At 41.0% G+C, this 72089-nt stretch overlaps 1 protein-coding gene across 1 annotated transcript; it reads right to left on the bottom strand.

Moving 5' to 3' along the window:
* Positions 1–38921: 38921 nt before the first annotated feature.
* On the bottom strand, positions 38922–45900 carry LOC125376960. Its single transcript, XM_048389635.1, has 3 exons — positions 45522–45900; positions 42541–42666; positions 38922–39288 (listed from the first exon to the last, which is right to left on the bottom strand). Exons 1-3 carry the CDS (start codon positions 45844–45846, stop codon positions 39026–39028), a joined length of 714 nt encoding a protein of 237 aa, XP_048245592.1. The 5' UTR covers positions 45847–45900; the 3' UTR covers positions 38922–39025.
* Positions 45901–72089: the final 26189 nt, after the last annotated feature.

Genomic DNA, 72089 nt, shown 5'->3' with positions numbered 1-72089 from the left:
GAGAAGACATTTCGAAGCATTGATTGCTAAGAAGATATTCAGTGATACTTCACTATTACAAAGACATGCTGTAGGCAGAAGATTTCTGAGTTGACATTTCAAAGCATTGATTGCTAAGAAGATATACAGTGACACTTCACTGTCACGAAGACCTCCTGGAGGCAGAAGATTTCTGAGATGTCAATTCGAAGCATTGATTGCTAGAAGATATTCAGTGACACTTCACTGTCACGAAGACATTTTGGAGGCAGAAGATTGCTGAGATGTCAATTCGAAGCATTGATTGTTAAGAAGATATTCAGTGACACTTCACTGTCACGAAGACATGCTGTAGGCAGAAGATTTCTGAGTTGAAATTTCGAAGCATTGATTGCTAAGAAGATATTCAGTGACATTTCACTGTCACGAAGACATCCTGGAGGCAGAAGAGTTCTGAGATGTCAATTCGAAGCATTGATTGCTAAGAAGATATTCAGTGACACTTCACCGTCACAAAGACATCCTGGAAGCAGAAGATTTCTGAGAAGACATTTCGTGGAATTGATTGCGAAGAAGATATTCAGTGACACTTAACTGTCATGAAGACATCCTGGAGGCAGAAGATTTCTGAGATGACACTTCGAAGCATTGATTGCTAAGAAGATATTCAGTGACACTTCACTGTCACGAAGACATCTTGGAGGCAGGAGATTTCTGAGATGACACTTCGAAGCATTGATTGTTAAGAAGATATTCAGTGACACTTCACCGTCACGAAGACATCCTGGAGGCAGAAGATTTCTGTGAAGACATTTCGAAGCATTGATTGCTAAGAAGATATTCAGTGACATTTCACTGTCACGAAGATATTCTGGAGGCAGAAGATTTCTTAGTTGACATTTCGAAACATTGATTGCTAAGAAGATATTCAGTGACATTTCACTGTCACGAAGACATCCTAGAGACAGAAGATTTCTGAAATGACATTTCGAGGCATTGATTGCTGAGAAGATATTCAGTGACACTTCACTGTCACGAAGACATCCTGGAGGCAGAAGATTTCTTAGATGTCAATTCGAAGCATTGATTGCTAAGAAGATATTTAGTGACACTTCACCATCAGGAAGACATGCTGTAGGGAGAAGATTTCTGAGTTGAGATTTCAAAGCATTGATTGCTAAGAAGATATTCAGTGACACTTCACTGTCACGAAGACATCCTGGATGCAGAAGATTTCTGAAATGTCAATTCGAAGCATTGATTGCTAAGAAGATATTCAGTGACACTTCACTGTCACGAAGACATCCTGGAGGCAGAAGATTTCTGAGAAGACATTTCGAAGCATTGATTGTTAAGAAGATATTTAGCGACACTTCACCGTCACGAAGACACTCCGGAGACACCAGATTTCTGAGAGGACATTCCAGCTATTGATTGCTAAGAAGATATTCGGTGACACTTCACCATCACGAAGACATCCTGGAGTCAGAAGATTCCTGAAATGACATTTCGAAGCCTTGATTGCTAAGAAGATATTCAGTGACACTTCACTTTCACAAAGACATCCTGGAGGCAGAAGATTTCTGAGATGACACTTCGAAGCATTGATTGCTAAGAAGATATTCAGTGACACTTCACTGTCACGAAGACATCCTGGAGGCAGAAGATTTCTGAGAGGACACTTCGAAGCATTGATTGCTAAGAAGATATTCAGTGACACTTCACTGTCACGAAGACATCCTAGAGGCAGAAGATTTCTGAGATGACACTTCGAAGCATTGATTGTTAAGATGATATTCAGTGACACTTCACTGTCACGAAGACTTCCTGGAGGCAGAAGATTTCTGAGAAGACATTTCGAAGCATTGATTGCTAAGAAGATATTCAGTGACACTTCACTGTCACGAAGACACTCCGGAGACACCAGATTTCTGAGAGGACATTCCAGCTATTGATTGCTAAGAAGATATTCAGTGACATTTCACCGTCACGAAGACATCCTAGAGTCAGAAGATTCCTGAAATGACATTTCGAAGCCTTGATTGCTAAGAAGATATTCAGTGACACTTCACTTTCACAAAGACATCCTGGAGGCAGAAGATTTCTGAGATGACACTTCGAAGCATTGATTGCTAAGAAGATATTCAGTGACACTTCACTGTCACGAAGACATCCTGGAGGCAGAAGATTTCTGAGAGGACACTTCGAAGCATTGATTGCTAAGAAGATATTCAGTGACACTTCACTGTCACGAAGACATGATGGAGGCAGAAGATTTCTGAGAAGACATTTCGAAGCATTGATTGCTAAGAAGATATTCAGTGACACTTCACTGTCACGAAGACATCCTGGAGGCAGAAGATTTCTGAGATGACATTTCGTGGAATTGATTGCTAAGAAGATATTCAGTGACATTTCACTGTCACGAAGACATCCTAGAGACAGAAGATTTCTGAAATGACATTTCGTGGCATTGATTGCGAAGAAGATATTCAGTGACACTTCACTGTCACGAAGACATCTTGGAGGCAGGAGATTTCTGAGATGACACTTCGAAGCATTGATTGCTAAGAAGATATTCAGTAACACTTCACTGTCACGAAGACATCCTGGAGGCAGAAGATTTCTGAGATGACATTTCGTGGAATTGATTGCTAAGAAGATATTCAGTGACACTTCACTGTCACGAAGACATCCTGGAGGCATGAGATTTCTGTGAAGATATTTCGAAGCTTTGATTGCTAAGAAGATATTCAGTGACATTTCACCGTCACGAAGACATCCTGGAGGCAGAAGATTTCTGAGTTGACATTTCGAAGCATTGATTGCTAAGAAGATATTCAGTGACACTTCACTGTCACGAAGACATCCTGGAGGCAGGAGATTTCTTAGATGTCAATTCGAAGCATTGATTGCTAAGAAGATATTCAGTAACACTTCACTGTCACGAAGACATCCTGGAGGCAGAAGATTTCTGAGATGACATTTCGTGGAATTGATTGCTAAGAAGATATTCAGTGACACTTCACTGTCACGAAGACATCCTGGAGGCAGAAGATTTCTGAGATGACATTTCGTGGAATTGATTGCTAAGAAGATATTCAGTGACACTTCACCGTCACGAAGACATCCTGGAGGCAGAAGATTTCTGAGTTGACATTTCGAAGCATTGATTGCTAAGAAGATATTCAGTGACATTTCACTGTCACGAAGACATCCTAGAGACAGAAGATTTCTGAAATGACATTTCGTGGCATTGATTGTTAAGAAGATATTCAGTGACACTTACCTGTCATGAAGACATGCTGTAGGCAGAAGATTTCTGAGTTGACATTGCAAAGCATTGATTGCTAAGAAGATATTCAGTGACACTTCACTGTCACGAAGACATCCTGGAGGCAGGAGATTTCTGAGATGACACTTCGAAGCATTGATTGTTAAGAAGATATTCAGTGACACTTCACCGTCACGAAGACATCCTGGAGGCAGAAGATTTCTGAGTTGACATTTCCAAGCATTGATTGCTAAGAAGATATTCAGTGACACTTCACTGTCACGAAGACATCCTGGAGGCAGAAGATTTCTGAGATGTCAATTCGAAGCATTGATTGCTAAGAAGATATTCAGTGACACTTCACTGTCACGAAGACATCCTGGAGGCAGAAGATTTCTGAGATGTCAATTCGAAGCATTGATTGCTAAGAAGATATTCAGTGACACTTCACTGTCACGAAGACATCCTGGAGGCAGAAGATTTCTGAGAAGACATTTCGAAGCATTGATTGCTAAGAAGATATTTAGTGATACTTCACTATTACGAAGACATGCTGTAGGTAGAAGATTTCTGAGTTGACATTTCAAAGTATTGATTGCTAAGAAGATATACAGTGACACTTCACTGTCACGAAGACATCCTGGATGCAGAAGATTTCTGAGATGTCAATTCGAAGCATTGATTGCTAGAAGATATTCAGTGACACTTCAATTTGTCACGAAGACATTCTGGAGGCAGAAGATTGCTGAGATGTCAATTCGAAGCATTGATTGTTAAGAAGATATTCAGTGACACTTCACTGTCACGAAGACATGCTGTAGGCAGAAGATTTCTGAGTTGACATTTCGTGGAATTGATTGCGAAGAAGATATTCAGTGACACTTAACTGTCATGAAGACATCCTGGAGGCAGAAGATTTCTGAGATGACACTTCGAAGCATTGATTGCTAAGAAGATATTCAGTGACACTTCACTGTCACGAAGACATCATGGAGGCAGGAGATTTCTGAGATGACACTTCGAAGCATTGATTGTTAAGAAGATATTCAGTGAGACTTCACCGTCACGAAGACATCCTGGAGGCAGAAGATTTCTGTGAAGACATTTCGAAGCATTGATTGCTAAGAAGATATTCAGTGACATTTCACTGTCACGAAGACATTCTGGAGGCAGAAGATTTCTTAGTTGACATTTCGAAGCATTGATTGCTAAGAAGATATTAAGTGACATTTCACCGTCACGAAGACATCCTAGAGACAGAAGATTTCTGAAATGACATTTCGAGGCATTGATTGCTGAGAAGATATTCAGTGACACTTCACTGTCACGAAGACATCCTGGAGGCAGAAGATTTCTTAGATGTCAATTCGAAGCATTGATTGCTAAGAAGATATTTAGTGACACTTCACCATCAGGAAGACATGCTGTAGGGAGAAGATTTCTGAGTTGAGATTTCAAAGCATTGATTGCTAAGAAGATATTCAGTGACACTTCACTGTCACGAAGACATCCTGGATGCAGAAGATTTCTGAAATGTCAATTCGAAGCATTGATTGCTAAGAAGATATTCAGTGACACTTCACTGTGACGAAGACATCCTGGAGGCAGAAGATTTCTGAGAAGACATTTCGAAGCATTGATTGTTAAGAAGATATTTAGCGACACTTCACCGTCACGAAGACACTCCGGAGACACCAGATTTCTGAGAGGACATTCCAGCTATTGATTGCTAAGAAGATATTCGGTGACACTTCACCATCACGAAGACATCCTGGAGTCAGAAGATTCCTGAAATGACATTTCGAAGCCTTGATTGCTAAGAAGATATTCAGTGACACTTCACTTTCACAAAGACATCCTGGAGGCAGAAGATTTCTGAGAGGACACTTCGAAGCATTGATTGCTAAGAAGATATTCAGTGACACTTCACTGTCACGAAGACATCCTGGAGGCAGAAGATTTCTGAGAGGACACTTCGAAAGCATTGATTGCGAAGAAGATATTCAGTGACACTTCACTGTCACGAAGACATGATGGAGGCAGAAGATTTCTGAGATGACACTTCGAAGCATTGATTGCTAAGAAGATATTCAGTGACACTTCACTGTCACGAACACTTCCTGGAGGCAGAAGATTTCTGAGATGACATTTCCAAGCATTGATTGCTAAGAAGATATTCAGTGAGACTTCACCGTCACGAAGACATCCTGGAGGCAGAAGATTTCTGTGAAGACATTTCGAAGCATTGATTGCTAAGAAGATATTTAGTGACATTTCACTGTCACGAAGACATTCTGGAGGCAGAAGATTTCTTAGTTGACATTTCGAAGCATTGATTGCTAAGAAGATATTCAGTGACATTTCACCGTCACGAAGACATCCTAGAGACAGAAGATTTCTGAAATGACATTTCGAGGCATTGATTGCTGAGAAGATATTCAGTGACACTTCACTGTCACGAAGACATCCTGGAGGCAGAAGATTTCTTAGATGTCAATTCGAAGCATTGATTGCTAAGAAGATATTTAGTGACACTTCACCATCAGGAAGACATGCTGTAGGGAGAAGATTTCTGAGTTGAGATTTCAAAGCATTGATTGCTAAGAAGATATTCAGTGACACTTCACTGTCACGAAGACATCCTGGATGCAGAAGATTTCTGAAATGTCAATTCGAAGCATTGATTGCTAAGAAGATATTCAGTGACACTTCACTGTCACAAAGACATCCTGGAGGCAGAAGATTTCTGTGAAGACATTTCGAAGCATTGATTGTTAAGAAGATATTTAGCGACACTTCACTGTCACGAAGACACTCCGGAGACACCAGATTTCTGAGAGGACATTCCAGCTATTGATTGCTAAGAAGATATTCGGTGACACTTCACCATCACGAAGACATCCTGGAGTCAGAAGATTCCTGAAATGACATTTCGAAGCCTTGATTGCTAAGAAGATATTCAGTGACACTTCACTTTCACAAAGACATCCTGGAGGCAGAAGATTTCTGAGAGGACACTTCGAAGCATTGATTGCTAAGAAGATATTCAGTGACACTTCACTGTCACGAAGACATCCTGGAGGCAGAAGATTTCTGAGAGGACACTTCGAAGCATTGATTGCTAAGAAGATATTCAGTGACACTTCACTGTCACGAAGACATGATGGAGGCAGAAGATTTCTGAGATGACACTTCGAAGCATTGATTGCTAAGAAGATATTCAGTGACACTTCACTGTCACGAACACTTCCTGGAGGCAGAAGATTTCTGAGATGACATTTCGAAGCATTGATTGCTAAGAAGATATTCAGTGCGCTTCACCGTCATGAAGACGCTCTGGAGACATTTTCTTTCTGAGAAGACATTTCGAAGCATTGATTGCTAAGAAGATATTCAGTGACACTTCACTGTCACGAAGACACTCCGGAGACACCAGATTTCTGAGAGGACATTCCAGCTATTGATTGCTAAGAAGATATTCAGTGACATTTCACCGTCACGAAGACATCCTAGAGTCAGAAGATTCCTGAAATGACATTTCGAAGCCTTGATTGCTAAGAAGATATTCAGTGACACTTCACTTTCACAAAGACATCCTGGAGGCAGAAGATTTCTGAGAGGACACTTCGAAGCATTGATTGCTAAGAAGATATTCAGTGACACTTCACTGTCACGAAGACATCCTGGAGGCAGAAGATTTCTGAGAGGACACTTCGAAGCATTGATTGCTAAGAAGATATTTAGTGACACTTCACTGTCACGAAGACATGATGGAGGCAGAAGATTTCTGAGAAGACATTTCGAAGCATTGATTGCTAAGAAGATATTCAGTGACACTTCACTGTCACGAAGACATCCTGAAGGCAGAAGATTTCTGAGAGGACATTTCGTGGAATTGATTGCTAAGAAGATATTCAGTGACATTTCACTGTCACGAAGACATCCTAGAGACAGAAGATTTCTGAGAAGACATTTCGTGGCATTGATTGCAAAGAAGATATTCAGTGACAATTTACTGTCACGAAGACATTTTGGAGGCAGAAGATTTCTTAGATGTCAATTCGAAGCATTGATTGCTAAGAAGATATTCAGTGACACTTCACTGTCACGAAGACATCCTGGAGGCCGAAGATTTCTGAGTTGACATTTCGTGGAATTGATTGCTAAGAAGATATTCAGTGACACTTCACTGTCACGAAGACATCTTGGAGGCAGGAGATTTCTGAGTTGACATTTGGAAGCATTGATTGCTAAGAAGATATTCAGTGAGACTTCACCGTCACGAAGACATCCTGGAGGCAGAAGATTTCTGATATGACATTTCGTGGCATTGATTGTTAAGAAGATATTCAGTGACACTTCACCGTCATGAAGACTTGCTGTAGGTAGAAGATTTCTGAGTTGACATTTCAAAGCATTGATTGCTAAGAAGATATTCAGTGACATTTCACTGTCACGAAGACATCCTGGAGGCATGAGATTTCTGTGAAGACATTTCAAAGCTTTGATTGCTAAGAAGATATTCAGTGACATTTCACTGTCACGAAGACATCCTGGAGGCAGAAGATTTCTGAGTTGACATTTCGAAGCATTGATTGCTAAGAAGATATTCAGTGACACTTCACTGTCACGAAGACATCCTGGAGGCAGGAGATTCCTTAGATGTCAATTCGAAGCATTGGTTGCTAAGAAGATATTCAGTAACACTTCACTGTCACGAAGACATCCTGGAGGCAGAAGATTTCTGAGATGACATTTCGTGGAATTGATTGCTAAGAAGATATTCAGTGACACTTCACTGTCACGAAGACATCCTGGAGGCAGAAGATTTCTGAGATGACATTTCGTGGAATTGATTGCTAAGAAGATATTCAGTGACACTTCACTGTCATGAAGACAGGCTGTAGGCAGAAGATTTCTGAGTTCACATTTCAAAGCATTGATTGCTAAGAAGATATTCAGTGACATTTCCCTGTCACGAAGACATCCTAGAGGGAGAAGATTTCTGAAATGACATTTCGTGAAATTGATTGCTAAGAACATATTCATTGACACTTCACTGTCATGAAGACATCCTGGGGGCAGAATATTTCTTAGATGTCAATTCGAAGCATTGATTGCTAAGAAGATATTCATTGACACTTCACTGTCACGAAGACATGATGGAGGCAGAAGATTTCTGAGATGACGTTTCTTGGAATTGATTGCTAAGAAGATATTCAGTGACACTTCACTGTCACGAAGACATCCTGGAGACAGAAGATTTTTGAGATGTCAATTCGAAGCATTGATTGCTAAGAAGATATTCAGTGACACTTCACTGTCACGAAGACATCCTGGAGGCAGAAGATTTCTGAGGTGTCAATTCGAAGCGTTGATTGTTAAGACGATATTCAGTGACACTTCACTGTCATGAAGACATCCATAAGGCAGAAGATTTCTGAGAAGACATTTCGAAGAATTGATTGCTAAGAAGATATTCAGTGACACTTCACTGTCACGAAGACATCCTGGAGGCAGAAGATTTCTGAGAAGACATTTCGAAGCATTGATTGCTAAGAAGATATTCAGTGACACTTCACTGTCATGAAGACATCCTGGAGGCGGAAGATTTCTGAGATGACACTTCGAAGCATTGATTGCTAAGAAGATATTCAGTGACACTTCGCCGTCAGGAAGACACTCTGCAGAAGGTATGTTTCTGAGAAGACATTTCGTGGCATTGATTGCTAAGAAGATATTCAGTGACACTTCACTGTCATGAAGACATCCTGGAGGCAGAAGACTTCTGAAATGACGTTTCGTGGCATTGATTGCTAAGAAGATATTCAGTGACACTTCACCATCACGAAGACATCCTGGAGGCAGAAGATTTCTTAGATGTCAATTCGAAGCATTGATTGCTAAGAAGATATTCAGTGACACTTCACCATCACGAACACATCCTGGAGGCAGAAGATTTCTGAGATGACATTTCGTGGAATTGATTGCTAAGAAGATATTCAGTGACACTTCACCGTCACGAAGACATCCTGGAGTCAGACGATTTCTGAAATAACATTTAGTGCAAATGATTGCTAAGAAGATATTCAGTGACACTTCAATGTCATGAAGATATCCTGGAGGCAGAATATTTCTTAGATGTCAATTCGAAGCATTGATTGCTAAGAAGATATTGAGTGACACTTCACTGTCATGAAGACATCTTGGAGGGAGAAGATTTCTTAGATGTCAATTCGAAGTATTGATTGCTAAGAAGATATTCATTGAAACTTCTCCGTCACGAAGACATGATGGAGGCAGAAGATTTCTGAGTTGACATTTCGTGGAATTGATTGCTAAGAAGATATTCAGTGACACTTCACTGTCATGAAGACATCCTGGAGGCAGAAGATTTCTGAGATGGCAATTCGACGCATTGATTGCTAAGAAGATATTCAGTGACACTTCACTGTCACGAAGACATCTTGGAGACAGAAGATTTCTTAGATGTCAATTCGAAGCATTGATTGTTAAGAAGATATTCAGTGACACTTCACTGTCATGAAGACATCCTGGAGACAGAAGATTTCTGAGATGTCAATTCGAAGCATTGATTGCTAAGAAGATATTCAGTGACACTTCACTGTCACGAAGACATCCTGGAGGCAGAAGATTTCTGAGAAGACATTTCGAAGAATTGATTGCTAAGAAGATATTCAGTGACACTTCACCGTCATGAAGACATCCTGTAGACAGAACATTTCTGAGAAGACATTTCGAAGAATTGATTGCTAAGAAGATATTCAGTGACACTTCACCGTCACGAAGATACTCCGGAGACAGAAGATTTCTGAGAGGACATTACAGCTATTGATTGCTAAGAAGATATTCAGTGACACTTCACTGTCACGAAGACATCCTGGAGGCAGAATATTCAAGAAATGACATTTCGAAGAATTGATTGCTAAGAAGATATTAAGTGACACTTCACTGTCATGAAGACATCCATAAGGTAGAAGATTTCTGAGACGACACTTCGAAGCATTGATTGCTAAGAAGATATTCAGTGACACTTCACTGTCATGAAGACATCCTGGAGGCAGAAGATTTCTGAGATGTCAATTCGAAGCATTGATTGCTAAGAAGATATTCAGTGACACTTCAATGTCATGAAGATATCCTGGAAGCAGAAGATTTCTGAGATGTCAATTCGAAGCATTGATTGGTAAGAAGATATTCATTGACACTTCACTGTCACGAAGACATCCTGGAGGCAGAAGATTTCTGAGGTGTCAATTCGAAGCGTTGATTGTTAGGACGATATTCAGTGACACTTCACTGTCACGAAGACATTCTGAAGGCAGAAGATTGCTGAGATGTCAATTCGAAGCATTGATTGTTAAGAAGATATTCAGTGACACTTCACTGTCACGAAGACATGCTTTAGGTAGAACATTTCTGAGTTGACATTTCAAAGCATTGATTGTTAAGAAGATATTCAGTGACACTTCACTGTCATGAAGACATCCTGGAGACAGAAGATTTCTGAGATGACACTTCGAAGCATTGATTGCTAAGAAGATATTCAGTGACACTTCGCCGTCAGGAAGACACTCTGGAGGAGGTATGTTTCGAGTTGACATTTCAAAGCATTGATTGTTAAGAAGATATTCAGTGACATTTCACCGTCACGAAGACATCCTGGAGGCAGAAGATTTCTGTGATGTCAGTTCGAAGCATTGATTGCTAAGAAGATATTCAGTGACACTTCACCATCACGAAGACATCCTGGAGGCAGAAGATTCCTGGAATGACATTGCAGCTATTGATTGCTAAGAAGATATTCAGTGACACTTCACTGTCACGAAGACATCCTGGAGGTAGAAGATTCCTGAAATGACATTTCGAAGCATTGATTGCTAAGAAGATATTCAGTGACATTTCACTGTCACGAAGACATCCTGGAGGCAGAAGATTTCTTAGATGTCAATTCGAAGCATTGATTGCTAAGAAGATATTCAGTGACACTTCACCTTCACGAAGACCCTCTGGATACACCAGATTTCTGAGAGGAGATTCCAGCTATTGATTGCTAAGAAGATATTCAGTGACACTTCACTGTCACGAAGACATCCTGGAGGCAGAATATTGAAGAAATGACATTTCGAAGAATTGATTGCTAAGAAGATATTCAGTGACACTTCACTGTCACGAAGACATCCTGGAGGCAGAAGATTTCTGAGACGACACTTCGAAGCATTGATTGCTAAGAAGATATTCAGTGACACTTCACTGTCATGAAGACATCCTGGAGGCAGAAGATTTCTGAGATGTCAATTCGAAGCATTGATTGCTAAGAAGAAATTCAGTGACACTTCAATGTCATGAAGATATCCTGGAGGCAGAAGATTTCTTAGATGTCAATTCGAAGCATTGATTGCTAAGAAGATATTCAGTGACACTTCAATGTCATGAAGATATCCTGGAGGCAGAAGATTTCTGAGATGTCAATTCGAAGCATTGATTGGTAAGAAGATATTCAGTGACACTTCACTGTCACGAAGACATCCTGGAGGCAGAACATTTCTGAGATGACACTTCGAAGCATTGGTTGCTAAGAAGATATCCAGTGACATTTCACTGTCACGAAGACATCCTAGAGGGAGAAGATTTCTGAAATGACATTTCGTGCAATTGATTGCTAAGAAAATATTCATTTACACTTCAATGTTATGAAGATATCCTGGAGGCAGACGATTTCTTAGATGTCAATTCGAAGAATTGATTGCTAAAAAGATATTCAGTGACACTTCACTGTCACGAAGACATCCTGGACGCAGAAAATTTCTGAGGTGACACTTCGAAGCATTGATTGCTAAGAAGATATTCAGTGACACTTCACTGTCACGAAGACATCCTGGAGGCAGAAGATTTCTGAGAAGACCATCGAGCTATTGATTGCTAAGGAGATGTTCAATGACACTTCACTGTCACGAAGACATCCTGGAGGCAGAATATTTCTGAGATGACATTCCGAAGCATTGATTGCTAAGAAGATATTCATTGCGCTTCACTGTCATGAAGACACCCTGGAGACAGTTTCTTTCTGAGAAGACATTTCGAAGCATTGATTGCTAAGAAGATATTCAGTGACACTTCATTATCACGAAGAGATCCTTGTGGCAGAAGATTTCTGAGATGACATTTCGAAGCATTGATTACTAAGAAGATATTAAGTGACACTTCACTGTCACGAAGACACTCCGGAGACAGCATATTTCTGAGAGGATATTCTAGCTATTGATTGCTAAGAAGATATTCAGTGACACTTCACCGTCACGAAGACATCCTGGACGCAGAAGATTTCTGAGAAGATATTTCGAAGCATTGATTACTAAGAAGATATTAAGTGACACTTCACCGTCACGAAGACACTCCGGAGACACCATATTTCTGAGAGGATATTCTAGCTATTGATTGCTAAGAAGATATTCAGTGACACTTCACCGTCACGAAGACATCCTGGAGGCAGAAGATTTCTGAAATGACATTTCGTGGAATTGATTGCTAAGAAGATATTCAGTGACACTTCACTGTCACGAAGACATCCTGGAGGCAGAAGATTTCTTAGATGTCAATTCGAAGCATTGATTGCTAAGAAGATATTCAGTGACACTTCACTGTCACGAAGACATCCTGGAAGCAGAAGATTTCTGAGATGACACTTCGAAGCACTGATTGCTAAGAAGATATTCAGTGACACTTCACCGTCACGAAGACACTCCGGAGACACCAGATTTCTGAGAGGAAATTCCCGCTATTGATTGCTAAGAAGATATTCAGTGACACTTCACCGTCACGAAGACACTCCGGAGACAGCATATTTCTGAGAGGATATTCTAGCTATTGATTGCTAAGAAGATATTCAGTGACACTTCACTGTCACGAAGACATCCTGGAGGCAGAAGATTTCTGAGAAGATATTTCGAAGCATTGATTGCTAAGAAGATATTCAGTGACACTTCACCATCACGAAGACACTCTGGAGGCAGAAGATTTCGGAGAGGATATTCCAGCTATTGATTGCTAAGAAGATATTCAGTGACACTTCACTGTCACGAAGACATCCTGGAGGCAGAAGATTTCTGAGATGTCAATTCGAAGCATTGATTGCTAAGAAGATATTCAGTGACATTTCACTGTCACGAAGACATCCTGGAGGCAGAAGATTTCTGAGTTTCAGTTCGAAGCATTGATTGCTAAGAAGATATTCAGTGACACTTCACCATCACGAAGACATCCTGCAGGCAGAAGATTCCTGAAATGACATTGCAGCTATTGATTGCTAAGAAGATATTCAGTGACACTTCACCGTCACGAAGACATCCTGGAGGCAGAAGATTCCTGAAATGACATTTCGAAGCATTGATTGCTAAGAAGATATTCAGTGACATTTCACTGTCACGAAGACATCCTGGAGGCAGAAGATTTCTGAGATGTCAATTCGAAGCATTGATTGCTAAGAAGATATTCAGTGAGACTTCACCTTCACGAAGACCCTCTGGATACACCAGATTTCTAAAAGGAGATTCCAGCTATTGATTGCTAAGAAGATATTCAGTGACACTTCACTGTCACGAAGACATCCTGGAGGCAGAAGATTCCTGAAATGACATTTCGAAGCATTGATTGCTAAGAAGATATTCAGTGACACTTCACTGTCACGAAGACATCCTGGAGGCAGAAGATTTCTTAGATGTCAATTCGAAGCATTGATTGCTAAGAAGATATTCAGTGACACTTCACTGTCACGAAGACATCCTGGAGGCAGAAGATTTCTGAGATGACACTTCGAAGCACTGATTGCTAAGAAGATATTCAGTGACACTTCACCGTCACGAAGACACTCCGGAGACACCAGTTTTCTGAGAGGAAATTCCCGCTATTGATTGCTAAGAAGATATTCAGTGACACTTCACCGTCACGAAGACATTCTGGAGGCAGAAGATTCCTGAAATGACACTTCGAAGCATTGATTGCTACGAAGATATTCAGTGACATTTCACTGTCACGAAGACATCCTGGAGGCAGAAGATTTCTGAGATGTCAATAGAAAGCATTGATTGCTAAGAAGATATTCAGTGACACTTCAATGTCACGAAGACATCCTGGAGGCAGAAGATTTCTGAGAAGACATTTCGAAGCATTGATTGCTAAGAAGATATTCAGTGACACTTCACCGTCATGAAGACATGCTGTAGGCAGAAGATTTCTCTGTTGAAATTTCGAAGCATTGAATGCTAAGCAGATATTCAAAGACATTTCGATGTCACGAAGACATCCTGGAGGCAGAAGATTTCTGAGATGTCAAATGGAAGCATTGATCGCTAAGAAGATATTCAGTGACACTTCACTGTCACGAAGACATCCCGGAGACACCAGATTTCTGAGAGGACATTCCAGCTATTGATTGCTAAGAAGATATTCAGTGACACTTCACCGTCACGAAGACATTCTGGAGGCAGAAGATTCCTGAGATGACACTTCGAAGCATTGATTGCTAAGAAGATATTCAGTGACATTTCACTGTCACGAAGACATCCTGGAGGCAGAAGATTTCTGTGATGTCAATAGAAAGCATTGATTGTTAAGAAGATATTCAGTGACACTTCACTGTCACGAAGACATCCTGGAGGCAGAAGATTTCTGAGAAGACTTTTCGAAGAATTGATTTCTAAGAAGATATTCAGTGACACTTCACCGTCATGAAGACATGATGTAGGCAGAAGATTTCTTAGTTGACATTTCGAAGCATTGATTGCTAAGAAGATATTCAGTGACATTTCACTGTCACGAAGACATCCTACAGGCAGAAGATTTCTGAGATGTCAATTCGAAGCATTGATTGCTAAGAAGATATTCAGTGACATTTCACTGTCACGAAGACATCCTGGAGTCAGAAGATTTCTGAGAAGACATTTCGAAGCATTGATTGTTAAGAAGATATTCAGCGACACTTCACCGTTATGAAGACATGCTGTAGGCAGAAGATTTCTCTGTTGACATTTCGAAGCATTGAATGCTAAGAAGATATTCAGTGACATTTCACTGTCACGAAGACATCCTGGAGGCAGAAGATTTCTGAGATGTCAAATGGAAGCATTGATTGCTAAGAAGATATTCAGTGACACTTCACTGTCACGAAGACACTCCGAAGACATCAGATTTCTGAGAGGACATTCCAGCTATTGATTGCTAAGAAGATATTCAGTGACACTTCACCGTCACGAAGACATTCTGGAGGTAGAAAATTCCTGAAATGACACTTCGAAGCATTGATTGCTAAGAAGATATTCAGTGACATTTCACTGTCACGAAGACATCCTGGAGGCAGAAGATTTCTGAGATGTGAATAGAAAGCATTGATTGCTAAGAAGATATTCACTGACACTTCACTGTCACGAAGACATCCTGTAGGCAGAAGATTTCTGAGAAGACATTTCGAAGCATTGATTGCTAAGAAGATATTCAGTGACACTTCACCGTCATGAAGACATGCTGTAGGCAGAAGATTTCTATGTTGACATTTCGAAGCATTGAATGCTAAGAAGATATTCAATGACATTTCACCGTCACGAAGACATCCTGGAGGCAGAAGATTTCTGAGATGTCAAATGGAAGCATTGATTGCTAAGAAGATATTCAGTGACACTTCACCGTCACGAAGACACTCCGGAGACACGTGAATTCTGAGAGGACATTCCAGCTATTGATTGCTTAGAAGATATTCAGTGACACTTCACCGTCACGAAGACATTCTGGAGGCAGAAGATTCCTTAAATGACATTTCGAATCATTGATTGCTAAGAAGATATTCAGTGACATTTCACTGTCACGAAGAGATCCTGGAGGCAGAAGATTTCTGAGATGTCAATAGAAAGCATTGATTGTTCAGAAGATATTCAGTGACACTTCACTGTCACGAAGACATCCTAGAGGCAGAAGATGTCTGAAATGACATTTCGTGGAATTGATTGCTAAGAAGATATTCAGTGACACTTCACTGTCACGAAGACATCCTATAGGCAGAAGATTTCTTAAATGTCAATTCGAAGCATTGATTGCTAAGAAGATATTCATTGACACTTCACTATCACGAAGACATCCTGGAGGCAGAAGATGCCTGAAATGACATTACAGCTATTGATTGCTAAGAAGATATTCAGTGACACTTCACCGTCACGAAGACATTCTGGAGGCAGAAGATTCCTGAAATGACACTTCGAAGCATTGATTGCTAAGAAGATATTCAGTGACATTTCACTGTCACGAAGACATCCTGGAGGCAGAAGATTTCTGAGAAGACATTTCGAAGCATTGATTGTTAAGAAGATATTCAGTGACATTTCACTGTCACGAAGACATCCTAGAGGCAGAAGGTTTCTGAGATGTCAATTCGAAGCATTGATTGCTAAGAAGATATTCAGTGACACTTCAGTGTCACGAAGACATCCTGGAGGCAGAAGATTTCTGAGATGTCAAATCGAAGCATTGATTGCTAAGAAGATATTCAGTGACACTTCACTGTCACGAAGACACTCCGGAGACACCAGATTTCTGAGAGGACATTTCGAAGCATTGATTGCTAAGAAGATATTCAGTGACACTTCACCATCACGAAGACATCCTGCAGGCAGAAGATTTCTGAGATGTCAAATCGAAGCATTGATTGCTAAGAAGATATTCAGTGACACTTCACTGTCACGAAGACACTCCGGAGACACCAGATTTCTGAGAGGACATTCCAGCTATTTATTGCCAAGAAGATATTCAGTGACATTTCACTGTCACGAAGACATCCTGGAGGGAGAAGATTCCTGAAATGACATTTCGAAGCATTGATTGCTAAGAAGATATTCAGTGACACTTCACTGTCACGAAGACATCATGGAGGCAGAAGATTTCTGTGATGACACTTCGAAGCATTGATTGCTAAGAAGATATTCAGTGACATTTCACTGTCACGAGGACATCCTGGAGGCAGACTATTTCTGAGATGACATTTCGAAGCATTGATTGCTAAGAAGATATTCAGTGACACTTCACTGTCACGAAGATATCCTGGAGGCAGAAGATTTCTGAGTTGACATTTCGGAGCATTGATTGCTAAGAAGATATTCAGTGACATTTCACTGTCACGAAGACATCCTGGAAGCAGGAGATTTCAGAGATGTCAATTCGAAGCATTGATTGCTAAGAAGATATTCAGTGACATTTCACTGTCACGAAGATATCCTCGAGGCAGAAGATTTCTGAGATGTCAATTCGAAGCATTGATTGCTAAGAAGATATTCAGTGAGACTTCACTGTCACGAAGACAGTCCGGAGACACCAGATTTACGAGAGGACATTCCAGCTATTGATTGCTAAGAAGATATTCAGTGACACTTCACTGTCACGAAGACATCATGGAGTCAGAAGATTCCTGAAATGACGTTTCGAAGCATTGATTGCTAAGAAGATATTCAGTGACACTTCACTGTCACGAAGACATCCTGGAGGCAGAAGATTTCTGAGATGTCATTTCGAAGCATTGATAGAGGGAGAAGAGTTCTAAGAACACGCTTCCCGCCATTGATTGCCAACAATATATTCAGTGGCACTGCTCTGTTTCATGGTGATATTTCGAGGCATTAATTGCTAAGAAGATATTCTGTGGCACTTTAATGTCACGAAGACAAACTGGGAGCAGAAGATTTCAAAGAACACATCACGAGGCATGGGTTGCGAAAAGTATATTCAGAGACACTTCACTTTCACGAAGACACCCTGGAGGCAATATAATGTCAAAAAGACTTTTGGGGGGAGAAAATGACAAAGAAGATCACAAAATGAATATACATCCCCCAACAAGACACCCTTGAGGCAAAATGCATAACCAGGAGACTCCCGGGACCAGGTATCCCAACTCCCATGGCCACTGATACCCAAATAAGACCTCTGGAGACCTCGATCCATGGGCCGGGTATGCTTCTAAGGCACGTTAGGTTCAGAGACTTAACACTGCACTAACCTGCACTAACCCGCACTAACAACTTGCACGTAGGCGCAATACTTTAGGTAAAGACACTTCCAAATTCTTTAGATTTAGGTTCGAAATTTGGGATGGTTTGGTTTTCAGAGGCAGTGTCAGCCTCTTTTTATCCGCCTAAAGTATGCCCGACCAATGGATAACAACGGTCACACACTGGAGGCAAGAGAGGGCCAAGAAGACTTATGAATGCAATGCTGCTGCTAATAAGCTATTCAGTGGCAATAGATTGTCACGAAGACACCCTGGAGGCAGAACAGTGCAAAGAAGACATCTGGAGGCTATGGTTGCCAAGCAGATATTCAGCGGCAGTTCACGATCATGTATCGATTCTACTGATAAGATATTCAGTTTATGCTAATACTATATAAAGTGACACTTCACTGTCACGAAGACACCCTTGAAGCAGAAGAGTTCCAAGATGATGTTTCAAGGCATTGATTGCCAAGAACATATCCAGTGGCACTTCTCTGTCATGAGACACCCTGGAGGCAGAAGATTTCTAAGAGGATATTTCGATTCATTAAGTGCTAAGAAGATATTCAGTGACAATTCATTGTCACGAAGACAATTAGGATGAAGAAGAGTAGCAATCATCATCTGGAGGCAACGACTGACATGAATATATTAAGTGACAATTCACTGTCAGGAAAACAAGCTGGAGGCAGACCCCTGCCAATAAGTCCTCTATATGTAATGATTTCCAAGAAGATATCCACTGTCATGAAAATATTATAGAACTCTTGAGGCAATGATTGCCATAAGACATTCGTTGACAATTCACTGTCACCCGGGATCCAGAAGAGCGGCACAAAGCACCTGGAGCAAATGAATGCCAACAATATATTCAGTGGCAATTCACTGTCACGAAGACACCCCGGAAGCAGAAAAGTGCAAAGAAGACATCTAAAGGCTATGACAGAAAGCAGATGTTCAGTGACAATTCACTGTCATGAAGGCACCCTGGAGTCATAAGAGTTCCATGAAGCTTTCTCGAAAAATTGATTGCCAAGAATATATTCAGTGACAATTCACTTTCACAAAAATATTATAAAACTCTTGAGGCAATGATTGCCAGAAGATATTATGTGACAATTCACTGCCTCGAAGACACCCTAGTGGCAGAAGAGTGCAAAGAAGACACCGTGATTCTATGACTACCAAGCAGATAATCAGTGACAATTCACTGTCACAAACACGACCTGAAGAACCGTGCTAATAAGAGTTAGAACTCTTAAAGCAATGAATGCCAAGAATATATGCAGTGACTCTTCGCTGTCACGAAGTCACCCTGGAGGTATGAGAGTTCTAAGAGTACATCTCGAAGCATTGATTGCTAAGAAGATATTCAGTGATAATTCACTGTCACGAAATTATTTGAAAACTCTTGAGGAAATGATTGCCAGAAGATATTCAGTGTCACTGTCACGAAGAAACCCTGGAGGCAGAACAGTGACAATAAGTCCTCGAGTGGCAATGATTTCCAAGAAGTTCAAGGAAGTTCAGTGAAGATGATTCATGAAGTATGTTTGCCGCTTCCACTACAATGTCTATTTCTGCAGATATTTGTCAGGTCACCGTGACCTTTTTTCAATGAAAAGCATGTACCATATTTTTGTTGTGACATTGGATTCCACTATGAGACTTCATATTTGGTTTTATATACTGGTTAGCCCTTGAAAATAGTGCAGTCGATATTGATAATGTCAAGGTCACGTGTTCTCAATAATAAAATGCGTTCGATGTAGTTACAATTAATTGAAATGACGAAGATCAACTGGAAGGTCCAAATGACCAGGCAATCAAATACAATTTTCCATAATAATTCCTCAAATGTTTTCACGTCGAAAGTAAGTATTTATGTTTGTTTGTTGTTGTGTTCTAGATTTGAAAAACATTAAAATGACACAAACCAATTAATTCCCAAGATCGATTGGTTGGCATGTGTCACTCATTCAGCAATTATGATTTTACTACCAGTTCTCATCACCAATTGTAGAAGGACGACATCCTCAGGGCGGCGCTTTTAAGGGGTGAGGTTTTGAGTGACCTTCTATGAAGATCAAGGTCACTGGATTGGTCTGTCTTCAGGTAGTTCTGCTTCTTTCTGTACTGAAGAAATACTGTGTGTGTATAACATGTTTGTAAAAGCTTACACCTATGTTTTCAACCAAACATAATCACACATGTGATTCTCTTAAATTGAGGTCAAGGTCATTACACCAAAACGTGCTTATAACTTTCTGTTTATGGTAGCTAGTGGAATGGGACTTTCTGTTTTGAAGTATTCAAGAATAGTTATAATGGGATTAGTTCTGTATTGCATGTAATTTATTGTATTTATTCATATATATATGTTTTACATGTTTATCCTTGAATCTGTAGGTAGTTGGAGAATATTATTACTTTTGTAAATATGTGAGCTTAGTGCCATAAAGTAGGAATGGATCCCATACCTAGGAATATTGTAACAAATTTAACCTTTAAAATGATGGTCACCGTCGTGATAGCTTTAATGTCGCGGTTGTTTGATCAACGGCCATGGCGATATGAAGTCTGAAATACATTGCTTTGATGCTGTCGGTGCCATTCAAATTGATTAGCAGAGACAGAAAGCATTAGTTATGAGAAACAAAACACGCTGATGGCAGAAAATCAATGTTACGACAATACTAATTCTACATGTCACCAATTTGTAAGTGCTTTCTTGTAACGTTGTCTTTCTTTTTCATTCAGTATGAATCATTTGATCCACCAAGACTTGAAGGACAAGCTGTAGCTGTGGAGGACAAGTAGCTGGTACCTGACAAAGGCCACTGAGATGAACAAAACTTGGATCGGGCATCACCTGGAAAACTCGCAGTTGTGCCCTGAATGAGTGTGCACCATCCTCTAATGCACTCGAACGTGATGCCACACTTACAACTACTGTGAATACTACCACTAGTATTTCGCTGTAGACTTTGTGGTTTCAATATCATACTTGTGAGGCTGCTTTTCATGAACTTTAGTGTCACGCCATTTTTCTGTATCAAACCATGTATAATAAAAGTATGAAAAATCCACTTATTGGTTTTCATTGTAGCTAATCGGGCATTTGAAGCCATGTGAGAGTATGATCTTGATATGATTCTCGAGTCCATCAGGCCAAATGATTTTCTCTCACTGCAATATATATTGATTGACCACATAGCCTAATGTTTCAACACAAACGCGTTGTTTACTACAAAAGTGGCTGCTGAGCGATATTTTTGAAGCACATAATACAAAGAAGTGGTAAATAATAAATGTCTAGCAGACATTTCTGGAGGTATAAAAAAGATTCTTCAAGAACTTTCTGCAGTACAAAACAAATCAGTGAGAATTTTCTCCAGAAATGCATTTGAGCTCATTTGAGGAACAAACTTTCCAATGTTATCAAGTGTGTTCCTGTGACTCGATCCCTTTATGGTCATGTTCGGACTGCTGACCATTCCAAAGTTGTATCCCAGCGTGTCACATGTAGATTGATGCGGAGGAAACGTTTGAAGCGGTACAGAACGTAGGATAACCCAAATGTCAGTATAATGATAAAATATAAAACCTAGCAAATTCGAAAATTAGGCTACAAAAATACAGTGCTCTCGCTATTAGTTGACAGTGCATTTGTTTAAAAACTAAAGTCCATTTGTTTGCAAACAACTCTCGCAATGATTTTCTAGCACAAATTATCACACATATCTTCACACTACCATTAACTGGTATTCATGTGAAACGTGTGACGCACCACCTGAGAAGGGATTATCAGGGCGTTTCTGTTCAAATAATATGTTTTCTCATCAACTGACCTGACATAAATGATCAAACGTGCTCCATTCATTCAATATTTGGCAAGAAATGGCATATGTTCTCTTCTACGGAAACTCATTGAAATACAAAGAAAGTAGTTCCTGCAGCATCGTTTTGTTGAAAAAAATTCCACCGACGCGTACAGCAAAACTCATGGACAGATCAGAATATTTTAGCGAAGTGACTTTGAGGACAAAAGACGCATCGGAAGCCATTGTTTTATTCGACTATTTAACATTGCAAAAACATCAGTTGAAAAAAGAGGAAGTAAGAAATATAAGGAAACAAAAAGTGAAACATAAAAAGAAGCCAGTTCCTGGGACTACATATCACCAATTCTGAGTCACTCCGGAGAATGAGAGAGCTCAGCATTATTCCGGACATTAAATGTTGAAATTGCAGAATAATCAATCAATGTAGTTTAATTTGTGTTGCTTGTTGATCAGTTCGGGAAACATGCGTGTTACGACGTAAATTGTAATAAAAAGGTAAATTGTAATACTTGCAGCAAATTTACGTCGTAACAATGCGCCTACAGGTTATTGATAGGTGATGACACCAGAAACCCTGGATCTGCCTATGCCTCTGCCTGCCACATAATAATTATAAAATATAATTTCCGTCGCTAGCTTGTCAGTTTTTGCTGACTGTGTCGTTAAACAAAATTCAACATAATATACCACACGTCACTTCACGTACAAAAGAATCATTGTGGATATCCTATTTTGTGTAAACGGGAACATTTAATAGCTATTCGTCACAGGGATCAAGTTTTACACATCGTTCTTATTATTGACCATAAGAAAGAAATGTTCAGAGGAGATAATGCCAGACTGCACGTTCCACTTTTGCCTGTGAATACATTACATTACCACTTTCACATGGCTGTCCAAATTGCCAGACATTAACTCCACAGAACATTTGGGCTAGCTAGGACCCAAAGCCTTCTTTAATCAATGCTGGGAAGATGCGGAACAGTTTTAGAGTCACGTAGTGGTCTCAAAGCTACCGAGAACAAGGCCCATTTGTGAACTGACATCATCACTGCTTGAACTTTTATTGACTTATTTACAATTACTAACATTCTCACATTCAGGGGGGCGGTCGGGTAGCCTAGTGGTTAAAGCGTTCGCTCGTCACGCCGAAGACCCGGGTTCGATTCCCGACATGGGTACAATGTGTGAAGCCAATTTCTGTGGTCCCCCGCCGTGATATTGCTGGAATATTGCTAAAAGCGGCGTAAAACCCTATTCACTCACTCACTCACATTCAGGCCATTTTTTATGTGAGACGTTGACTTGCCTTTACATGTTTTCGCAATGGATGGGGCAGAAAAATCGCACCTTTTCGGAAACATCTGATGTCATCACTACTTTTCACAGTTATTCATGAACACTTGATACATTCGCACTCGTAGAATGGACACGGATGTCACTTTTATTTCCAAGTTCTAATTTTAGCAGTTACACATGAATTTGATTTATAAGGGAATGGTGTTGGCGTTTGATGTATATTACAAGATACATGTGGAGTTGAGCAATGCCTTTGATCCCGTTTGTGACATGTTTAACACGTTCATCAAATATCCAGTGGTATTTTAACAGTGATTGATGATTAATGAACTGTTATAAAAATATCGAGCAATTAAATTTGGAGAATCGACATCTGATGTGGACATGGCAAACGTTGAATTACGAATTGTTGTATACGAGCACCAATCACACAATCCACCAAGCATTAATGATGCATCCCAAAAGGGGTATATATCCAACCAAAAACATTAGTAATCAATGTTAAAATAGAAAACATGCAAATCACCTAAATACAGAGCTTGACCAACTTACTGGTACATTAGCATCAAAAAGGATATCAATATGGCCTAATCAATCTATTGATGTACGTGGGGAGACCCGGCTAACATACATGTGGAATAATATACAAAGCAAGGTGTCATCAGGTCGGTTAGTGTGTGTAAATGCGGGGACGCAAAGCCTCGTTGCAGATGGAAAATTACCCGTCCTAACATACTGAACGTGTTGTAACATCTTGTGGAAAAATAACATTGCTGTGTTCCTATGGCTAGTTCTTTCTCCAGACCCCTCTGTTAAGGGAAAGAGATGGAACGATGCCTACGAGGACTCCAGACCCCTCTGTTAAGGGAAAGAGATGGAAAGACGCCTACGAGGACTCCAGCCCTCTCTGTTAAGGGGAAGAGATGGAACGACGCCTTCGTGGACTCCAGCCCTCTCTGTTAACGGGAAGAGATACAACGACGCCTACGAGGACTCCAGTCCTCTCTTAAGGGGAAGAGATGGAACGACGCCTACGAGGACTCCAGCCCTCTCTTAAGGGGAAGAGATGGAACGACGCCTGCGAAGACTCCAGACCTCTCTGACGCATATCAATACTCACTCACTCACTCACTCACTCACTCACTCACTCACTCACTCACTCACTCACTCACTCACTCACTCACTCACTCACTCAATGCGCTACCGCTGCCTGCCTGTATCAATGGTGGTCACACCCGATAATGACGTCGTTCATTGAGTTGTTACACCACCTTTCTTTTAGGGCGTGTTTCTCTGTCTCGTGTAACCAGGTATGGGTTTTGTCAATGAATTTGTTGATCAGACGAAAGATCAAGTATTGGGTTTTGTATTAAAATAAAGAAAATGATATTTACACCACTTAATATGAAGCACAGTTACCTTTTGTCGTTATTATATATTGATGATTCGGTTTCTTTCTGGTTTCGTGAATTTAAATCTCGTTCAGGAATTGGCCTGGGTCTTATGCTCCTACCGCCCAAGGTGATAGTAAACCAGTACACGAAGAAGCGTAGAGCTCTGCCTAATGGAACACGTACCTACGGAGGTGGCGTTGGAACGAAGGCCTTCGCCGTAATGTTCCAAACACTCAACACAGCCTACGGTTTAATGGGCATGTTTCTGATATCTGGAGCGGTTTTGTTGAATGCAGCGGTTTGTGGAGCTTTGCATCGTCCAAAACAAAATGAACACGGACATAGGAAAACATCCCCTCTATCCTGACACACCAGTTAAGGAGCTTGAAGTGATCTCTGAACTGATGTGTTACACATCAGATGGAAGAAGCTTGGAGTGATCTCTGAACTGATGTGTTACACACCAGATGGAAGAAGCTTGGTGTGAGCTCTGAACTGATGTGATACACACCAGATGGAAGAAGCTTGGAGTGATCTCTGAACTGATGTGTTACACACCAGATGGAAGAAGCTTGGCGTGAGCTCTGAACTGATGTGTTACACATCAGATGGAAGAAGCTTGGAGTGATCTCTGAACTGATGTGTTACACACCAGATGGAAGAAGCTTGGTGTGAGCTCTGAACTGATGTGTTACACATCAGATGGAAGAAGCTTGGAGTGATCTCTGAACTGATGTGTTACACACCAGATGGAAGAAGCTTGGTGTGAGCTCTGACCTGATGTGTTACACACAAGATGGAAGAAGCTTGGAGTGATCTCTGAACTGATGTGTTACACACCAGATGGTAGAAGCTTAGAGTGATCTCTGAACTGATGTGTTACGCACCAGATGGAAAAAGCTGGGGGTGATCCCTGAAATGATGTGTCACACACCAGATGGAAGAAGCTTGAAGTGATCTCTGAACAGATGTGTTACACACCAGATGGAAGAATCTTGGCGTGAACTCTGAACTGATGTGTTATACACCAGATGGAAGAAGCTTGGAGTGAACTCTGAACTGATGTGTTACACACCAGATGGAAGAAGCTTGGAGTGAACTCTGAACTGATGTGTTACACACCAGATGGAAGAAGCTTGGAGTAATCTCTGAACAGATGTGTTGCACACCAGATGGAAGAAGCTTGGAGTGAACTCTGAACTGATGTGTTACACACCAGATGGAAGAAGCTTGGAGTGAACTCTGAACTGATGTGTTACACACCAGATGGAAGAAGCTTGGAGTGAACTCTGAACTGATGTGTTACACACAAGATGGAAGAAGCTTGGAGTAATCTCTGAACAGATGTGTTGCACACCAGATGGAAGAAGCTTGGAGTGAACTCTGAACTGATGTGTTACACACCAGATGGAAGAAGCTTGGAGTGAACTCTGAACTGATGTGTTACACACCAGATGGAAGAAGCTTGGAGTGAACTCTGAACTGATGTGTTATACACCGGATGGAAGAAGCTTGGGGTGATCCCTGAACTGATGTGTTACACACCAAATGGAAGAAGCTAGGAGTGATCCCTGAACTGATGTGTTACACACAAGATGGAAGAAGCTTGGAGTGATATCTGAACAGATGTGTTACACACCAGATGGAAGAAGCTTGGCGTGATCTCTGAAATGATGTGTTACACACCAGATGGAAGAAGCTTGAAGTGATCCCTGGACAGATGTGTTACACACCAGATTGAAGAATCTTTGAGGGATCTCTGAACTGATGTGTTACACACCAGATGGAAGAAGCTAGGAGTGATCCCTGAACTGATGTGTTACACACAAGATGGAAGAAGCTTGGAGTGATATCTGAACAGATGTGTTACACAGCAGATGGAAGAAGCTTGGAGTGATCTCTGAACTGATGTGTTGCACACCAGATGGAAGAAGCTTGGAGTGATCCCTGAACTGATGTGTTACACACCAAATGGAAGAAGCTTTGAGTGATCCCTGAACTGATGTGTTGCACACCAGATGGAAGAAGCTTTGAGTGATCCCTGAACTGATGTGTTACACACAAGTTGGAAGAAGCTTGGAGTGATCTCTGAATTGATGTGTTACGCACCAGATGGAAGAAGCTTGGAGTGATCCCTGAACTGATGTGTTACACACCAGATGGAAGAAGCTTTGAGTGATCCCTGAACTGATGTGTTACACACCAGATGGAAGAAGCTTGGAGTGATCTCTGAACAGATGTGTCACACACCAGATGGAAGAAGCTTTGCGTGATCTCTGAAATGATGTGTTACACACCAGATGGAAGAAGCTTGAAGTGATCCCTGGACAGATGTGTTACACACCAGATTGAAGAAGCTTTGAGGGATCTCTGAACTGATGTGTTACACACCAGATGGAAGAAGCTTGGAGTGATCTCTGAACTGATGTGTTGCACACCAGATGGAAGAAGCTTGGAGTGATCCCTGAACAGATGTGTCACACACCAGATGGAAGCAGCTTGAAGTGATCCCTGAACAGATGTGTTACACACCAAATGGAAGAAGCTTGGCGTGATCTCTGAAATGATGTGTTACACACCAGATGGAAGAAGCTTGAAGTGATCCCTGGACAGATGTGTTACACACCAGATTGAAGAATCTTTGAGGGATCTCTGAACTGATGTGTTACACACCAGATGGAACAAGCTTGGCGTGATCTCTGAACTGATGTGTTGCACACCAGATGGAAGAAGCTTGGAGTGATCTCTGAACAGATGTGTCACACACCAGATGGAAGCAGCTTGAAGTGATCCCTGAACAGATGTGTCACACACCAGATGGAAGAAGCTTGAAGTGATCCCTGGACAGATGTGTTACACACCAGATCGAAGCAGCTTGAAGTGATCCCTGGACAGATGTGTTACACACAAGATGGAAGAAGCTAGGAGTGATCTCTGATCAGATGTGTTACACACCAGATGGAAGAAGCTTGAAGTGATCCCTGGACAGATGTGTTACACACAAGATGGTAGTAGCTTGGAGTGATCCCTGAACAGATGTGTTACACACCAGATGGAAGCAGCTTGAAGTGATCTCTGAACTGATGTGTTTCACATCAGATGGAAGAAGCTTGGATTGATCTCTGATCAGATGTGTTACACACAAGATGGAAGAAGCTTGGAGTGATCTCTGATCAGATGTGTCACACACCAGAAGGAAGAAGCTTGAAGTGATCCCTGGACAGATGTGTTGCACACCAGATGGAAGCAGCTTGGAGTGATACCTAAACTGATGTGTTACACACCAGATGGAAGAAGCTTGGAAGGACCCACCTAACCCTAACCATAAATGGAACAACTTATGAATGTTAATGACCCCACGACTTAGCCTCAATACTCATTTTAAATAGACAAAATAGTAGTTCTTAATACGGGTTTATTCACGAAGTACATATTCTCTGCAACAAGTGCGTTTAGTTTTCGAATGTGGGCCCACCTCGATTAGGTTAACATGGAACATGACATATCACACATAGACATGTAAAGGTTGCCGTAGTCGCCGAATGGAGACACGGCGATCGCCCCAGTCATCGTTCAATGCACGCCCATAGGAGGCACAAGGGAGGCAGAAGCATTGCCATTATAGACGGGAAAATATTTCGACCATTGGGCGAACACTGTGCCTTAATTCTGCAACAACGGCAATGTGTGTGCCTCCCTTCTGCCTCCTTTGAGCAACCAACCTCCTCGGCGACCTTTGTGCGACTGTTTTGAACATGTTCAACACTTCACGGCGACCATGGCGTCCATGGCGATGTCTGAACCTCCTGTGTACCATCTTGGAATGACCTAGGCTACCATTCCGTGTCCTTTGAGCCTCCAACGACGATTTTATGGTCGCACACGGGAGGCACAAAGGTCGCCATTCTGTGTAAAGGCCCCATTTACGATAGCGAAAACTGAGATCCGATTTTAATGAGATAGGTTTGTATCACTACGTATATTCCCGCAAGCCAACGTTGCGTTTCATTGACTTCTTTGCCACATGTCAAGTTACAATTGAAAATAAGAGTATCGATGTTTTACATTAAAGGGATATTAGGCGCGGGCAATTTGCCAGTCCTAGCAAGTTATATTCAAGTTGTACATACATCCCTTCAGTTCTCTTCTAACTCAATGTTTATGATGATGATGCATAGCAAACCAGTTGTTTAAATATTATCCTAATTACACAGAGGCAATGTGATGCCAACCTATCTCAATTGATGACAGAAACACGAAACGTGTTACCGCACAGCTGGAGTAATGAAAAATGTGTAAACGGTGTTTTCCGCTCGTACCATGAAAGGTTTGGGCCAATTTGACAAAATTTTAAAGAAAATGTCATCTATAGTTTACTGAGAAAACAATATGTGAAATGCTGGACTTCCTCACTGATAATATCTCTGGGAGATTTGCATTCCATTGGGCACCATTTGTGCTCCCCTTCTTGATGATTTGTTTCTTCATGGGGCAGGTAGCCTGGTGCTTAAAACGTTCGCTCGTCACGCCGAGAACCCGGGTGCGATTCCCGCCATGGATACAATGGGTGAAGCCCATTTCTGGTGTCCCCCGCCGTGATATTGCTGGAATATTGCTAAAAGCGGCGTAAAACCAAACTCACTCACTCACTCACTCTGTTTCTTTATGCATATAAATCAAAACAAGGTAATATGGCCAGGAAATAAATGAGACTAGTGAAAGCGTCTCCTCTTTTTTACATTTACATCAATGCATAACGATTGAGAGTAATAAAAGAAACTCTCCACAAGCTTGGGTGACATGACAAGATGGATGACTTCAACTTTCCAATAGTGAGCTTTCCATTTTGGGGTCGGGTTATAAGACCACAGCTCATAATTAAAGAGATCTGGTCTAGGTACTCTAGCATGTGCATTACTCTGCAAATCGTGTTGGTTGTGTTTGGGCGATTGATTCTGAACCCTTCCGGGTCTAGACCTAACGTGTACAACTATCAGTTGTACCTTGTACGTCAATTTAAATCAAAAGTTATGCTATTTGCGTCCATTATCCACACTCTTACGAATTGATAAGTACATTCCTCATACAGTTCTGAGTGCAAAATGTCAAGTTGACCGGTTTTCTATCAATTTGAAGAAAACTGCACACATTGTGTTGAAACGAATACATGTATATCAAGGCTTTATTATTCTATTAGTTTTATTGTTCTGCTTTAAACGCACATAACGTTTTTATGTTGAAGTGAATAGTTGTAACATTCTGTCAATGGATTGACGTAAAACAAAATCTCAGCTCTCTTTCATGAAGAAAAGAAAACTCAGGTCTGAAAGATGAAGAAACACATGACTCTATCCCAAAAAGCCCTAAATTTGACGCATAAGCCGATGCAATTCCCTATTTTGACTTGTACCATATGTTCCCATTTGTTTTTTTTTCAGGTGAACAGTTGACTTGCATTTACATGAGATTGTGATGGAGGCCTCCCGTGAGGCATGATACGCTCACCTTTTCGCGAACACCTTGCATCATCACTAGTCGACAATGATTCATAAACACATGCTTTGCTATGCTTTCAGTGGGGGTTTCTTAAGATTAGGGACATGTTTTGTGTCGCTTTTATTCAGTTCCCAGACATGCCAACACTGCTCTGTGAGTTGTGAGTTGTGAGTTGTGAGGGCTCAAATCCCACATGCCGAGTTCAAATACATTGTTCCTCGAGGAAAACGCGTACAAGTTGTCTGTCTTTCATTTTTAAAATGAATATTTCTCCGACGTTATTGAAGAAAATGGCACCAATCACAGACCTTGTCATGGTACAGTTAATGGCATTGTTACAAATAGTAGGAAAGCTCACAGATTCGTAGGATAATGTAGTGCTTGGTGTATTTAACAAGGAACTGTAAAACACAGGTAATGTAGGAAGCTACATCTGCGTTATAGCGCAGTATCAGAACACAAGTACCTCTGTTGACCAGGTCTGTTAGTTCAAAACACTTGGTGAAATGTCGCAATCATTCCTAAACAAGGTCAAGAGCAACAAATCAAGCATCAGTGAGAGTATAAACTGTTTGACATGTTACCTGTTATAAATTAGATAAATAATATTCTTGCAAAAATCCCAAAATGTTTTAGACAATGTAATTCAGCATATAAGAACAGACAGAAGATAAGAAGGCAATTATTAACTTAATTAATCAAATAAAAAGAACATAGTGTACGAGGTAGAATGTTCAGTTGGATACTTTCTGAAGGAATCTGCCGAGAGAATTTCGGATAGGGATACAGGTCCTTATTAACTTATGTTTGTCGTAAGAGTAACGAAATGGCTCGGGTGGTCAGGCTCGCTGACTTAGTTGGTTGCACGTCGTCGTATCCTAACTGTGTGGGTCGATGCTCATTATATCAATCACCGGGCTGTCAGGTCAAGACCGTCATGAATACCTGGAATGTAGCTTAGTGTTTCCTAAAACAACAAACAACAGGAATCGATGAAATTTGTAACAAAATGGAATCTACGGCTTTAACATGAAATACACCGGGCTCGCCGATCAACATCTTCATAAGAGAGTTAACTGACTTTAAAAGTCTAGTTTCCACCCTTGCCGAACGAGGCTGGAATCGTAGCTCGATCGCAGCACCACCAGTGACTATATCGAGTCCCATCCATGTCCCTCATATTGACTAATCAGGTATCACCTGTCTTGCATTTGATTCAAACAAAATGGCTGCACCCATGGCCAGTCACGACAATCTGATCATCAACATCTATGATGGTATGAAACGGATCTTACCATTCCTTCTTTCCATTCGGCATTTATACCTCAGTTTTGTCACATTAGGGCGCTTTGTATATTCTGGTAAACAACACAGTAATTTTATTATAGTAGTAGCAAAGGGAATGGATACAATCACACACAACTAATAATTTGTACAGGGACGAAAGTGTGGCTGTTGAAATGGGCACAACATATGCCACAACTGTATTTGTCGTGGGTTGAACATTCTCATCTGGACAGTACCATTTGTTATTATTCTATACTCTGACAAATTCCAAGACTACCAAAACACTAAATAGTCTGATAACTGTCATTCGGCATAATAGTTGTGTCTTGTTATTATGAAGTTGCAAAGACACAAAATGTGTGTGCCGATTCTTAAAAGCGGATGTAAAATCCTCTTCATCCGCTTCATAGTATTCGGCACCGGAATTCCAGCTATGTGCTAGAACTATTTAATATCAAACATGAGTATATTCAGGAGAAGTTGTTCAGTTGAGCACAGAATTTGTGTCAGAGCGTCAGGATTCAGTGTCGGAGCACGGAAACGTCAGAAGAGCAGGGTGTCAAAATGTCAGAGTTCCAGAGTGTCAGAGTTTCTGAGTTTGAGGTTACACCCAACCAAATGTTTTCCCATAGATTTCTATAGTAACGTTATATTTTAATTTTTTAACTAACTAAGCATTCAACAGCTATTACCTGTACGTGTGTGCACAGTTTGGCCTTAGAGCAGCAATAAAAAAAAAATGACTAGCTTAGCCAGCTCCTTTTCCTAGTACAGGAAGCTAAACACACCACCCCCAGTTTCGCACCAAATGTCACCTACTTGAAAATAGCTGTGGTCACATTCAGCATAAGTCATCATGTTGAAAAAGACATTACTAATTATAGAAAAACATGATCAGTTTTAATAACTGGATGGATGTACATTTGAAAGACATTAAAATCTTACAGAATATCCTCAAATCACAGCCTGCAGATATCTCTCGATCTGCACTGTCCAAACTGGTTCTGATTTGGTGTAGTAGAACCTTGAGAGTGTCAGAGCACCAGTACGTCAGAGCACTTGGATGCCGGGGCGCCTGACGTACTGGTGCTCATGTTACTTGAACCATCCCTTAAACCATGTCTCTGTCCACAGGAGGACCAACCTGAGAAAGTGGACACTACTTCAACCACACGGGTTCCTTGAACCATAAATATTTCGATGAAACTGCATTACATACAGACACCAGTGTTACTATACGAAGTTGATCTAAAAGAAATCACAAACGAGACAATTTTATACGACAAACAATTTTATTGAAAAACAACAAACACTGGAACCTTGAAAACAAAATACAAGAAACTGCGATATCCATGAAGATATTGGTGAAGCAGGAAGACACAAGTGAACTTGTGACTCATTAGGTTCACTCCCAAAACTTCTACATACCAAAACGTCTACATGCCAAAACATCTACAGAGAGTTGTCATGGCTGATTGAGTTTACCTATTGTTATAATGGTATAGTCCTCCTGTAATTAAGAAGACTCATTAGCTTCTTTACGATGTTGTTTTAGAAAGGCAAGGAAGTGTACTTTGGGAAGATAAAATGGTTACAGATGTACCTAATGAAAACAACTTATTTGGAGATAAAGAAGATTATAATAAAAAGACCCATCACTTACAATGAAATTAACTGGTTTAGGAAATCACAATTATACACTGTTTAAAACAAAAGGTTTCATGTGTATGTAGGAAAAGCAACTTACAAGTTGTCGGGCTGTATGTTAGCTATTATGTTATGGACGCATATGTGTATATATGTATGACATGTATGAGATTGCCGTGAGTGTTTTGTATGAGATTGTTGCGAGTGTTCTGTATGAGATTGTTGTGAGTGTTCTGTATGAGATTGCTGTGAGTGTTCTGTATGAGATTGTTGTGAGTGTTTTGTATGAGATTGCTGAGAGTGTTTTGTATGAGACTGCTGTGAATGTTCTGCATGAGATTGCTGTGAGTATTTTGTATGAGATTGCTGTGAGCGTCCTGTATGCTTACCTGTTTGTATGCTTTGAGCTGGATTTTAATGCGGATGTGGGTGTGGGTGTATATGGGTGCGGGTGCGGGTGCGGATGTGGGTGTGGGTGTGGGTGTGGGTGTGGGTGTGGGTGTGGGTGTGGGTGCAGGTGAGGGTGTGGGTGTGGGTGTGGGTGTGGGTGTGGGTGTGGGTGTGGGTGTGGGTGTAGTAATATACAAAGTTACAAACTACAAATTACAAACTAATTTTTTTTTTATTCTTTATATTTTAAATGTACCATTATGTAATTAGTGTCTCGTAGTCCACCTGGCAGGGTGCTGTTTTTTTAATGAAATGTTTATATGTCTATATATTTTGTACTGCAGCATGTGACACTCTAATAAAACAATTTTCTTTTTCCTTTTTTTCTTCTTCTATATGAGTAAATTGTCTTCATTGTCTTCAAACTGTTTTGTTTTGTTGTATGTTGTACACTTAATTAATTGGACTGTTCCAATCAATGCCCAACGGGTAATAGCCAGGAGATTAGTGGTGCAGTGGACCATAAACTTTGTTGTTTTAAGCTGTAGAAGTTTTGGCATATAGAAGTTTTGGGAGGACACCACTCATTAATGCGTCTCTGAGGCTACAAACATATATGCTTAATTTATAGAGCGAGTGGGTATGGTTTCACGCCCCATTTAGCATCATACCAGAACTATCAGGGCGGGGAGCACATGAAATGGGCTTCACACATTGAACCGATGCAAGGAATTTAAGCCAGGCCAGGTTTTTTCAAAAACATGACTTGGTTTACGGATCTTGCGACCCCAAAAGTATAAAACTAGGGAAGCAATCTAGAAGCAGTGAATTTAAAAAAGAGAGTAAATTATTCGATACGTATTGTATCTAAGTCACTTGTGTGTTCCGAAGGCATTACATAACTCTGGAAACTTGTTTTCCTAAATATATTTTACATATTTATTTTTATTGTGTTTTTGTTTTGTTTCAGGCAATGTTATCATCATAGAATAATTGATATTGCTCTAGTCTACATTTTGTTCATCCATCAAGTGTATTATTCATTTCAATAATGATAATAACCATTAATAATGTTCGACGATGATCTTGATTTTTAATTTTATTTTATCCAGAGTCCCTATCTTTTGCAAAACATTGAAATAGAAAATAAGCACTTCAAAATATAGAAGAAGACAACATACAATGTAACGCTCTCCAGTATTATAAGGAATTTTCTACTATACCGAATTAAAGTATGCATAAGACATAAACAATAAAATATATTTAACAATGTGTGCAATACTGACATATCGTTATGCTTTGAAATATATATGGAAACATAATTCAGAAAGCTCACAATATGTAAATGTCTTTCTCAGAAGACATAATCTCACTACCTGGAGGTAAAATCTTGAATTTCGACTTAAACAGACATGTTCCTCTTTTGAATTAATTAAGAATTGATTTTCACAATGTGTGTGTTCATTGGAATATAAACGTTCATAAAGTAAGGGTCAAACATTGTATCAAGCTCCGACATTCATTCAGATTGTCCCTCCATACTCCAATAATGTTTAATGTGAGGTGTGCACGAAATACGATGAGAAAGGCATGTTAAGAACTACCTCAGTAAATCAGTCACAGTGACATTGACAGCGCGTCGTCATGCATTTACATCTTTTGCAAAACATTGAAATAGAAAATAAGCACGACAAAATATAGAAGAAGACAACATACAATGTAACGCTCTCCAGTATTATAAGGAATTTTCTACTTTACCGAATTAAAGTATGCATAAGACATAAACAATAAAATATATTTAACAATGTGTGCAATACTGACATATCGTTATGCTTTGAAATATATATGGAAACATAATTCAGAAAGCTCACAATATGTAAATGTCTTTCTCAGAAGACATAATCTCACTACCTGGAGGTAAAATCTTAAATTTCGACTTAAACAGACATATTCCTCTTTTGAATTATTTAGGAAAAGATTTTCACAATGTGTGTGTTCATTGGAATATAAACGTTCATAAAGTAAGGGTCAAACATTGTATCAAGCTCCGACATTCATTCAGTTTGTCCCTCCATACTCCAATAATGTTTAATGTGAGGTGTGCACGATATACGATGAGAAAGGCATGTTAAGAACTACCTCAGTAAATCAGTCACAGTGACATTGACAGCGCGTCGTAATGCATTTACATTAAGTACAAGACGTCAAAATGACCGACACGACAAACGTGACGGGAGATTTTCAACGTTGTTAATGATTACGATTATAAGTGTTAGTCACCATTGATCAGCTAGCTGATCATTGAAAGGGGATCATAAAAATGTGTCAATATATACTGAGGTAAATTCACAGATTGTTGTCACAGTCAGTCAAGACACTGATCGAGTTGATAGTTCAGATGTGCATCTGTGATGGGTCGTAGCTAAGATCTTCCTAAACGGACGTGCAGTCACAAATTCCAACGTATGTAAAAACACTGAGTTCAAGATAAAGGGCCTAAATGGCTAGAAACAACGCTTCTGTATTTATTTGTCAAGTGCATTTCTAGGGGTTTTGCCCGCGAATGAGGCTCGTGAAACATATGAATGTTAAAATGAGTCGTTCATACGTTCCTGAACGTCAGTTTCGCGGTCAGTTTGCCGACAAACGGAAAAGCCGTATAATGTGTAAAATTCACAATAAAAAAGTATAACTACACAATTTCGCCAGGATATACATACATATACATACAAGCTGCTGGGTCGATTTCAGTTAGAGATTGGAAGTAATATCTCTTCAATAGACTGCAAACCGGCATTCCAGATGATTTCACGTCAGATACAATCTCACTGAAGTGTGGTGTCCCTCGGGGGGTTGTACTGGGACCAGTGTTGTTTTCACAATTTACACTAAAACCACTAGGTGCTATAATAGAGAAGAAGAATTTTAAATGTCATCGTTATACTGACAACTCCCAGCGCATGACAATTGTAAAGCCATGCCCCGCAGCAGCAATAGAGGCAGTGCAAAGAAGCAAGTTGCTGTGGCGACGTCAAAGCATGGATGACTTCTAACATGTGAAATGGCGAATCCATTCTCTTTGGTCTAACACACAGATGCCAAAAAGCCGAAAGCCGAGTTGGTGCAACACAAATCAAGTATTTAAACAAATATATAACCACGTAGAAGTATTCTGTGAATGCTTTCGTAAACGCCAGCATGCGTCACCTTTTAGATATGATATACCGCGAACTCGTACACCTAGTGCTTAACAATGATGTTTAACATTGCTTCATGATCATATTAACGGGAGGGTTTGTATGGACGGATTATAACTATCAATACTAGGGCAGTAGTAATATATTTGAAACGGGCTTAATTGCTAAAAACATAGATCTGGGGAATATCTTCTTCTTTAAGAAACCCCAACATCCACACCTCAGTGTTATGTTAGATACTTTTGTTTCATTCACACGAGATAACAAAACAAAACAATACAAGTAGCTTGAAAAAAAAATCGATTCCTTAATAAACATTCACAGCAATATCATGGTTGGTATACCACAAATCGCAGAGAAAAATAAGATTCGAACGAATTATTTGTAAGGAAAACTCTCTCTTATAAGGAAGCTATCGTTAAAAGATCAGCATTAAGTACTTTCAGAAATTGTTCATGAAAACGTAATGTAATAAAATGTATGGGTTTTAAATTACCTAAATGGGTGAAGTACATATATTCTAGTTTATTAACCCCGTAAGAGGTTACTCCCATACTATTTATTCAGTTAAATACCATGGCAACCATACCAAAGTTATATGTTTTATGTCCAGCACATAGTTTATACTCGGTCACATGTCTTTACATTAGATGATCTTGTACAGTCTGTCTTAACACGTAAAATGTGATCGTACATTTAACATTGAATGTGTTTGTTGTTTAACGCCACACTAAGCAATATTCCAGCTATATGACGGCTGCCCGTGTATAATCAAGGCTTGACTAGGCAAAGCAGTAATTGATATCTTAAGAAACGGTCAAGAAAGGATGTTACGTTAGCAACCAAGTGACCCAGTCTGCCCCTCCCATCCATTAATTCGCCTCTTACGACAAGCATTGAGAATCATTTTTGGGTTTGAATTTGAAATTTGAAACATGTAACATGTGCTTATGCATCACTAAATACCCTGCACAACTTGTCTGTACGAGGGAGCAAAACTGTATTTTTCATCAATATATTTTTACAATGATAAGCTGTGAAGCTTAGGGTAAATAAAGAATTGAACTGTATATTAACATGTTCTCACCATGTTGTTGGTGTATGTTTAGAAACATGTCTATACATCCCTAGATATGGTGGATATGACATTCCTTTTTAATTGTATTAGGGGCGGTCGGGTAGCCTAGTGGTTAAAGCGTTCGCTCGTCACGCCGCTGACCCGGGTTCGATTCCCGACATGGGTACAATGTAGGAAGCCAATTTCTGGTCTCCCCCGCCGTGATGTTGCAGGAATATTGCTAAAAGCGGCGAAAAACCACACTCACGCACTCACTCACGCTTAATTGTATTGTTTTTAATTGATATAAAACCTGTCTATTTGTTGTCAACGCTGTCCTTGAAAGAACAGGCCTCGTCATCAAATAAATTAGATTCCAAACTTGTCGTTTCAAGCATTGAGAAGGCAGTGTCAAAGTACATTGTACATAGAGTACACTGAAATAGGGTTTGACATTACTTCCATCATCTTCCCGAGGCAAGAGAGTTAACTGACTTTAAAAGTCCAGTTTCCACCCTTGCCGAACTAGGCTGGAATTCCTGGGCTCGATCGTAGCGCCACCAGTGGCTATTACGAGTAATGTCCTTTCTATGTCTCTCCTATTGACCAATCAGATTCAACCTCTCGTATCACTAGCATTTGCTTCAAAACAAAACGGTGGCGCCCAGTCAAGATGATCTGATCGATAATCAAGATCTATATTGTGATCAAACGAGTCTTACATCGCGAAGTGCATCAAATCACGTGAGCACCTTGATTAAACACATGAAAAGAAATAGAAAATATTTGTTGACAACGAGTTAGCGGTGCACATGCTTTGCAAATCCTGCAGTCGACCGAACTATGCATGACACTTTACGAACTGGATTTCGATGTCGGTGCGCGATTTTGATTGGACTATGCATAGACTCGTTAGTCCAGCCAAAATGTAACTCCATAATACCAGCCTAGTTCGGCAAGGGTGGAAACTGGACTTTTATAGTCAGTTAACTCACTTGCCTCGGGAAGATGTACTTCCATGTGGTAAAAACCTTTTTCGAAAAGACGACCATAATAACGGCTGAGGATATGTTGTAACCATATGAGGGATAAAGTCACCCAACAATACAAATTATGGGCGTGACGCACAGTGGCGTTGAAATAAATTTGCAGTATTGTGCACATACAGTGCAGATATATTTACGACGTTCCATGTCACTGGGGACAGGCGACATTCCCCGTAGGCAGATTCCGCGGTGGTGCAGACGAAGGATGTTTCAGCTGAACAAGCCTTTTCGCAGGATTCAGGGTCAGATATGTAAAGTCTGAGATCATTATGCTCCATTAGACCAACGCCTGTAAACTGCGTGTATTCGTTTCCATATGATGCGCACGCTGAAATAGACATTTCTTGTTAACACACAATAAACAATTGGACAGAACATCCTTAAACACGCCTTTGCGCAGGATTCAGGGTCAGATATTGAATGAGTGGCATTATTATATCCCATACAACAACGTCTGTCAACTGCGTGTATTCATTTCCGTGTGATGCGCACGCTGGAATAGACATTTCTTGTTACCACAATAACCAATTGGACAGAACTTCCTAAAACACGCCTTTTGCGCTGGATTCAGGGTCAGATATCCCATTAGACCTACGCCTGTAAACTGCATGTATTCGTTTCCGTATGATGCGCACGCTGGAAAAGACATTTCTTATTACACACAATGAACAATTTTTTGACTTAACAGCACTTAAGCTGTCTCATATTTTTATCTGTGTGTTGGGTCGGGGGGATGTCATAATGATTGGATAGTTGCCACTTTTGTGAAGCCTATGTGCCCGAATGTGGTGCTGACAAACGTAACTAGGCATGACAACGTTGGTAGAGTTTTTACACCGCTTTGAACACTATTTCAGTTATACCTCGGCGTACCAGCATTACGTGGGAAGTGAGGTGAGGTAAACGGGGTTTTAAGTCGCGTCCAAGATTATTGCACTTATATCGTGACGTGCATGCACGTGTGTGTGTGGCTACTTGTACTCGTCCGGACTGATGCCGATTTATAGTGCTAGCTCAGTAGATACCATGCATGAATGAAAATCCATCTCAGAAACAGTATACTGACACCGAGGGGACCAGTCCTTGTTTTATCCCCTTAATGTCGAGCGCCGGGCGAGGTGAAAACAAGTACCTTCTTTTAACGTCTTTTGGTATGACGCGGCCGGAGATCGATATGGCGATCCGAGCGGACGCTCTACCACTAGACCACGGAGGCGGCCCGCTTTATGTGGGAGGAAAGCCCGAAGTATTGAAGATGTTTTCATCATCACATGTACTCACTTACTTGGTTATAGGATTTTCGTATGCTCGTAAGTATGCCTGGCTGATATGATAATACTTGTCAATTAGGCATTAAAACAGTTTTAAATTGCGAGAGTAAGAGGGGCAATATTTAACATCGCAGCTATATCCGGCCTGTAGTGGGACAGACAAACCAGAGGCTAAAAGGGCGTACAACGATCCACGTCACAGAGCCAGTCGCCGAGTCACGTACGGAATTAGTCATCCAGTCACTTACGGATGGCCCAGTCGTCTGAGACCCCGCGATTCGCTGTGCAGAGTTGCGTCCCTTTGGCACGACAGAAACCCATGATTGTGGGTTCGATTCCCGGTTCGCCCCGATTATGTGTCTCGGTTTGTCAGCACCATAGCCGTGCCCGTGGGTTTCACCGAAGTGGTAAACGTCTGAGACCTGCATCACCTCGGGCTTTTATCCCACATTAAACTGACACGCCGTGATATAACTGGAATACTGTTAAAAGCGGCGTTAAACCCAACTTACTCACTCACTCACTTACGGAATCAGCCACCCAGGCACCAACCGATTCAGTCATCGAGTCAGTCAGCGAATCAGCCACCGCGTCAGATATGGATTCGGTTACCTAATCATGCAACTGGTCAGTCAGCTAGTTTTTCATGGATTCAATCACTGCGTCAGCCATCGATCCTGTCATCGTGTCAGCCACCGATTCGGTTACCTAATCATGCAACTAGTCAGTCAGCGAGTTTTTCGTGGATTCAATCACTGCGTCAGCCATCGGTCCTGTCACCGTGTCAGCCACCGATTCGGTTACCTAATCATGCAACTAGTCAGTCAGCGAGTTTTTCATGGATTCAATCACTGCGTCAGCCATCGATCCTGTCACCGTGCCAGCCACCGATTCGGTTACCTAATCATGCAACTAGTCAGTCGGCGAGTTTTTCATGGATTCAATCACTGCGTCAGCCATCGATCCTGTCACCGTGTCAGCCACCGATTCGGTTACCTAATCATGCAACTAGTCAGTCAGCGAGTTTTTCATGGATTCAATCCTTACGTCAGCCATCGATCCTGTCACCGTGTCAGTCAGTCACCAAGACAGTAACCGAGTCAGTCACCGTGTCAGTCAACGATTCAGTCATCGAATCCGTCACCCGAACTGACCACCTATTTCTTTTTTTAGTTGGCTTTTACGACAGTTTGTTGAACAAGACTGCTTCCGATATCCTCACGTTTTTTTCAATACAGAGAACACTCCATGGGGAATCCGTGGCAAAGAAGGTTCCAAACACTCTATGTTTGAAATGAATCGGATAAGATTTGTCACTGCGTTTGGAATTGCTTCTTGCGCCGCTTTTAGCCATGTTCCAACAATACCACGGCGGGAAACGCTAAAAATGGGCTTCCAACATACTACAAATCTGGAATCGAGTCTGAACCAATAGTCTAGCCCTCGGCCCCCGTAATTGTGTGTCGTGGTGGTCCACAATGCCAGGTTTTCCTGGCTCTAATTTGATCTATAAGCTGTGTGTTATGGATAACTCCCTTATTACAAATGAGGGCGACTATTGTCGTAGATTCTCACACCTTTGTCAAGCAAGTGATTTTTATAACTTGATATTTATCACTTGTTGATATAGATGTTAGTATCTACACTGAAACATCACTTGCTTGATAAATTTGTTGGTAGTTTATTCATTAGAACGCTTCCTTGTTCATTCATTCTGATTAATATAAAGGACACACCCGGCCAAGTGACCCCAAGTAGCGTATGCTTAGCTTAAGAACCGAATAAAATGAACGTTCGGTGGTCATGATGTGTGCCCTGGCTGACTGTGTCCGCGTACCCCGATGTGACCAAGTCACACAATATTCACTCACTATTTAGAGTCCCGTGAGGATTCCCGGTAAGAAGTTTTTCACCAGCCATGCTTGTCGTAAGAGGCGACTAACGGTATCGGGTGGTTAGGCTCGCTAAGTTGGTTGATGCATATGTCATCATATCCCAATTGCGTAGATTGATGCTCATGATATCAACCACTGGATTGCCCCTGGTACAGACTTTATTTTTTAGAGACCGACGTAAAGCTGGAATATTGCTGAGTGCGGCATTAAAAAACAAACAAACAAACTGCTGTGTGTCAGTGAACCTTGTTTCAGGCCGCAGTGGGCAATATTCCATCTATGTGACGGCGAAACTTATCGAGTCTGGACCAGGAGACCAGATTTATGGCACAAGTTACGACAAGACATTGTAACCAGTAGATCCTCATTGGTTGGCGCCTGCGACAAGCATTTGCATTTACGTAACGTACTTACATTTCACGCACGATTTCGTGGAGGGGTCAAAGCTGCGCCCGAAGCCACATCCACACAGCCCTGTCCTGAAGGAGGCGGTCACAGGACACCCAGTCGACTCGCACCGTCGGGTGACAATTTGCAGTTCTGGAAATAATCATAAACAGTGAACTATCACAGAGGTTATCTATCCAACAGTCAAGAGAAATAGAAATATATATACACACAAGATACATCTCTGTAAAATTAATTTCGGGCGTGCTGATCAATATCTGATGTGTTCACCATGTCGGGCGACACATGCACGACACCCTGTTGGCATACTGTTGAGTAGCTCGCGTATGGTTAGCCTTTCCGAAGCGCTACCCCAAGCTGGATGTACACCATCCGCACGAGAACATCCCACAGATGCTCCGTTGGGGATATGTCATGGGACTTAGTGGGCCAATCCAATGTCCGTATGCCTTCTGGTGATGACCTTTGCACGATGTGTCTGGCATTGTCATCTTAAAGTTCAACATTTTTGCTGACAATTCTAGCGAATGGAACAACAACAGCGCGCAAATTTTTTGTCAACATATCGCTCGCCAGTCAAATGTCCATTCACAATAACCAAATAAATCAGTTCACCTGCCATGTGTGATACCGCCCTACACAATGTCACCACAGCCCCCAAATCTATCACGGTCAAGAATTACCGCTCGCCGCCACGTCGGCAACAACGTTTTTATGCTATCTGTAAATCGGAGGTAACACCTTGACTTGTCTGCAAACATGGTAGCCAACCCCAATCGTTTTCGCCTTTGGTAAGCTGTTAAGGTCAGACCCTTCACATGACGCTTTGCGTTCAGGCGGTCTGCATATTGTCGGTTTTAACGGTAGATTTTGAAACAAGCCTTCCTGTTATTGTACGGAAAGCTCCATTGATAACAGGAGAGTATTTGAATCTATTGCATAGTGAAATTAATGTTATGAGACGATCTTGACAAGGTTGACTCTGTTGCCAATACTTGTACCACTGTCGAGAAATTTTCAGATGCAACGTCACAGTATTGAAAATGTACACCTCAACAGCTGCATAAAGATCATTGGTTCACTTATTTTTGGCCGGTAGTATATATTAACTGTGTGTACCATAAGTGGAAGAAAGAAATGGATGAAGCACAAACTAAATCACTTTAGATTAGGTGATACAAAATACCTGTACATATACTGAACCATCGTAGGCTTGTAGATTATAGGGCAGTACCTACATACATGTATACATTTTGTTCTCCTTTACATTTTTATTGCATGCAGATCATTTTCATAATTACATGAAAAGCATATGACATGTTGACCAGAACTTACGTTGTAGTATTCTGACAGTTTAAGCTGAATATTTTGGAAAGTTGGCACTCTTTGTTGTTTATGTAATGTAATGAGATTTTTTTAACAAATATAACTATTATACTTAAAAGGTCATTATGTCTTTCATGTTTAGTGTACAGTTTTTTTTGTAGAATGATCTCACTCCATTCTGAATCTCTTTTTGCTTCATTATTAAATTTCCACTAACAGTTTCAACGCGCATGCATTCTTTGTTTGTGAAATACATTGCTTCCAGGTATAAGAAACATTTAGATTGTTTTTCACCCATTTCCACCCTTAAAGCTTTTGATCTTATTAACATTCCATTTGGTTTAACCTGACTTATTTCTTCAAGTTCTCCATTATTCAGTTCAATTTCATTTCCTCAGTCATTTTTTACGCCTTCATTAGTTTCATTATTAAGTGATATAGTTAGCTGGTGTAATGATTCAGTCAAGTCTTTTTTTTCACGTTCCTTTTTTTGGCGGACGAGTGCGAAATTGTCCTACCGCGAATCATTGGTATTAATACTTCCCAAAACATCTGATCACTAATTATAAATTTATTTTCACCAGTATCTTCCTTATTGTACTGTTCTTTTGTTTCCATTATGACATTTTGACAGTTTTGACATATTCCGGGTCTCGTAAAAGAGAATTATTAAATTGCTAAAATCCTTTTCCGCGTTGAAAGTCTGATAATTTGAGAGTGATCGAAATAGGTGAATGGTCGGATTTACAGCTGGGTTGTATTCACATTACACAACAGAATGTACAAGATATCGATGTTGTTCAAATGATCTTTGTATTGAAACTGGGCGTTACACGGGTCTTAAGAGAGAAGAACGCATTTGTCATTCGTGCGCTCTGAATGACATTGAAGATGAATATCACTTCCTTTTATTACCATGTCAATCCCAATTTCTTTAAATTCGCATCTCTGCTAAACAACTCGAAGTATTGTACATTTATCATGCAATGAGACACGGGAAATATATTTTGTTATAGACTCTACTGCTCTGAATGTACTAATTATAAATGTACTATAGGCCTGTGGCCTCCTCAGTACGGAAATAAATAAACCGATACTTCAAATTATGAGATATTAATATATAATCTAACCGCCCTTGTTTTGATGGGGTAGGTTGTCGCCATGTTTATCGCTTTTCTGATGAATTAAAGTCTCTCGGGGGATCTATTAAATCAAAGTCTTCCTTAAGTCTAAATAATCTTTGTCTGGCTTTAGGATTGCTAATATGTTTGGCTAGGTGATACAATAAGTCCAACAAACCTGTACACGTACTGAACCACTTTGGGCTAGTATATTATACGGCACTACCTACGTATTGTATACATACTGAACCACTTTGGCAAGGTGCAACAACAAGGCCGAAATTCCTGAACTCATAGTTACCACAACTATTTTAAGCAAGAACCTGATTGTTTGTCTTCTGCATATAGCCATAGTCAGCAATTTTCCAGCTATTCGAAGTCGAAACAGTTAAAAATTGAGTGATTGAAATAATGAGCATCGATCCACGCAATAGGATACGATGACAAGCATCTACCAAGTCAGCGAGCCTGACCACCCGATCCCGTTAGTCACCTCAACACTTGGGTAAACTGGGAGATACAACTGTAGAGTCCACATACCTGTACACATAGTGAACCACTTCGAACCAGGAGAGTTGAGAAGATTTGAAGATTCGATTCTGTGGGGCAAGGCATGAAACCCCGAGCAGATGCCAGTCAGCTGGTTATGGATAAAACTCTTGCAAAGGGTGTCGTCATAACAACGAAGAAGGCAGTCGACGCGAGCAGACAAAACAGACGTCCATCTGAGGCCAGTTGTAGCGTTAAGGTCATCACGGTTGGGCATGGACTGCATGCTGCACGATATTGGTTCAGTGTCTACAAGAAGGAGTACGTTGAAGCACAACATTTGCAGAACATTCACAACTGTCTTGTACCAGGACATGATTATCTGTGCGTTGACACTGACTGGCGTCGTTTTGTTTCTGCACACACCAACCTTGCGTGTTCAACGATAAAGCGAAAATGAAATGTCCCAACGTCATGTGTGTCACGCTTCGGTGAAACGTGACAACAAAGAATGATCATGATGTCTCCCCTGAGGAAGCCTTTTAGCTCCAGAGAATTACTAATTCTGCCTTCCTCCCTTTTTAAAAATGATTGTTAACAACTATCGTCATTTAGTCCAAGGGTTGGATAAGGGTGTTGTTTCCTATGGGAATACATCCTTGTATAAAAAGGGAAGCAGTGTGTTGTCAAAGGGGAAACAATTCCTTGTATAATAAGGGAAGCTATGTGTTTTCATGGGGGAAACAGTGCCTTGTATAATAAGGGAAGTTATGTGTTGTCATGGGGAAAACAATTCCTTGTATAGTAAGGGAAGCTGTGTGTTGTCATATGGGAAACAATGCCTTGTATAAGAAGGGAAGCTGTGTGTTGTCAAAGGGGAAACAATTCCTTGTATAATGAGGGAAGCTGTGTGTTGTCATAGGGGAAACAGTGCCTTGTATAATAAAGGAAGTTGTGTGTTGTCATAGGTGAAACAATTCCTTGTATAAAAAGGGATGCTGTGTGTTTTCATAGGGAAAACAATTCCTTGTATAAAAAGGGAAGCAGTGTGTTGTCAAAGGGGAAACAATTACTTGTATAATAAGGGAAGCTATGTGTTTTCATGGGGGAAACAGTGCCTTGTATAATAAGGGAAGTTATGTGTTGTCATGGGGAAAACAATTCCTTGTATAGTAAGGGAAGCTGTGTGTTGTCATAGGGGAAACAATGCCTTGTATAATAAGGGAAGCTGTTTGTTGTCATAGGGGAAACAATGCCTTGTATAAGAAGGGAAGCTGTGTGTTGTCAAAGGGGAAACAATTCCTTGTATCATGAGGGAAGCTGTGTGTTGTCATAGGGGAAACATTCCCTTGTATAATAAGGTAAGTTATGTGTTGTCATAGGGGAAACAGTTCATTGTCTAATAAGGGAAGCTGTGTGTTGTCATAGGGGAAACGATTCCTTGTATAATAAAGAAAGCTGTGTGTTGTCATAGGGAAAACAATACCTTGTATAATAAAGAAAGCTGTGTGTGTTCATGGGGGAAACAATTCCTTGTATTATAAGGAAAGCTATGTGTTTTCATAGGGGAAACAATTCCTTGTATTATAAGGGAAGCTGTGTGTTGTCATAGGGGAAACAATTCCTTGTATAATAAGGAAAGATGTGTGTTGTCATAGGGATAACAATACCTTGTATAATGAGGAAAGCTGTGTGTTGTCATAGGGAAAACAATACCTTGTATAATAAAGAAAGCTGTTGGTGTTCATGGGGGAAACAATTCCTTGTATAACAAGGAAAGCTATGTGTTTTCATAGGGGAAACAATTCCTTGTATTATAAGGGAAGCTGTGTGTTGTCATAGGGGAAACAATTCCTTGTATAATAAGGAAAGATGTGTGTTGTCATAGGGAAAACAATACCTTGTATAATGAGGGAAGCTGTGTGTTGTCATAGGGAAACGATTCCTTGTATAATAAGGAAAGCTGTGTGTTGTCATAGGGAAAACAATACCTTGTATAATAAAGAAAGCTGTGTGTGTTCATGGGGGAAACAATTCCTTGTATAATAAGGAAAGCTATGTGTTTTCATAGGGGAAACAATTCCTTGTATTATAAGGGAAGCTGTGTGTTGTCATAGGGGAAACAATTCCATGTATAATAAGGAAAGATGTGTGTTGTCATAGGGAAAACAATACCTTATATAATGAGGGAAGCTGTGTGTTGTCATAGGGGAAACGATTCCTTGTATAATAAGGAAAGCTGTGTGTTGTCATAGGGAAAACAATACCTTGTATAATAAAGAAAGCTGTGTGTGTTCATGGGGGAAACAATTCCTTGTATAATAAGGAAAGCTATGTGTTTTCATAGGGGAAACAATTCCTTGTATTATAAGGGAAGCTGTGTGTTGTCATAGGGGAAACAATTCCTTGTATAATAAGGAAAGATGTGTGTTGTCATAGGGAAAACAATACCTTGTATAATGAGGGAAGCTGTGTGTTGTCATAGGGGAAACGATTCCTTGTATAATGAGGAAAGCTGTGTGTTGTCATAGGGAAAACAATACCTTGTATAATAAAGAAAGCTGTGCGTTGTCATAGGGGAAACGATTCCTTGTATAATAAGGAAAGATGTGTGTTGTCATAGGGAAAACAATACCTTGTATAATGAGGGAAGCTGTGTGTTGTCATAGGGGAAACGATTCCTTGTATAATAAGGAAAGCTGTGTGTTGTCATAGGGAAAACAATACCTTGTATAATAAAGAAAGCTGTGTGTGTTCATGGGGGAAACAATTCCTTGTATAATAAGGAAAGCTATGTGTTTTCATAGGGGAAACAATTCCTTGTATTATAAGGGAAGCTGTGTGTTGTCATAGGGGAAACAATTCCTTGTATAATAAGGAAAGATGTGTGTTGTCATAGGGAAAACAATACCTTGTATAATGAGGGAAGCTGTGTGTTGTCATAGGGAAACAATTCCTTGTATAATAAGGAAAGATGTGTGTTGTCATAGGGAAAACAATACCTTGTATAATAAAGAAAGCTGTGCGTTGTCATAGGGGAAACGATTCCTTGTATAATAAGGAAAGATGTGTGTTGTCATAGGGAAAACAATACCTTGTATAATGAGGGAAGCTGTGTGTTGTCATAGGGGAAACGATTCCTTGTATAATAAGGAAAGCTGTGTGTTGTCATAGGGAAAACAATACCTTGTATAATAAAGAAAGCTGTGTGTGTTCATGGGGGAAACAATTTCTTGTATAATAAGGAAAGCTATGTGTTTTCATAGGGGAAACAATTCCTTGTATTATAAGGGAAGCTGTGTGTTGTCATAGGGGAAACAATTCCTTGTATAATAAGGAAAGATGTGTGTTGTCATAGGGAAAACAATACCTTGTATAATGAGGGAAGCTGTGTGTTGTCATAGGGGAAACAATTCCTTGTATAATGAGGAAAGCTGTGTGTTGTCATAGGGAAAACAATACCTTGTATAATAAAGGAAGCTGTGTGTGTTCATGGGGGAAACAATTCCTTGTATAATAAGGAAAGCTATGTGTTTTCATAGGGGAAACAATTCCTTGTATTATAAGGGAAGCTGTGTGTTGTCATAGGGGAAACAATTCTTTGTATAATAAGGAAAGATGTGTGTTGTCATAGGGAAAACAATACCTTGTATAATGAGGGAAGCTGTGTGTTGTCATAGGGGAAACGATTCCTTGTATTATAAGGAAAGCTGTGTGTTGTCATAGGGAAAACTATACCTTGTATAATAAAGAAAGCTGTGTGTGTTCATGGGGGAAACAATTCCTTGTATAATAAGGAAAGCTATGTGTTTTCATAGGGGAAACAATTCCTTGTATTATAAGGGAAGCTGTGTGTTGTCATAGGGGAAGCAATTCCTTGTATAATAAGGAAAGATGTGTGTTGTCATAGGGAAAACAATACCTTGTATAATGAGGGAAGCTGTGTATTGTCATAGGGGAAACGATTCCTTGTATAATAAGGAAAGCTGTGTGTTGTCATAGGGAAAACAATTCCTTGTATAATAAAGAAAGCTGTGTGTGTTCATGGGGGAAACAATTCCTTGTATAATAAGGAAAGATGTGTGTTGTCATAGGGAAAACAATACCTTGTATAATGAGGGAAGCTGTGTTTTGTCATAGGGGAAACGATTCCTTGTATAATGAGGAAAGCTGTGTGTTGTCATATGAGAAACAATGCCTTGTATAATAAGGGAAGCTATGTGTTGTCATATGAGAAACAATGCCTTGTATAATAAGGAAAGCTGTGTGTTGTCATAGGGGAAACAATTCCTTGTATAATAAGGGAAGCTGTGTGTTGTCATAGGGGAAACAATTCCTTGTATAATAAGGGAAGCTGTGTGTTGTCATAGGGGAAACAATTCCTTGTATAATAAGGGAAGCTATGTGTTGTCTTCGGGGAAACAATTCCTTGTATAATATGTGAAAGCTCTGTAATGCAATAGGGGAAACAATGCCTTGTATAATAAGGGAAGCTGTGTATTGTCATAGGGGAAACGATTCCTTGTATAATAAGGAAAGCTGTGTATTGTCATAGGGAAAACAATACCTTGTATAATAAAGGAAGCTGTGTGTGTTCATGGGGGAAACAATTCCTTGTATAATAAAGAAAGCTATGTGTTTTCATAGGGGTAACAATTCCTTGTATAATAAGGGAAGCTGTGTGTTGTCATAGGGAAAACAATACCTTGTATAATAAAGAAAGCTGTGTGTTGTCATAGGGAAAACAATACCTTGTATAATAAAGGAAGCTGTGTGTGTTCATGGGGGAAACAATTCCTTGTATAATAAAGAAAGCTATGTGTTTTCATAGGGGTAACAATTCCTTGTATTATAGGGGAAGCTGTGCGTTGTCATAGGGGAAACAATTCCTTGTATAATAAGGAAAGATGTGTGTTGTCATAGGGAAAACAATACCTTGTATAATGAGGGAAGCTGTGTGTTGTCATAGGGGAAACGATTCCTTGTATAATAGGAAAGCTGTGTGTTTTCATATGAGAAACAATTCCTTGTATAATAGGAAAGCTATGTGTTGTCATATGAGAAACAATTCCTTGTATAATAAGGGAAGCTATGTGTTGTCATATGAGAAACAATTCCTTGTATAATAAGGGAAGCTGTGTGTTGTCATATGAGAAACAATTCCTTGTATAATAGGAAAGCTATGTGTTGTCATATGAGAAACAATTCCTTGTATAATAAGGGAAGCTGTGTGTTGTCATATGAGAAACAATTCCTTGTATAATAAGGGAAGCTATGTGTTGTCTTCGGGGAAACAATTCCTTGTATAATATGTGAAAGCTCTGTAATGCAATAGGGGAAACAATTCCTTGTATAATAAGGGAAGGCTCTGTAATGTCATAGGGGAAACAAAGCCTTTTATTGAAAGCGCAGCTGTGTGTTTGTCTATGTACATTCATCATGCAACAATGAGACACAGGAAAAATATAATGTTATAGACTCTACGTATACTGCTTTGAATGTACTTATTATAAATGTACTTAAGGCCTGTGGCCTCCTCAGTTCGGAAAAAAAGAAACCGATACTTCAAATTATCGGATATTAATAATTAATCTAAACGCCCTTGTTTTTGGGGGGTAGGCTGTCGCCAAGAGTTGAAATCTCTCCTCGGATCTATTAAATCAAAGTCTTCCTTAAGTTAAAATCATCTTTGTCTGGCTTTAGGAACTTTAGGAATCTTGTGAATAATCTCAGATAATATTCCAATCGCCTCAAAGAAGCAATGAGGGAAGAAGTGTGTTGTCATGGGGGAAACAGTGCTTTGTATAATACGGGAAGCTATGTGTTTTTATAAAGGAAACAATGCCTTGTATAACAAGGTAAAACTCCGTAATGTAATAGGAGAAACAATACCTTGTATTGTAAGGGAAGCTGTGTGTTTATCTATGTTCATTTATCATGCAATGAAGCTGTTTGTTTCGTAGTGGAAATATAAGCGACAAAACATGTTCCCATTCTTCAGATATCTCTGCAAAAAGCAGAGTCGATCGTACGATTCCGACTACATGTTGAGCATGTGTTATAAATCACTATCCATTAGTGATGATATATATAGGTGTTCGTGAAAAGGTGAGCGTATCCCATCGGTGGCACTCCACACACACATATGCAAGTCAAGTGTTAACACGAAAACACACGGGAAAAATAATGAACTGGAGAGTGTTGTCACCAATGCATCAACTTGGTAATGACTTGCACATCGTCAGGTATTCAACTATGGACCAAAATATTGTGATCAGCCTCCCAACAATTCTGATCCAGCTGTAAAATCATTTTGGGTGTTGTCGAGGCCATAAGGGGAATCCGTCGAATCCGTCGAACGTCGATTCCAAAGCCCAATAAAAATCAGTACAAAGAGACATATATTGATGGGTCCAGCCAATGTACCACCAAATCCTTGTCACGGAAGGCTTTTCTTTATATTCACAGAAAGTATTTGAGACAAGTTGAATTATTGACATGGACAAGTTGTAATCCCCTTCTTGCTGATCAGTTTCTTAAACGTCACACAAAGCGATTCGGCCAAGAACTAACACATAAGGGATATCGATAATCAGATATCGTTCAGTAACGCTCAAATATCCAATTCCCTTCTACTGATTTACTCTCCTAGAAATAAAGACTACTATATAGCTGACACGCCTGTTTCATATTAAGATCTATGCATAAAGATTAAGAGTTACAAAACACGGTATGACCAGAGGGGTGATTTCAACTTTCCAATAGTCAATTTTCCCTTTACGTCAAGCAATACAGTGCAAGCACGCTCTTTCTTCGAAAAAAATGTTTGATCAAGGTTAAAACATTCAAGGCTTCAATAAAGCTCTCAAAAAGTTTTAGTGTTGACATGTGGAGGACATTTCCAAATTGCACGCATCAGTGACAAAATTAATTTCCGATTCAATTCCCTATTTTGACTTGTATGTTCCCGTGTGTTTCCAGGTGAACAATTGGCTTACCTTTATATATTTTTTGGGACAGGTGCCATCGGTAGGGCAGGATACGCTCATCACCTATTTGCGAACACCTGGTCTCATCACTATTTGATAGTGATTTATGCATACAAGTTCCTGATGTATTCGGAATCGTACACGTTTTCAATCTAAACCTCTATATCAGTGAAGATAATGACGTAAATGGGTAATAGAACAAAGGGACAAGTGTTTATGGTTTGTCATTTTACTTTACCTCTTGTACCTCTAGTACTAAGACTAATAATCAATACTAATGAATGTTCATAAACAGAATGTTTTGGGTGTTGTTCTGTTATCACGTAAGAGGTAAATATTAACCATTAATAAATACACTTCAATTTGTTCCAATAACCAGAGAAGTTGATAGGCAAGCGTTCGTGATCTGCCTAGATCTGATGATTTTTATCTAAGTTTTTTTCTTACTCTCATCTGATATCAGCTGTTCTCAGTACATGCGATCAATCAGGTATGTGTTTTCCAGTGTAATGTCTTTAATTATGGGCCATCTGGCCCTGATCTCAATTTGTGCTATATGGGCAGAGTTTGCAGTTTCTTTAAGATATCCTCATACAGTTTTATCCCTTGCTTGTAAAACGTTCACAATCTGGAGTAAAAGGTTTTCGTATGGTCACTTGACTTTGTTGTCCTGTCAGACGCTCTCTGACAAGGACCGTGCATGTACGATTGAGAATCTTCTGCTGCCATCTCGTTCTCCTGACAAAGTTGTATCCAAAGCCCTTACTGAAGCGTGTCAACATTTAACTACAATAACACCTTGTTGTTCAATATTCCATCATTATCTCCACATCAAAATAAGTTAGTCAAACAATTGGTTGGTAGCAATGATCCACGCTTTCGAAATACGATGATATGCAATCAATCAGAGCACTCATTCTGTTCACAAGATCCTCAGTTTAGTCATCTCTGAATGATGCTGAGGACCTTTTCTTACAGTGAGTGAGTGAGTGAGTGAGTGAGTGAGTGAGTGAGTGAGTGAGTGAGTGAGTGAGTGAGTGAGTGAGTGAGTGAGTGAGTGAGTGAGTGAGTTAAACAGTTTGTCCAAATGTACCATATATATCGGTTATATTACGATAGGCGTTAATCGCTTTAGTGAAACTCACAAGCGCGAGATCATAATCGGGACGAGGGGCCTTCGGGTAGCCTAGTGGTCAAAGCGTTCGATCGTCACGCCGAAGACCCGGGTTCGATTCCCGATATAGGTACAATGTGTGACGCCCATTTCTGGTGTCCCCCGATGTGACATTGCTGGAATATTGGAATCGTAAAATTATACTCACTCACTAATCGGGACGAATACGACGTTAGAGGCGTTAGTAAGGTGCCTCAAGTTGAAGTGTGATCTGCATATACAATCGTGACTGGAGAGACACAAGCAGGTTCGTGTCTTAAACACTCAACACTGCACTTTGTTGTCAAGTATTCAATATTTCTGAATAAACAGGCGCACTGTTATTACATCATGCCAGTGTGATCCTGGTTTTGTTTGTTTCTTGTTGAACCACTTTGAGAGAGGTTATAACAATGGTGCCTACATACCTGTACACATAGTGCGCCACTTTACGCTACGTGATACAACGTCAACATACCTGTACACATACAAAGAAATTGTAGGCTAGGAGATATTACGGCAGTGCCTAAATACCTGCACACAAACTAAACCACTTCTGGCTAGATGAGACCGCCTCCGTGGTCTAGTGGTAGAGCGTCCGCCAGGAGAGCGGAAGGTCCGGGGTTCGATCCCCGACAGCGTCATACCAAAAGACGTTACCCTGTTGTTACCCTGTCTGGCGCTCGGCATTAAGGGGCTAAAACAACGACTGGTCGACTCGGAGTCAGTATACTGTGTCTGAGTGGGGTATTCATGTTAACCTGTGGCATGGTATCTCAGTGAGCTAGCACTATAAATCGGCATCAGTCCGGACTAGTACAAGCAGCCACACACACACACACACACACACACACACACACACACACACACACACACACACACACACACACACACACACACACGTCGCTATATAAGTGCAATAATCTTGGACGCCATTTCACCTCACCCCTGGCTAGATGATACAACAAGGCTTACATACCTAAACACATAGTGAACCATTTTAAGCTAGAATTTGATTTAATCTGCAATATATATTCAGCTACATGACGGCGGTCTGTAAATAATAAAATGTGGACCAGACAGTCCAGTGACTGATATCACGATATACGCAATTGGGGTGCGATGACATGAATCAACCAGGTCAGCGAGTCTGTCTACCCGATCCCGTTCGTCGCGTCTTACAACACGCCAAGTCACTTCTTACGGCACGAATGGGCTGCTGAAGACCTATTCTCTGTCCGGATCTTCACGGGTACGTGACCCTGGTCGTGATAACAGCAGTATCACTTCACTATGACGTTAGGTGATAAGAGTAGTATGTCAGGCTAAGGGTATTACAGAAGTCTTGTCGTTTTGCAAGCATTAAATAAGAAGATACTGACAAGATACTTTGTCAAGAATGAACACATTTGTTACCTTCTCATAGTTGTGTGTTGAAGAACATGTTTTTGCGTTTCTCTGTCTCCTGGTACATATTATTAAAATCTAAGGCTACATATCATACAGTTTATGTCGGATACTGCACTAATTTATCCTTGATTAAGTCTGGTTGACAGAAATGTAATACCTTCGATTGACTCCGATCACTTAATTTCATAATAATCGAACGCTTCTAGTGTCTGTTATTTTTTTTGTAACAATGTCAACAGTTAAATTTAAGGTGAGGTGAAATGGAGTTTAACATCGCGTTTAAGAACGTATTTCACTTATGAAATACCAGTTCGCGGTTTAACATGGACACTCCACTCAGGCACAGTGTACTAAGCCCTAGAGGATTAGCTATTGCCTAAACCCTTCAGGGACTGGGGACCGACCATTTGCTCACTTGATTCATCCATTTATCTCAAGGTCGGGGGTTCTGTCCACTACAAAAGCTAAGCGCTCGGCATTAAGGGACCGACCATTTTGTAAAAATATATTTAGGCTTATAATTTTAACTAAAAATTTATCTGGTTTTGCAGCTGGAGCTAAAAAATATGTGTAGTCTCCTGTAAGTTCCAAATATGGACAGTGTACAACCAACAAGCTTTATAAAAAAAACCCGACCATTATCAAATTTAAATAAACCTGAAAAATGGTTCACAATGTTGTCACCATAAGCATACTGAAAAGAAAAAATTCGAATTTACTCATACCTGAAATCGAACTCGCTCATCTGCGAAATAAAGTCACCAGACCACACACATCTTGTTTGTGACGACGAGGGGTGTTGAAATATATCTGCTGTGTCGCTCATGTATAAATCAGATAGCTTTGCAACGTTCCATGTCACTGGGGACAGACGTTATTCCCCGAAGGCAGATTCCGTCGTGGTGCGGATGAAGGATGTATCAGTTGAACAAGAATTTGCGCAGGATTCCGGATCATATATTGACAGTGTGAAATCGTTATTCCTCACTACAGCAACGCCTGTACATTTCGTGTATTCGTGTCTATGTGATGCGGTCGCTGGTATAGACAATTCTTATTAACACACAATAAACAATTGGATTAAACAAGTCATGTCATGGCTGTATGTGTGTGTGTACGTGTGTGTGTGTGTGTGTGTGTGTGTGTGTGTGTGTGTGTGTGTGTGTGTGTGTGTGTGTGTGTGTGTGTGTGTGTGTGTGTACATGTGTGTGTGTGTGAGAGAGAGAGAGAGGGAGAGGGAGAGAGATGGGAGAGAGAAACATTGAAACGTAATCAGGGCATTGACGCGTTGAGAATGATTTTATCTACGCAACATTTCAGTAATTACACGGTTAACCAGCTTGGTGTGTGTGTGTGTGTGGTGGGTGGGGGGTGGTAAGTGGTGAAGCTGTGAGGGTCTAAGGGTGTTTACCATGATACGGTCAGTAGATACGGTACTGACATATCTACGAGCTTAAGCAGAGACGTCAGGATCCTGGCAGCTCAGGGAAGTGACTCAGAGAATCAGCGTCGGAATGTCAAAATGTCAGCGCGTCAGAGTCAGAGCACCTGTGTCATGTCTGAACGTCAGAGCATGAGAGCGCCGGAATGTCATAGCAACAAAATATCAGATGACCTGAATGTTAGAGCGCTCGTCGGAGCGTCATAGGAGAAAATAACAAAATACGAATTACAACGAAATGTGTCCTTCATGCACATGGGAACACTGACTCATGTTTATCCCCATAGAACGACCAACCTGGAAAGTGAATATGTTGATACTAACGCACGAGTCCCTTTAACTTTGTCTCTCTCTAAAGTGAAGGATCTGCCTAGGAAACTGCACACTACATAAAAATGTTGATACTACCGCACGAGCCCCTTGAACTTAACTGAGGGCCAAAAGAAACGTTACCAACATTAACTGATTTGCCACTTTGAAACAAAGATGCCAACCTGTTCAAAAACAGTAAAGAACACATCTCACGAATACAGCCTTCATGTTCTCTGTCGTTCTTTGCACGTGCTTTGCGGATTTTGGGAGATATTGGTGTTTGTCAGCAATTTTTTAAAACATTCTTTCCCAAATTATCGTGCAATTTCCGCGTATAAATTACGCACGGATCTGTTCCCTATCATTGGTTGCGATGATTAACACCAACGAACATGCCAAGACTGACCGCTGTCCAGAGGGAGAGAGCCATAGGTATGCTGCAGACGGGAGCCACACGGAGAGCGGTTGCCATTAACATGAACTGCTCCAAGATGACCATTACCAGACTGGTCGCACGTCTCCGACAGACTGGCAAAACCGCAGACAGACCACGGAGTGGCAGACCAAAGGTCACGACCCCGCAGGATGACCGCTTTTTACGGGTACTTTATCTGAGGAACATATTTCTTACTGTGACGTCATCAGCTGCCAACAGCTTAGGACATCCGGTCAGCAAACAAACAGTGACCAGACGACTACGACATTATGGTCTCCGGGCTTATCGCCCTTTGAAGGGCATGACCTTGACCCGTCAACATCGACGTGCCAGATTGACGTGGTGCAGGCAAACTCAGCGATGGCAACAAAGGGAATGGCGTCGAGTGCTGTTTAGTGACGAGAGCATGTTCCAACTCTTCAAACCTGATGGGAGGACGCGAGTTTATCGACGACGTGGTGAACGTACGGCTCCTTGTTGTGTCAAGGAGGTGGAACCTTACGGGGGCGGAAGTGTGATGGTCTGGGGCGGCATTTGTGGGGACGAGAAGACGGAACTTGTCATCATCGAAGGCAATCTGACAGCACACCGCTACATTGACAATATCTTACGGCCAGTGGTTCTTCCTTTCATCCAGCGTCAACAACGGACGGTGTTCACCCCAAGATAACGCCACACCCCATAAAGCCCGTATTACTAGAGACTTCCTCAACGCCAACAACGTGACTGTCGATCACCAGATCTGTCACCCATAAAACGTCTATGGGACCAGCTAGGGTGTCATCTTCGGAAACGTCAACATCCTCCCTTCACGAGACAAGCATTGATCGTTGCCCTCCGTGAGTGAGTGAGTGAGTTAATGCTTTACGTCACATCGGCAATATTCCAGCCATATCGTGACGAAAAATGTGACAATTTGAATACATACATTTTTAACTAAATTAAAACCTGTCATCGATGGACAGTAAAATTATGCCCTCCGTGAGGAATGGAATCGGATACCTGCAGTCGATATGAGGACGCTTGTCTACTCAGTTCGACGCCGCATTCGAAGATGCATTGCCGCTCATGGAGGTCATATCCCGTATTGAACGGTCTGGGCCGTCGTCATCTTAAAGTTGTAACCAATGTTGTTGATCGAATACCGGACGAATGACCCCTTGTCAAGAAATGTCCCTGTTGGAGATCAAGGACTTTGTTGTTGAATTAGTAAATTCGCATTTTACTGTTCTGAATGATGAATGTCTACAATACAATTGTTATTGCTGCTTCAAATTGTGTTGATCATATTTTATCCTAGAAATGTCGTTGGTAACGTTTCTTTTGGCCGCCAGTTTATAACGTGTGTAAACAGAATGTTGAGCATCGAATGTCTTTGTTGGAGATAAATATTACATGGTACTTCATTACGTAAAGACACCAGCGCTACAATACAAGGTTGATCACAAAGGAAACACAAATGAGAAGATCGGTATACGATAATTTTTTTATTGAAGAACAACAAACAATGGAACATTAAAAAAAATAATTGACATTAAACTTTGATAGACATTAAGAGTTTAGTGGACCAGCAGAAAGCAACAAGGTGAATTATGTTTTATTCATTGGTCTCTGAAGCTAAAGATCAAAACACGTGTGCTTACTTAAAAAAGGGAATGAGTATGGTTTTACGCAGCCTTTTAGCATTGTTCCTGCTATATGGGGACAGGAAACACAAAAAATTGGGTTTCACACATTGTACCCATGTAAAGGATTGAACCCAGGCCTTCGGCATGACGTCTGAACACAGTAGCCACCAGATTACCGTACCCTTTTAAAAATAATGTACGCTATCGTATGAATAACAAATTGCTTAACGTAAGAAATGTTACAGCTCGGATAACCCTTTCTTAGTAAAGTACAAATTCTAGTTCTTTATTGGGTCGAGTCCTAACCGGGATTTGAAATTAATACGAAATACAAATATCGTATTAGCACGTGGTAATACATTTGAAACACAAAGTTGACAGAAATGTCTTTCCTCACACAAAAAAAGAAAATTCTTACGGCGTCACAGTTGCTATGCTATGATGTCACAGTTAATGAACCAAGTTTAATACAAATCGTCATCCCGGAACCAAATGGTTCTATGTCCACATCTGGCCAAAAGTGATTTTTTTTGCATTTGTTTTTTTCATTTGGATCTTTTTCTATCATTCTTCTAAATTTCTTGCAGCCCGGATTGCTTGAAAGTCCTTTTTAACAGCGTGTGTCAATGGTTCTTCTGACTCGCTTAACTCAATGTAGTGCAAATTCTGGCTTGGTAACTGAACCGTAGTCACGGATGACTTGAGGCGGGATCGGCTGATCAAAGTTAAGTTGTGCTGGACGTACATGTTTGGGACTGGAACATGACTTCGACGCATCTGATTGGGCACAGCAGAGGTTACGTGATAATGAATGAAGAAGGAATACGCAGGGACCTAAATTTTACTTTGAGACAACCGTAAGTTCAACAGATCAAAGTTCGACACAAGGGTGATTGACTGTATTTGTCAAAATTGTGCATGGTTTATAATAAAGGTATGATTAAGAATCTCAAAACAAATGTCCGACATTCTTTGGAACTCTTACATTAAACTAACATTTTTCTGTAAATGAGAAGAGGGGTTATACTCGTATTTGCTTTAAAAGCAATCAATTCATATCATCATTTGTTTGTTTTACATGAAAAAAAATATACAGTGTCCGTTACGTTAATATCATATAACACTTCAAAATGTAAAATGTTAATTATTCTAACAATGTAAAAGTGGAGATAGGACATTCTCGTTTTCAGACGAGGAAATGTGTTGCCAAAAAAACGGTCGTCTATAATATAATCATTTGGGTTAGTTTTGAACCAAGCGCACTTTCTTAGCAATTTACCAATCAGGAAAGCAATGGCTCCCCGTTAAGTCCCACACTAGCGATATCTCCCGTATGTGTCAATATTGATAAATACAAGAGGAGCCGATCTCCGATGACAAAAACTGCGTCTTATATTTCTATGTTCTCCATCGTACAAACGACCTCGTTTCATCGGGGAAAATATGCAAACATGATCCAAGAAGTTCTCAACACGAACATCGAAGAAGCAGATTTAGATACGTTCAAAGTTGGAATTGCCCTTGACTACAGAGGATGATCCCCTTTTGAAGATTGTAATTTATTAGCGATTCTCGAATTATCCGTAGTTCGAGACATGTGCAGTGCAACAATGAGACCTGAATACAGGATCCTGCAAGGACCGTAAGCTAAATTCGTTTAAAACAATATGTCGAGTTACGAGGTGTCATTGAATATGACTGCGGGAACATTGAAATAGGGTTTGACACTACCTAACGTCCTCCCAATTGCAGCCAACGGCAACGGTGTATTCCAGCAGGACAAAGCTCGACCGCATTCAGCATGAATCACAAGAGCCTGTCTACACAACAATAACTTCAATCTCAGAAAATTCACGACATTCACTTGCCTCAAATTCAAACATGTATTGATTAATAAAGAGGATAAACAATAATGGGCTCAACAAACAACCCTGTCTCATACCACAAGAGGTGTTAAAAACATCCGATCTGCTATTACTTATCTTCACACATGCAGAAACATTTTTATACATATTTTCAGTAACTGTATACATTTTACCATGAACACCTTTTTGAACAAGTACATACAACATCTTCTTTCTATCAACAAAATCAAACGCCTTTCTGAAATCTATAATGGCGGTATAACAGCAATATTTTGGTTTTCTTAAATACTTTATCCACAATGTCTGCAAAACATAAAAATTATCAGTTGTTGAATGATAATCTCTAACCGGCACGCCGTGATATATCTGGAATACTGTTAAAAGCGGCGTTAAACCCAACCCACCCACTCACCCACCTCTAACCGGGAACACTGACATAGGGTTCGACACTACTCGTACATGTACATGTATGAGGAGCGCTTTATCGGGAAGAGGACCATAATCACATCTAAGTAAATCTGAAAAGTCGGTCACAATGGTGTCACCATGTGGCACACCGGGAAGAACTTTTACAAATTTACTCTTACATGATATTTGAACTCGCTCATCAGCGAGAGACAGCCACCCAACCTCACAAATCATGGCTGTGGCGCATAATGGCGTGGAAATATATTTCCAGTGTCATCCACGTATATCACCAAAAGCTTAGCGCTCGGCATTGGGAACCGATCATTTTGTAAAAATATATTTAGGCTTATAATTTTAACTAAAAATGTATCTGGTTTTGCAGCTGGTTCTTATACTGAACCGCAAAAGAAACGTCACCCCAAGTAACATTGCATGTAAAGTTGTCATTTAAATATCTAGGTAGTTTTTGTCAAAGTTTCTAAAATTTAACATTACCTTGTCCGGAAAAATAAAATTTGTTGATAAAAAACAAAGCAGATGACAATAAGACCGATCGTCCCAAACGCATCACAGCAACGGCCATGGTAACCCGATGCACTTGAGTTCCGTGCAAATTGAAATGCACATGCGTTCCCCCATTTTTGCCCTATAAAAATCCACCCAGATCCGACTCCCAAACAACCAGTCAATATTCACGGCAGAACTAATGGGCATGGTCTCAGCCCTCCATAATCAAGAATCCAAAAACCACAAAAAAATCCTAATACTTACCGACTCCCTAAGTGGACTGCAAGCCCTCCAAAACAAAAATACCAAAAACCGACCTAAATTAATAAATCAAATACTTAAAAGCTCCAACGACCTAACTAAGGCAGGCAAACAAATAACCTTCTTGTGGATACCCGCCCACGTAGGAATATACGGTAATGAAAACGCCGATAAAGCAGCTAAACTATCCCTCAAAATCCCAGAAATAAGCTTAAACTTACCCATCTCAAAATCAGAAATTAAAAGTGTAAACAAGCAAAAAATCACACAAAAATGGCATAACCTATATCTAAACTCAAATAGCCAAATCAAAAAAGTGCTCAGCAAACCACTAACCAAACCAAAAATTCTCCATCCATCAAAAAAAATCGACAGAGTAATCACTAAACTCCAAACAGGACACACCAACCTAAATAACCACCTAAAAAAAATTAAAAAAACACACTACAGGTAACTGCCCACACTGCAAACAACTAGAAACCCCAGAACACGCACTCATCCACTGCACACACTACCTAACACATCGAACCGCATTACAAACCTACCTCAATCTAAACAAGGCTCTCACTCTAGAAGCAATACTAAACCCACAAAATAAACTAGAAAACTTCAAGGCCTTAGGCGTATTCTTAATCAAAACGGAACTAATAAAACGCATCTAAAAACACAATAATCTACCAAATCAAAATCACATAAACAAACAAACATCCTCCATACCCAGGTCCCTTAGTTCTCCTCCCAAACCCCATCGGCATCTATTCCGAATCTCAAAATTCCCAAATTCTATATAAGCAACCCCTAAACCCCCCTCTTGGGTTGCACAGACCACTTTCGCCCCTTTCGGAAACACAGTAAATGGCCTGGCCGGGCCCGTGTGCGAAATACGCATCAGTCGGAAAGCGCACGTTAAATCTCCAAAGTAAGTAAGTAAGTAAGTAAGTAAGTAAGACCATTCATTCGTTATTGAATTGCTACCAAATGTCAAGATTGACAAGAAATCAGCGACACCAAGCCCTTGGACGATTGCAAGCTAGACTGCCCGGCAAGTAGCCAATGCATTTCAAGTTCACGTAAGGAGCATATACAGGCTCCAGCAACGGTACCAGACCACCAACACTACATATGACCGACCATGTAGTGGAAGACCAAGGGTCATCACCCGACGTCAGGATCGTCAGATTGTGCGACAGCATCTTCAAGATAGCTTTGCTACTGCTGCGAAAACTGCTCGACAGACCATGGGGACACACCAGCGACACAGTGCGGACATCATGCGTCGACGAATGACCGAGCAGACTCCTACACTGTCGCAGGTCACACCAAATACCCATCCTGACACCACGTCATCGCCAGGACCGTCTTCATTGGGCAACACAGCACCAGCATTGGCGCAACCAGCAGTGGAGGAGAGTCCTCTTTTCAGACGAGAGCCGTTACTGTATCTCAACAGCAATTCGGATGCTCGTGTTGTTGATAGAGACTCGTTGGGTGGTCCGAACATCATGGTGTGGGTTGGAATTGGTCTTGCACAGAGTGTTGGCCCTGTGGTGTGAACATCGGTCCAGTGAGAGACAATGGTGTCACAGAAGCTCGGTACATTGATCAAGTCTTGAAACCACATGCCATACCTCATTTGGCACTTCGCCGCAACCAAGAAATTGAGCATGAAAAGGCTCGTGCCCACACTGCGAGAGCAACAAGAGACTTCCTCGAGCGGAATGGCATCAGCGCCATGCAGTGGCCTGCCCTCCGTCCCGATTTAAATCCGATTGAGCACCTGTGGGACGTGATGCAAAGACGGCTGAATGACGTCCAACCAAGCCCGACAACTGCAGCTGAACTGCATCAGGCGTTCCTCAGAGTGTGGGCTCAAGTGCCTATGGCCTTCATTAACCGCCTCATCCATTCCATGTATTGACGTTGCACGGCACTCATCAATGCACATGACGGACACACGAGATACTGACTTGTGATGCCATTTTCTCAGAGACAAGTGTTGTGTTTCACTTTAAGAACATTTGACACTTTTATTTCAACCTTGATGATCAGTTTTGCCAAGTTTCATCTTTTTAATATGTCTCAAAGTATGTTTACAGTGTTAGGACAAATAAGTTTTCTCATATATCTATCCATGGTGACGTTTCTTTTGCGGTTCAGTGTATGTGTAGTCTCCTTTAAAAAAGAAATTCCAATATGATCATTGAACAAAAAACAAGCCTTTAAAAAAACCGATTATCATCACATCTAAATAAACCTGAAAAATGGTTAACAATGTTTTCACCATATGCAAACTGAAAAGAAAATTTACAAATTTAATCATACCTGAAATCGAACTCATCTGCGAGATAAAGTCACCCAACAATACAAACTATGGGTGTGGCGCACAGTGGCGTTGAAATACATTTACTGTGTCGTCCACATACAGTGCAGATATATTTACGACGTTCCATGACGACATCCCCCGGGGACAGATTCCGCCGTGGTGCAGACGAAGGATGTCTCAGCTGAACAAGCTTTTGCGCAGGATTCAGGGTCAGATATGGAAAGTCTGAGATCATTATGCCCATCTACACCAACTCCTGTAAACTGCGTGAATTCGTTTCCATATGATGCGCACGCTGAAATAGATATTTCTTGTTAACACACAATAAACAATCGGACAAAACTCTTAAACCATGTCAAGGCTTAATGGGGAGTGTGGAGCCAAAGTAATTGCGGCTGTAGAGATTTACCACTTTGGACAACCCTACGAGACCGAATATGGTGCTGACAATCATTGAACAGGGCATGGCGGCGTTGGAATATTACTGAGAGAGCTTGACGCCTCTTTGAACGTTATTTAAGTTACATCATAGCGAAAACGCTTGATGTGGCAGGAAAGCCCAAAGTGGTGAAGCTTTGAAGGTGTGTTTACCACGAGCATGATCTACAAACATAATCAGGGCGAACAGTGCCCCAACAATTATGATGAGAGATTTCACCACAAACATGTTCTTGTGTACTTGGTTAAAGGATTGTCATTTGTTCGTTAGTAGGCCTGTCTGATTTTTGCTTCGCAATTAGATAAAGGCGCGAAAAAGCTGTAACTACTCGAAACACTTACATGTAGTAAGAGAGGAAAATATAGGATATTGCTGACCGCGATTCACACCAGTCCACAATATGCTCTACTTTGCAAACATGGAGTGGGACAGACAAACCATAGACTGAAAGCATGAGAAACGATCCACTCAATCGGGGAACTATCACTCACCGAGTCAATTTCGGAGTCAGCCACTGAGTCAGTCAAAATGTCAGTCAATATGTCAGACACCGAGTCAGTTTCGGAGTCAGCCACTGAGTCAGTCGAGATGTAAGTCACGGAGTCAGTCGAGATGTCAGTTACGGAGTCAGTCACTGAGTCAGTTTCGGAGTCAGCCACCGAATCAGTCAAGATGTCAGTTACGGAGTCAGTCAATGAGTCAGTTTCGGGGTCAGCCACCGAATCAGTCAAGATGTCAGTGACGGAGTTAGTCGACGAGTCAGTCAACGAACCAGTCACTGAGTCATTCACCAAGTCAGTCACCGAGTCAATCATGGAGTCAGCAAATGCGTCAGTCACAGAGTCTGACTACTAATTCCAGCTTAGTTGGATCCTACGATATTCTGTTAAACTGATCTTTCTTGCCGATATCTCCACGACTTTTGGGACATAAACTCCATGGGGTATCTATGGCAAAGTAGGCCCCAAGCATTCCATGTTTGTACAGAATCGTCTAAAATGAGTGAACGAGTTTGGTTTTACGTCGCACTTAACAATGTTCCAACAATACCACAGCGGGGAACACCAGAAATGATCTTCATACATTGTACTAACGTGGGGGAACAAACATGGGTATTCGGTTTGAGGTCCGAAGGCTTTAAGCACAAGGTTACCTTACCGCCCCCTGATAACATGAGGACCAGGAGGCCACAATGCTTTATCTGGCATATTGTGGATGGCGTTACCCTGACGGCGTGGTTTGTTCGTCATTATGCTAGCCTCTGGTTTGCCTGGCTCTCACTTGATTTATGAGCAGGCCACTGAGACGTAGTGGCGCATCTCAACCCCGTCACTGCTTCTTTGATGTTGGTATGATGAAGAAGAACTGGTTCTTATGTATAACTTCCTTATTACAACTGAAGCGACATTTCGGCGTAAATTTCCGACCTTTATCGGGCAACTGATGTTGAGGATATACACCAAAACATCACATGTTTGGTAAATATGTTGGTAGTACATGCATAAGAACGCTTCCTTGTTCATTCATCCATTGATTAATATAGAAGACACTCCGTTCTGATGACATGGCCAACAGACCCCAATTAGTTTATGTTTGTCCATAGACCCTATTAAAATCAGCATTCAGTGGACAAAATGTGTGCCCTGTCTGATTGTGTTCGCGTGGCCCGATATAAACAAGTCACACACCATTCACTCTCTATTTAGAGTGTGTAAAAGAACATTGTTTTAGGCCGCAGTAATCAATATTCCAGCTATATGGCGGTGAACGTAGTCTGGTATGGACCAGGCAGGTGAATCAGTGGTTTATGGCGAAAGCTGAGACAAACCAGGTCATACATTGCCGTCGGAACCTATCTGATAATTTGTCAACAGTTGCTACATGTACAGAGTACACAAACGATGCTCAACCACTGGATTGCCCCTAGTACGGACTTTATTATTTACAGGCCGCCGTATAGCTGGAATATTGCTGAGTGCGGCATTAAACAACAAACAAACAAACTGCTGTGTGTAAGTGAACCTTGTTTCAGGCCGCAGTGGGCAATATTCCATCTATGTGACGGCGAAACTTATCGAGTCTGGACCAGGAGACCAGCTTTATGGCACAAGCAACGACAAGACCAACATTGCAACCAGTAGATCCTCATTGGTTGGCGCCTGCGACAAGCGTTTGCATTTACGTAACGTACTTACATTTCACGCACGAGTTCGTGGAGGGGTCAAAGCTGCGCCCGAAGCCACATCCACACAGCCCTGTCTTAAAGGAGGCGGTCACAGGACACCCAGTCGACTCGCACCGTCGGGTGACAACTTGGAGCTCTAGAAATGATAGTTATATTCAGTGAACTATCACAGATGTCAGCTATCCAACACCGTCAGGGGACAACTTGGAGCTCTAGAAATGATTATTTACAGTGAACTATCACAGAGGTCAGCTATCGATTCCAACGCCGTCGGTAGTCAGGTCGAGTTCTAGAAATAAACATACACAGTGAACTATCACAAACGCAATCCATCAATTGCAATGCAGATTCACACCGTCAGGTTATAAAACTTAGTATACAAAGTGAACTATCACAGAGGTCAGTCCAACCAAACAAGGTAAGGTATCAACTTGGACTTTCAGCAATAATAATTGACCCGTGAAGATCCGGGGTAGAGTAGATCTTCAGCAACCCATGCTTGCCGTAAATGAGACTATGCTTGTCGTAAGAGGCGACTTACGGGATCGGGTGGTCAGGCTCGCTGACATGGAAGATGCATGTCATCGTATCCCAATTGTGTGGATCGATGCACATGATGCTAATTTCTGGATTGTCTGGTCCAGACTCAAGTATTTACAGGCCGCCGTCATGTTGCTGCAGTACTGCTGAGTGCGGCGGTAAACAATAAACAAACAAATCAAGCAATATGTGTACACAGTGAACTATCACAGCAGACATCCATCAACTCAACATCGTCGGGTTACAACTCGGAGTTCTTGAAATAAACTATCGGGCAAAAGAAACTTACCACCTTGTTCAGTAGCTCTATAAAAAGAAACAAACACAGGTACATTAACCATATGATGATTTATTATTTTAATGAAAGGAATAATTTTGCGATGTCTACAAAATTGCAAAGCCATATCGAGAGTACATTTGCCATAAGGCCGAGAGAAAGAGACATGGGGGTCAAAATAAAAAATGCATTAAAACGAGTCAAACAGACTCCACTCAAAAGGTGCTCTAAAAGTCAAATCAAGACTTGTCCTTAGTAGCGTGTGTGACCACCCCCTGGATCAATGCACGCCAAAATAAGTCTCCTCGTGGATGTCGTCAATCGCCGGATGACGTCAACAGGAATTCTGCGCCACTCATCAAATAAAAACTGTTCAAGCTGCTGTCTGCTTGTCTGTTGCCGTATCTTTGGCCAGTCAGATTCCCACGGATGATGACACGCCTTGTCCGCTGATCGCAAATACCGCCCCATACCATGACGACGCCTCCACCATAAGGGTGCACACCTTGGATGCAGTTAGGTGCCAGTCGCTCTCCTCTACGTCGATAAACATGGACTCGTCCATCATTTCGGAACAAGTTAAAGCGTCTTTCATATGTGAACAGAACCCTTTCCCAATCGCACTGCTGCCACCGACGTACAGTTCTTGCCCACTGTAATCTGCGTTGACGGTGTAGAGGGGGTCAAAGCCATTCCACGGAAGGGACGGTAAGCTCTTATATCACCAATGCTGAGACGTCGTAAGACTGTTGATGGGGTGTCTCAGTTCCTTCGCCGTCGTTGACGTCGCCGTCACATATCGGTTCCGCAGGTGGATTGTCCAGATGTGTCGGTCTTCAGCTGGCTTGTAACCCTTGGTCTTCCCCATCTTGGACGGTCTTGTGTCTGGCCTGTTTGCTGATAACGTCTCAACAAGTTGCTGATACTGGTTTGACTGCAGTTAAAGGTTTTGTTCAATGTGACGTTGAGATGCCCCCAAATCGGCCATACCAATAGCTCTGTCACGTTCCTCTTGTGTGAGTCTCGGCATTTCTCTGATGTTCTTTTTTATGCTGCATCCTTGCGCTGCCCCGAACCGGTACTTATGTTATAATCATGCACGAACTTTTTTAACAGTTCCCAATCAAAATGTCCCCATTTTCCATAGCTGCATGAAATTCGCTGAATCCTGCAAAAAATGAGTTTCATGTGTGCACAGGGTGTGTTTTGGTGAATATTTTCTGATAACTTTCTAACTTATCGCTCCGTCTTGAATTCAGATAAAACCTAATTTACAAGTGATACGTTTCTTTTGCCCGGTCGTTTAATTATACAAAGTGATACATCAGAAACTATTTAGTGCACGTATCAGGCACCAGGAGGAAGAAATAAATGGGTACAAATACTACATAACACAGCCAGCTGGTACTTGCCTCGTGAACCATACTGAACCATTGTTGTCCATGATATACCACAATGGTGCCTACATACATGTACACTGAACCACTTTATGCTACGTGGTACAAGGCCTACATACATGTACCTGTGCACATACTGAGCCATTGTGGGCTAGGAAATATTATGATAGTGCCTAAATACATGTAAACACACTAATTAAACCACTTCTAGGTAGGTTAGACAACAACGCTAAAAACACACCTGAACCATTTTAGGCTAGGATATGAGTGTTTCCCGGTTGTCAAAGTCGCACTCCGCCATATTCCAGCCATATGACGGCGGTCTTTAACTAGAGTCTAGACGAGACAATATGGTTATTGACATGAGCACTGATCTACTCAATTGGAATACGATGACATAGATCAACCCAGTCAGCGAGCCTGATCACCCGATCCCGTTAGTCGCCTCTTCTCTGTGATTCAGCTGTGAGATACTACGACATTGTCTACATACCTGAGACATTTTAAGCCAGAATGTAGTTCGGCTGTATCTACATACCTGAATACACAGTGAGACATTTAAAACCAGGATATAGTTCGGTTATGTCTACATTCCTGAACACAGTGAGACATTTCAAGCCAGGATATAGTTCGGCTGTGTCTACATACCTGAACACAGTGAGACATTTCAAGCCAGGATATAGTTCGGCTGTGTCTACATACCTGAACACACAGTGAGACATAGCAAGCCAGGATATAGTTCGGCTGTGTCTACATACCTGAACACACCTTCAGACATGTTAAGCCAGAATATAGTTCGGCTGTGTCTACATACCTGAACACACCTTCAGACATGTTAAGCGAGAATATAGTTCGGTTGTGTCTACATACCTGAACACACAGTGAGACATTTCAAGCCAGGATATAGTTCGGCTGTGTCTACATACCTGAACACACAGTGAGGCATGTTAAGCCAGAATATAGTTCGGCTGTGTCTACATACCTGAACACACCTTCAGACATTTCAAGCCAGAATATAGTTTGGCTGTGTCTACATACCTGAACACACAGTGAGACATTTCAAGCCAGGATATAGTTCGACTGTGTCTACATACCTGAACACAAAGTGAGGCATGTTAAGCCAGAATATAGTTCGGATGTGTCTACATACCTGAACACACAGTGAGACATTTCAAGCCAGGATATAGTTCGACTGTGTCTACATACCTGAACACTCCTTCAGACATTTCAAGCCAGGATATAGTTCGGCTGTGTCTACATACCTGAACACACAGTGAGACATAGCAAGCCAGGATATAGTTCGGCTGTGTCTACATACCTGAACACACAGTGAGACATTTCAAGCCAAGATATAGTTCGGCTGTGTCTACATACCTGAACACACAGTGAGGCATGTTAAGCCAGAATATAGTTCGGCTGTGTCTACATACCTGAACACACAGTGAGACATTTCAAGCCAAGATATAGTTCGGCTGTGTCTACATACCTGAACACACAGTGAGGCATGTTAAGCCAGAATATAGTTCGGATGTGTCTACATACCTGAACACACAGTGAGAAATAGCAAGCCAGGATATATAGTTCGGCTGTGTCTACATACCTGAACACACAGTGAGACATTTCAAGCCAGGATATAGTTCGGCTGTGTCTACATACCTGAACACACCTTGAGACATGTTAAGCCAGAATATAGTTCGGCTGTGTCTACATACCTGAACACACCTTCAGACATTTCAAGCCAGAATATAGTTTGGCTGTGTCTACATACCTGAACACACAGTGAGACATTTCAAGCCAGGATATAGTTCGACTGTGTCTACATACCTGAACACATTGAGACATTTCAAGCCAGGATATAGTTCGGCTGTGTCTACATACCTGAACACACAGTGAGACATTTCAAGCCAGGATATAGTTCGGCTGTGTCTACATACCTGAACACACCTTGAGACATGTTAAGCCAGAATATAGTTCGGCTGTGTCTACATACCTGAACACACCTTCAGACATTTCAAGCCAGAATATAGTTTGGCTGTGTCTACATACCTGAACACACAGTGAGACATTTCAAGCCAGGATATAGTTCGACTGTGTCTACATACCTGAACACATTGAGACATTTCAAGCCAGGATATAGTTCGGCTGTGTCTACATACCTGAACACACAGTGAGACATAGCAAGCCAGGATATAGTTCGGCTGTGTCTACATACCTGAACACAGTGAGACATTTCAAGCCAGGATATAGTTCGACTGTGTCTACATACCTGAACACACCTTCAGACATTTCAAGCCAGGATATAGTTCGGCTGTGTCTACATACCTGAACACATTGAGACATTTCAAGCCAGGATATAGTTCGGCTGTGTCTACATACCTGAACACACAGTGAGACATAGCAAGCCAGGATATAGTTCGGCTGTGTCTACATACCTGAACACAGTGAGACATTTCAAGCCAGGATATAGTTCGACTGTGTCTACATACCTGAACACACCTTCAGACATTTCAAGCCAGGATATAGTTCGGCTGTGTCTACATACCTGAACACAGTGAGACATTTCAAGCCAGGATATAGTTCGGCTGTGTCTACATACCTGAACACACAGTGAGACATAGCAAGCCAGGATATAGTTCGGCTGTGTCTACATACCTGAACACACAGTGAGACATAGCAAGCCAGGATATATAGTTCGGCTGTGTCTACATACCTGAACACACGGTTAGACATTTAAAGCCAGAATATAGTTCGGCTGTGTCTACATATCTGTACATATCATGAACAATTTTCAGCATCGATATACCTAGGCAGTGTCCACATATCTGTTCACTGTACATGTAACGAACCATTTTACGCTAGGTGAGGTGACGTGAAATGGGGTTTAACGTCGCTTTCAAGAATATTGCACTTATATAGCGATGTGCATGCACGTCTGTGTGTGTGTATGTGTGTGTATGTGTGTGCTTGTACTAGTGCGGACTGATGCCGATTTTATAGTTATACCCCACTGAGATACCATGCCGCAGTATAACACGCCACTCAGACACA

The sequence above is a fragment of the Haliotis rufescens genome, unplaced genomic scaffold (genome assembly GCF_023055435.1).
Source record: "Haliotis rufescens isolate VD_foot unplaced genomic scaffold, xgHalRufe1.0.p SCAF_8, whole genome shotgun sequence".
Classification (NCBI taxonomy): domain Eukaryota; kingdom Metazoa; phylum Mollusca; class Gastropoda; order Lepetellida; family Haliotidae; genus Haliotis; species Haliotis rufescens.
The sequence above is the reverse complement of the archived record's forward strand: the minus strand, read 5'-3'. Positions and strand labels throughout refer to the sequence as shown.

What these genes read in the sequence shown, in the direction of transcription:
- LOC125376960 (XM_048389635.1), bottom strand. Translation starts at nt 45,846, where the DNA reads ATGTCCTGGTACAAGACAGTTGTGAATGTTCTGCAAATGTTGTGCTTC. An exon ending in GTGGTTCACTATGTGTACAG is followed by an intron (nt 42,667 to 45,521) that starts GTATGTGGACTC and finishes GATTATTTCCAG; the next exon opens with AACTGCAAATTGTCACCCGA. An exon ending in CACGAAATCGTGCGTGAAAT is followed by an intron (nt 39,289 to 42,540) that starts GTAAGTACGTTA and finishes TGTCTATTTCAG; the next exon opens with CGTGCGCATCATATGGAAAC.